This window comes from Chanos chanos, chromosome 12 (assembly GCF_902362185.1).
Source record: "Chanos chanos chromosome 12, fChaCha1.1, whole genome shotgun sequence".
NCBI classification, from domain to species: Eukaryota; Metazoa; Chordata; class Actinopteri; order Gonorynchiformes; family Chanidae; genus Chanos; species Chanos chanos.
In genome coordinates this window covers 7,811,825-7,882,148 of record NC_044506.1, presented here as the reverse complement: position 1 = coordinate 7,882,148, position 70,324 = coordinate 7,811,825, and the positions used below count along the sequence as shown (strand labels likewise).

The 70,324-nt window shown below is 41.5% G+C and overlaps 7 protein-coding genes across 8 annotated transcripts; 3 read left to right on the top strand and 4 right to left on the bottom strand.

Annotated features, from left to right (window-relative positions):
- The first annotated feature begins 9,759 nt into the window (after nt 1-9,759).
- On the top strand, nt 9,760-12,870 carry tbxta (T-box transcription factor Ta). The gene is made up of 8 exons (XM_030789360.1): nt 9,760-9,944; nt 10,366-10,630; nt 10,972-11,106; nt 11,240-11,301; nt 11,534-11,595; nt 11,729-11,899; nt 12,137-12,260; nt 12,606-12,870. Exons 1-8 carry the CDS (start codon nt 9,760-9,762, stop codon nt 12,868-12,870), a joined length of 1,269 nt encoding a protein of 422 aa, XP_030645220.1.
- A 6,255-nt stretch (nt 12,871-19,125) lies between these two features.
- On the bottom strand, nt 19,126-26,936 carry nudc (nudC nuclear distribution protein). 2 transcript variants are annotated; one of them, XM_030789010.1, is made up of 9 exons: nt 26,797-26,936; nt 26,167-26,244; nt 25,574-25,789; nt 23,955-24,029; nt 23,722-23,835; nt 22,842-23,036; nt 22,200-22,283; nt 20,929-21,047; nt 19,126-19,484 (listed from the first exon to the last, which is right to left on the bottom strand). In XM_030789010.1, the coding sequence occupies exons 1-9, from the start codon at nt 26,872-26,874 to the stop codon at nt 19,433-19,435; spliced, it is 1,011 nt and encodes a 336-aa protein (XP_030644870.1). In that variant the 5' UTR covers nt 26,875-26,936; the 3' UTR covers nt 19,126-19,432. The 2 variants fall into 2 exon arrangements, with proteins under 2 accessions (XP_030644870.1, XP_030644871.1); XM_030789011.1 differs by having other exon boundaries at nt 23,955-24,026.
- A 2,239-nt stretch (nt 26,937-29,175) lies between these two features.
- nr0b2b (nuclear receptor subfamily 0, group B, member 2b) lies at nt 29,176-30,540 on the top strand. The gene is made up of 2 exons (XM_030788889.1): nt 29,176-29,849; nt 30,076-30,540. The coding sequence occupies exons 1-2, from the start codon at nt 29,309-29,311 to the stop codon at nt 30,315-30,317; spliced, it is 783 nt and encodes a 260-aa protein (XP_030644749.1). The 5' UTR covers nt 29,176-29,308; the 3' UTR covers nt 30,318-30,540.
- A 3,302-nt stretch (nt 30,541-33,842) lies between these two features.
- Nucleotides 33,843-37,354, bottom strand: kdf1b (keratinocyte differentiation factor 1b). The gene is made up of 4 exons (XM_030789045.1): nt 37,192-37,354; nt 35,486-36,420; nt 35,108-35,194; nt 33,843-34,259 (listed from the first exon to the last, which is right to left on the bottom strand). The coding sequence occupies exons 2-4, from the start codon at nt 36,399-36,401 to the stop codon at nt 34,159-34,161; spliced, it is 1,104 nt and encodes a 367-aa protein (XP_030644905.1). The 5' UTR covers nt 36,402-36,420; nt 37,192-37,354; the 3' UTR covers nt 33,843-34,158.
- Nucleotides 37,355-49,140: 11,786 nt separating this feature from the next.
- On the bottom strand, nt 49,141-50,615 carry tpbg1b (trophoblast glycoprotein 1b). The gene is made up of 2 exons (XM_030789477.1): nt 50,353-50,615; nt 49,141-49,990 (listed from the first exon to the last, which is right to left on the bottom strand). The coding sequence occupies exons 1-2, from the start codon at nt 50,613-50,615 to the stop codon at nt 49,141-49,143; spliced, it is 1,113 nt and encodes a 370-aa protein (XP_030645337.1).
- A 5,097-nt stretch (nt 50,616-55,712) lies between these two features.
- Nucleotides 55,713-60,956, bottom strand: tmem222b (transmembrane protein 222b). Its single transcript, XM_030788929.1, has 6 exons — nt 60,823-60,956; nt 58,680-58,764; nt 57,564-57,595; nt 57,245-57,341; nt 56,653-56,783; nt 55,713-55,935 (listed from the first exon to the last, which is right to left on the bottom strand). Exons 1-6 carry the CDS (start codon nt 60,939-60,941, stop codon nt 55,848-55,850), a joined length of 552 nt encoding a protein of 183 aa, XP_030644789.1. The 5' UTR covers nt 60,942-60,956; the 3' UTR covers nt 55,713-55,847.
- A 6,547-nt stretch (nt 60,957-67,503) lies between these two features.
- paqr7a (progestin and adipoQ receptor family member VII, a) lies at nt 67,504-69,397 on the top strand. The gene is made up of 2 exons (XM_030788927.1): nt 67,504-67,743; nt 67,847-69,397. The coding sequence occupies exon 2, from the start codon at nt 67,895-67,897 to the stop codon at nt 68,972-68,974; it is 1,080 nt and encodes a 359-aa protein (XP_030644787.1). The 5' UTR covers nt 67,504-67,743; nt 67,847-67,894; the 3' UTR covers nt 68,975-69,397.
- The last annotated feature ends 927 nt before the right edge of the window (nt 69,398-70,324 follow it).

Genomic DNA, 70,324 nt, shown 5'->3' with positions numbered 1-70,324 from the left:
TTTTTACACAAAAGATTACTCATAATACTGTAAAAATGACACATCAGTTTAAAGACTGAGTTTAAGTAAAGATGAATTTAAAGAAAAAGCAAAAACTTTCTAAAACAATATTGGAGATTTTAATATTAAGTCTGTTAATACTCTTAGGTTTCTCTGTTATAGATACAATGAATACTATGAAAACTTGACAGCACATAATTAGCAAGAGGTCAGAAGTCATTGAATGTAAACCACAATTAAGTTCTTTCTTTTTCCACCTCACTCAGTGTATTATCTATTCTATATTTTTATCAGGCAAATTTAAGTTCCGGTCCGTTTTGCCAGGAGGCACATTCAAGTGCAGTACAATGTATTCTTTTATAGATTATGCATAATGCAACTCCCGCTAATTAATTTGAACTTGACATTCACCAAGGTTGTCACCGATAATTTATTTTAAAAAAATAAATCCCGATAGGAAATCCACAAACCCATTCCCCGTGGGTTATCTCAGTCATCGAGACAGTTCTGGAAACAGCTGTGAGCGTGTGGCCTTTTCGAAGTCCTGTCAAAGAGGGAGAGGTCAGTCCAAATGAGTGTGTGTTCAAACAGAGCAGAGGAAGGGTCAAAAAGGCCGTGTCAACTATGCCCTCTCCCCAGTCTTCCCTCTGACACTGGGTTCAGTCTAATTAACCCAGGCCACCCTGCTACCGCTGCATCAAAGGCCTAGGTCTCCGGGTAATTTGTCTTTTCTTTCTTTCTGTCACTTCTTTTGACTCTTATTTTTAAATTTCTCTCTTCTTTTTTTTTGTGAAGAGGTTCTAAGCGGCTTTTTAGGACGACATATCTCGACTCTGCATATTTAATGAAATCATATTTGAAACACCTATAATGCCAACATAATAGTATTAGAATAATACAGCAACGTTATTTCTATAAAAGCTTAAGTTGTAATAAAAAAAGACGTTAATAGAAGTATTGTGGTTCCATTCAGTATACAGCTAAACACAAGGCCAAACGGGACTGGTTATCCGGTTATCCGGTTTTCCGCTCTGGAACACAGTCTCCAAACACACAAGCACTGAGGACATTTCCAACGAAGCGCAAAACACACGCTGGAGAAAAAAGAAAAAAAAAACGAGAGGAATAAGAAGTTTGGAAAAAGAAGAGAGCTTAAGGGAAAGGAAAATAGAGGAGAGAGAGGTCTAAAGATGAAGGGATGGTAGAAGAAAAGGGGCAATTACTGCCCCTTTCTTATGGAAATGGTAATGAAGTGGGACAGAGGGCGGTAGACAATAGAGACTGCAGGCAGGCAGAGCGTCAGTGTGTAAACAGCTTCCTGTGAAGGAGCCATTTAGCCCTCACTTTTACTGACTAACAAGCCATCTCCACGACCCAACTACAAAGAGCCTGCCTCCATCAAAGACTGCGGTCACTGCCGTCCGTCCAGTCCAGGACAACCTTTCCCAGGCCTCTGCTCTCTAATGATTCATCTCTGGCCTCACAAGACTCTCTCTGAGAAAACACAGCTACAGTTTTACTTTGTTGTGGGGATACCAAGACAGAACAGTATTATATGTGTGTAAAAGACAGACAGACAGATAGACAGATAGATAGATAGATAGATAGATAGATAGATAGATAGATAGATAGATAGATAGATAGATAGATAGATAGATATTTTGGGAACTCTAAAAACAAATCCAAGTGACGAGGGAACTGCTGATTTAGCTTTTCATACAGACATGACACATCTCTATTTATGTCTCCAGAGTTCAGCAAACAGAAAAACAGAATGAGTGGTTTGTAATAAATGATTTTAGCGACTGTGGGTAATTAAAGAATGAGCGAGGGGTGCCGCGGAAGTTCCAGGATGAGATTTCAAAATGACAGTATGAATGACTCTGCTTAGCATGTGGGGCATATATATACATATACACATACACACACACACACACACACACACACACACACACACCCACATACATGGTTTAACTCATGGTTTCACACTTATATGTGATATAGCTCTTTCTGACTCATTGCGACACACCATCAATAATTCCCGTGCACATCCTCTCCGTCCGTTCACTTCGGTCGATGATGGTGATGTATTTCCACATACGGACACCCTGGTGTGAATGTACACTGGAACTGAATATCACGAAATATATTGCATCAACAAATGTCTAACCGCAGGGGTCACGGAACAGCACGTCAGTTAGTGAAGCATGTTATAAATATACATAAGAACTTCAGCACAGTGATTCTGCTTCTGTTTCCCGTGGAGCTGATTCTGCTCGTAACTATGTGAGTGGAAAAAGGTGAGTAAAGATTAAACATGATGTGGGAAAAAAAATGTATTAAAATCGTATGCTGCTAAATGGATGTCACTGCATCTTAAGATTTGGTTTGACCATCGTTTTACACATCATTCACATGTGGACTCAGTGTTCACAAAATACAGCATATTTGATATTAAAGTCCATTTGATGTTAAAGCTTCAAACATCAAGGAAAAAAGTTATCATTTACAAAGAGGTTGCAAAATCTGTTTATATATATATATATATACACACACACACACACACATATACATATATATGTGTGTGTTCAAAAATGTCACGACTAAACTCCTTGCTCAATCCAGCCCTCATAGATTTACAGACAGTCACCAGTTCATGTTCATTCAGACTAAAATTTGATCACTGTTTGATCACAGATTGACCACTAGGGGCAGCGTTCCAAACACGTTGCCAACCCTAATAATATCAGCACACATAATAGGTGAGTGTGACTGTAGGTGGCGCTGAGTCAGGTGCCCATTTGAGGAGGCGGGGAAGCCAGGGCCACAGCAGTGGTAAAAGCCAGGATTAGGGGGCTGTATCTATTGTCCTTTAATGGGAGCCTTTGATCTGTCCCAGCGTTTAGTGTTTGTACACCTGGGCTGCAAGTCTTGCGTCAGATTGGCTGTAGGTAGGTGGTGGGGGGTGGTGGTGGTGGTGGAGGAGCTATGATGGAGTCCCAGAGCTGGGCAGGTAACACTTCCCAGTGAGCTAATGCGGCTGGCGTGGGAATGCAGTAAAAGAGGGCCCCGCTCGGACCCCTGCCCCCCTCTGTTTGCACCGTTTTACGGTCGACTGGCCCCCAGCTCCTGCTCAGCCCTCAGACTGGCTCAGGCAGACTGACCAGGACTCAGACCTATACAGGACTCTGTGTGTGTGTGCGTGTGTGTGTGTGTGTGAGTGCGCGCGCGTTTGTGTGTGTTGACAGAGCTTCCACTGGGAACACAGCATGAATTAAGGGATCTATAAACTGTAATTTCTTTCAAGTTGTAATGAGGATTCAGACATTAAAAGTGAAACTTGATACACTGTCTGAAAGTACCTTGACAGTACAATTTTGATGATATGTCACCATAGTGAGACACTGGGAAGAAAACCAATTTTTAAAAAAATCTGTATTTAAAACATGAAACACATTATCAGCTCTGATACAAGCCTTCTCAAACCACAGATTAAGAGCTAAAACAGGAAGAAGGTGATGTGTCTGCCCAGTAGGCATTACTCCCCTGCCTCTGAGTCAATAATATGCCTGTGAACTGAGAGGAAATCCTTCGAATGTTGTTGTCACAAAAACATCCACTCTGTCTGTGAGTTTTGTGTCTCTATATCTCTAATACGTTCCCTCTGTTTTCTCATATGTCTCATAAAAAGGTGTGCAATTTCAGCTGCTTTTAGGATTTAAAAAATGGTCCAGATGCATTCCTGTATTTCTTGAAAAAGGGCGTGTGTCAAATCTATACTTCCAATTTTGTTCACATAGTGTGTGTGTGTGTCTGATGGTACAGCCTGTAGACTACAGTTTGGAGATTTAATCGTGTTTTCTCACACTATGGTGAGTGCTGACCTCAGCTGTACATATTTACACCCAGAAACATGAAACCTACAGAATCACACACACACACACACACACACACACACATACACATACATAAACACACAAGCACACGCACATGAACACATGCACACTCGCGCGCGCACACTCACACACACACATACAGAGAGAGAGAGAGAGAGAGAGAGAGAGAGAGAACAACTTTATTACTAAGATTCCAGACAATCAATAAAACTGAAATACCTGGATATTTAAGCACATAAAACACATAACGCACACTGTATAATGTTTAATCTGGACAACGAACAATGAACCAATAAGAGGGAACACAGTCATAAAAAGACAAACATGACGTATTTTTAATATCTTCTTTTGAACTGAACGCCTATATAAATAAATCCCACAGAAAAGGGGGAAGGACTGATGTTTCACTGACCCGGTCCTGGGACACTGGGCGCTGTCTGCTTGTTAGACGTTGTTACTGCTTGAAGGGAATACGACAGACATTCTTGTATACTGTTCCTGTGTAATTTGTGTAGCGTTGTGTTATTCATCCTTGTAAACATCTCAATCTGAGTACAGAGGCAGAGCACTTTTAGATCAGAAGGATGCAGTTTGCCAATATTTTCAGGAGTCTCTGCAGAAAATCCATTGAGATTCCATCAAGATTATGGCTCAGTATGCAAAATGCTAAGCTCATCTACATTTGTCAGTTCTTTAAAACTGACCCTAATATTGGCAAATACGTTAAATATATTTACATTAGTATATATACATATTGTAGCGAAATGAAATAATTCCTTCCATCTCATGATGAGGCACAATAAAAATCATATTTTAGGTCCAGGGTTTTAATAGTACTGTTCCAACTGCATTAATGAGTTGAGGAAATGACAGGATAGCTATGTTACCAGTATGTATACAAGAGTTTGTGTAGCCTTTATTTATATGTGTTATATTTATATTTGTTTATATGTGATATCATAAGTAAACAGATAGATAGATAGATAGATAGATAGATAGATAGATAGATAGATAGATAGATAGAGAGATAGAGAGAAAGAGAGAGAACCAGACAGACAGAGAAAGAGAGAAAGTGGCTAAAGTTGTTTTTCATCAAATGTGATATTCTAATCCTAACCATCAGAAAACCAAGACATATTTTGAAGCCCAAACATGTATTTAGCCTATCATGGGACACAGACTTCTAATGATTTGTTCTGTTTGTTGCAGGGTGACCTAAAGCTGGAGCAAGTTGTAAATCAGGCTGGTGTCACCGTCTCTGTGTGACCCTGTTCTCCCGAAACCTTTAGCATAGGAGTGAGATAAACCAAGCTGTATCCATGACAACAAACAAAATGCAGCCTTAGTTATGAATTCTTTACATAAAAAAAAAAAAAATCAGTGTATTATGATAGTCAGTTCAATTCAAGTGAAACACACTGTTACAATGCAAGTCAATATAAACATATTAAATAACTCAGGTTGAAATCTGCTAGCTAATCCGGTCATCCTAACAGTTTGCTCTTGGTATCTTTCTGTCCTCTTTTTCCATACATCTTAGCTTCACAGCTAGTCCTCTTCCTCAAGTACCACCTCAAACAGCTCCTCTGCAGGACAAAGTTTATCATAAGCTCCAGTGTCAAAGCCCTTCTTGGCTGCATTAGCATGCCAAAGGCCCTCAGCTCCATTGTGGAGTACAGAGAGAAGGGGGGTGGGGGGACAATTACTCTCCCTGCTAATTCTTTTTATCCTTTTCAAAGGGCTGGGTGATTAGGAGAGGAAAGTTTAGATTTCCTGAACTTGAAGTGGAAACGCAACAGTGACAGACGTATTGTAGGACTCAATCCACATCAGGCAGGGAGCGGGGGAGTGTGTGTGTGTGTGTGTGTGTGTGTGTGTGTGTGTGTGTGTGTGTGTGTGTGTGTGTGTGTTGTGTGGAGAGGGGTAGAGGATCTGGAGGCCTGAGGTACAGTACATTGACTGATCAGCTCTGGTTTCACTCCACACTAACTGTATTCTATAGTCACTCCACACTAACTGTATTCTATAGTCACTCCACACTAACTGTATTCTATAGTCACTCCACACTAACTGTATTCTATAGTCACTCCACACTAACTGTATTCTATAGTCACTCCACACTAACTGTATTCTATAGTCACTCCACACTAACTGTATTCTATAGTCACTCCACACTAACTGTATTCTATAGTCACTCCACACTAACTGTATTCTGTAGTCACTCCACACTAACTGTATTCTATAGTCACTCCACACTAACTGTATTCTATAGTCACTCCACACTAACTGTATTCTATAGTCACTCCACACTAACTGTATTCTATAGTCAGTGCTCATTCAGCCCCTCAGGAAACATCTTTCTCTCTCTCACACTATCTAACAGTTACAGAGTCACACGGCACCATTAAAATACAATACAGATGGAAGTGCCATTCCAATAAGAATGTGAAACATGATTTTAAATGAAAAACAAGGTAAACTAAAACACCAGCCTAGGAAAAGGGGACACACTGGTATTGGTTTCATAGGAAAGGACTAAAGTGAGAATGTAATTCTCACTTAATGCCATATACAATACATAGAAGAAACATGAAACTGTCGCACAGTTCTAGGAAGTTACTAAGTTGGCGTAATTAGCAATCTTTAGTCTGTATTTTTTTGTAATTATATAACATTGATGGTCAATGTAAACAACTGTTGTGTGAAAATCTGAATCAAAGATACAAAGTTTTTGTGAGACATTTTTTTTTTCTCAGAAATGATGCGTGTGAATGTGTTCGTGTTTGTGTGTGTGTGTGTGTGTGTGTGTGGGTGGGTGTGTAGGTGGGTGGGTGTGTATGAGTGAGCATGTCTGTGTGTGCGTGCGTGCATGAGTGTGTGTGCGCGTGCATGCATGCATGTGTATGTGTGTGTGTGTATGAGTGAGCATGTCTGAGTATGTGTGTGTGTGTGTGTGTGTGTATGTCTTGTGTCCTCTTCCCAGGGCTGACTCATCCACCTTCCCTGTTTACTTATTTAGGCCAGAGAAGTGCTCTGGAAAATATGCGTCGTCTTATAACTGTCCCTTTGTGAAGCCCCAGGTCTCTGTAATATTTCTCACCTGGGTGAGACACTGCTGATGCCAGAGAGAGAGAGCCAGTATCCCATTAACTCTAACATCGCCGAGCGTTCGACCAAACCACGAGCCATACAGAGCACAAAGCACACCACACCTACACAATCATTGACTCAACTACCTCCAAAACTGACTTAAAACTCCTGTTTTTGTGTAAATCTGAACATACTCCTTTTTCACTGTGCTCAGGTACCAAGGCCTAACAATCACATTAGCACTGACAAAACTTAAAGCCAAGCTGGGCTCAGAAATTGTAGCACTATACACAATACCATAACTATGACAGAAATCACAAATCATTATATATATACACACGCACACACACACACACACACACAGACACACAAATAAATAGATAAATAAATAAACAAATAAATATATATACTACTACCCCCCCCCACACACACATATATATATATATATATATATAATGTAATATTACTGTATGTGGCACTGGGATACGCCATTGTTTGGATTGATAAAGGTGATTTGGATATGTCTGCATGTGTGTTTGCGTGTGTACGTGTGTATGTGTGACTGAATGGCAACCTCAGGTAAAAGAGTAAGAAGTAAATATTTTTCATCACTCGACCATGGATTAACGAATGACTGTTTGCGACGAATCTGTGGAAAGACGTGATGTTAGACAGGTGCAAATACGGAGAAAAACAAACAAAAGGTTTTATCTGTTTCATATACTGCATAGTTGGGTGGCATTAGGCATAAACATGAAATACCAATCTATCATCAAGTCAGTAATGTAAATAAATTGTTGGTGACACCACCGAACTTTTGTGTCATTTCTCCCTTCTTGCTAAATTTTTTTGTTCAGTTGGTTGACTGGTAAGACATCCAGTTTCCTGAGTAAGCTGGGAGGTTGTTGAGGGAAGGCGGGGCCTTGCCTAGGTGAAGTGACGGACATTGGAGGACAGGAGGAAAGTGCTCTGTGTCTGTGATGATACAAGGGGAAAAAAAGGAAGAGTCAGCTGATTGTATGGAGTGGAAAGGTGTGAGAGTTTCTCTGCATTTACGGGCTCTAGTGCAGAGCTGTAGGAAGTGGAGTAGTAAAGCAGCCCCACTCCACGGCCCTCACTCAAATCCAAGTCCATCTGACAGACAGAGGATGGTTATAGGGTTATAATGGTGGTGGTCCTGTGTGTGTGTGTGTGTGTGTGTGTGTGTGCGTGCGTGCGTGCGCGTGTGTGTTGGGGGTGGGGCAGAGAAAATATACCTTTGCATCTGCAATTCCAAATGAATTCTGGCTATACTTATTTCTTCTATTTTTTCAAATTGTAAATTTATTTCATTTTACAACTTTCAGCAGTCTCATGTCAGCAAAAAATATATAACTCTAACTCTAATATTACCTTTTCTAAAGAGGAGAGAAGAATATAACAGCAACTACAAATAGCAAAGATGACTGTAACAAATAACAAAGACAACAATAACAACAACAACAACAATAAGAAGAAGAAGTAAATTTGGCTCAAATAGAATCAAATTTCATTGCTAATAATAAGAACCTGCAGAATTTATGCCTTTTAAAGCATTTCTCCTAAAGAGAGCTTTTGAAGTTAACATAAGTCATCATACAACCACAGTTGTAAGCCTTTTTTTAAAAAAAAAAACAACAACAACAACAACAAAAAAACAAAAACAAAAAACAAAACAAAACAAAACTATGTGTAAACCGGCTAGGTCAGAATGACAAAAATGCACCCATTAAAAACCAATAAACAGTATCACGTTTTCCTAAGCTGTTTGACTTTCTCAAACTAATAATAAGTAATTAGTTAAGATTTTAATGGTTAACTCCCAATTTATCAAAAAACTTATATTAGTTAGTCTCCAGATTAGGTACGTACGTTAGTAGCTATACGTTAAAAAAGCTAGAGTTAGTCGGCCCCATTAAGGAACCCCTCATATCACCTCTGGGCCATCCACACTTCGACAAGTACAGGAACACAAGACGCGTCAATCGCCGCTACCTGATGGCCTGTCCCCAGTAAACACAAGATTTCTCACGTGTGTATTTGGGACAACAAAAGATTAGCATTATTCGCAAATATACAACTGAGTTCAAAGACTCCTAGGTTGCAGACGCTGTCTCTCTTCCCTTCTTTTGTTTTCAAGGAGAGTGAAATTAAGAATAAAGAATTTAAAACAAAAAAATTAACGGGTAGGCCCGATTTTTTCCAACGTCTATTCCGTTCGCACAAGTCACAGTCTGAAGCTCAAACGGCATTTTTTTTTTCTTAATTTTTATTTTATTATGTATTCTGATAACTTTAGGATTTGTCTCATGGGGTACACTTGTATCACCAGTTTTATGGTAGAAATATTACTGGCAGTAAAGGGTCACATAGTCTAATAAAGGCTAACTAATAAATCAAAATAATTTGCCTATATTGTTATTATCATTATTATTATTATTTGGAGTGAATATTCAATATACAATTTTCCACAGGACTAATTACAATTGGGGAATTCCGACGGAGTATATGAATACAGATTATTTTACTTTCCGTTTGCAGCGACAAATTATCTGAGACCATTAGGCCGAAATGGGCATGGTCTGTCGCTGTAAGTCACGCCCATTATCAGCGTGAAGTCTCGCCAGACATTTAAAAACGACGCAGTAACACCAAATTTACGAAGATAATTTGCTGTCAAAGCAGCGGAAACATCAAGAGCCGTATTGTGGCGACATTACGATCGGACTTTCACCAAGCTTACTTTTTTGGAAATATGAGTTCCTCCAATCCCGATCAGCGCCTGGACCATCTCCTAAGCGCTGTCGAAAGTGAATTTCAGAAAGGCAGCGAAAAAGGTGATGCCTCCGAGAGGGATATTAAACTCGGACTGGAGGATGCGGAGTTGTGGAACAAGTTTAAAGAGCTAACTAACGAAATGATCGTCACCAAGACTGGGAGGTATGTGCCAACTTTCTCTGGTCGATCTTTTTTAGCAAGCTATCTTTTAGCAAGATATTTCACTGTGACATTCTTAGATACTTCAGACTGGAAATTGGTTTTTACATTTCATTTTACATGTAAACTAGTGTCAAAATATGGCCACACACGGAATAACAAGCAACGGAAAAACGCTCAAGCAACGGTAAAACTCAAAGAGCCTGTCACGGCAGCTAGTGCCATCCTATGTTCACTGTACTGTAAATGGGCCTAACTTCAGTTTAACGTAACGGAGGCGCGTGCACCTCAGTTACTTTCCAGTCACAGTAAAGAGTAGCTGAAGTTTATATATGAGATCACAAAAATACTAGCCTATAGCAGCCAGTGTCTGCTAAATAACTTGACTGAAATAGCTTAACATACCTTCACTTTTTCTTGTCAGGCGAATGTTTCCCGTACTGAGGGTTAGTGTGACCGGCCTAGACCCAAACGCCATGTACTCAGTTCTGCTTGACTTCGTGGCGGCTGACAATAATCGCTGGAAATATGTCAACGGTGAATGGGTCCCCGGCGGAAAACCTGAACCCCAGAGTCCCAGTTGTGTGTACATTCACCCAGACTCGCCAAACTTCGGGGCGCACTGGATGAAAGCGCCCGTCTCTTTCAGCAAAGTCAAACTGTCCAATAAACTCAACGGGGGAGGACAGGTAAAACCCCGCTTGTTTTGCCGTCTTCCCTGACCCATTGTTGCTAATTGTGGCATCTGTATTCGTATGTAAATGACGTTTTGTCAGCTTATTTGAGGACTTGCTCCCAGCCTTTGCTCTATAATCCTATACCTATGAGTAAAACACGTTTTTAGTTTAACATGCAAATATGAGTGCATTTATTTATTTAAATTCAGAGGATCAATAAAATATTGTTACATGTTTTCTTCATGTATTTTTATTATTATTATTATTATTATTATTATTATTATTGTTATAGTATATTTTTTCCTTCTGTTGTCTATATGACTGAATTAATATTTATATTTGGTTTGTTTTAGATTATGTTGAACTCTTTGCACAAATACGAGCCCAGGATACACATTGTTAAGGTTGGAGGGATTCAGAAAATGATCAGCAGCCAGTCTTTCCCAGAGACTCAGTTCATTGCCGTCACGGCCTATCAGAATGAAGAGGTGAGGATCTCTTTACATCCGAGTGGCTCTAGATCCATGTTCTGTCCATTTACAGCAGTGCGTTAGTGTGTATGTTAAGACTCAAAACTGTTTTTATTTGTAACTAACAACAATCATATTTCCTTCATTTTAGATCACAGCTCTGAAGATTAAGCATAACCCCTTTGCTAAAGCATTCCTTGATGCCAAAGAGAGGTAAGAGAATAAAGATGCTAAATTTATTAAAGGAATAATTTTTTAAAAATATATTTAAAAAGAATTTTGATTATTTTCTTTAATATACTTTAAAGTTCCGTGCATGTCAATATATTGTGAATATATGAAATTAAGCACTGTTATTTCCTTTGAGATTGATTTAACAAACATAGACTTGTCTTTCAATTTATGCTGCTATCCTTGTTGATTACTATTATTTTCAAACCAACAGGAGTGATCACAAAGAGGTTCCAGATCACAGCACTGACAATCAGCAATCAGGATACTCCCAACGTAAGTCTAAAAAGCATTAACCGGCTTTCAGATTAGTTACTGCAATACCATCCAGTCAGTGTCTCTGAAAAGAATCCAAAGTTATCATCAGAACTGAGTTGATCTCATCTCTTGTGGTTTGTTCCTTCCACAGTAGGCGGATGGTTTTTGCCCAGTAACGGCCCCATCTGCCCCAGTAGCAGCCCTCCCCAGTTCAGCGGGGCCCCTGCACACTCCTCTTCATACTGTGAGCGTTATTCCAGCCTACGGAGTCACAGAGCAGCTCCTTACCCCAGTCATTACCCCCACAGGAGCACTACAACAAGTAAGAGACACTAAGTCCCATCCAGCTGTTATTACTGTGTTAAAAGCACGGCTGTGTAGTTTTAACTTGTTTCTTAATTACTAGTACATGATTTAAGAACCTCACTTAAGCATGTTAAAAAAAGAATAGGATTGTTTGTGGCTTTTTAAAGTTACTTTGCTCCAGTTTGCGGCTACAGGACTAGTAGTGAAATTGATCCCCATTTTTTTTAAACAAGAATTGTCCTTTTTTTCTTAGACAATTACATGGACAACTCATCTGGAAACCTTGGTTCCCATGATAGCTGGTCAGCTCTGCAGATTCCAAACTCCAGCGGTATGGGTACCTTGGCCCACACCACAAACACCACATCCAACACCAGGTCAGTGTGCATCCTCTGTTCTCACAACAAACAATGAAATACAGCTCATTTAAAAAAACGAATGCTTTTCTCTGTGTTTCAGTCTTAGATCACTACTATTGTTAAACTGTAGCATGTTTGCAATAACTTTAACATAACAGCAGTTTCAGTTGTTTCCCTCATTTATTCAAGAATCTTAAGATTGTTTAACTGACTCAAGAGAGGTTTCAGAGTCTTAGAGACCCCCCCCCCCAAGAGAGTCATTATGTTAAAACTTCCGGAGAGTTACAGCTACATTCCAGTGACAAATACCTCTCTTTTTTTAAGACTGACTGACTAACTCTCACTTCCTGTGTGTCTTTGCAGCCAGTACCCCAGCTTGTGGTCCGTTGCTGGGACAACCCTTACCCCTTCAGGCTCAGCGTCAGGATCTATTGCTGGAGGTCTGACATCGCAGTTCCTGCGAGGTTCCTCCGTGTCTTACTCAGGCCTGACTCCTTCCCTTCCTGTCTCCTCACCCTCTTCCATGTACGACCCTGGTTTGAGTGAGGTGGGCGTGGGTGACGCCCAGTTTGAGAGCTCCATCGCCCGGCTCACGGCCTCCTGGGCACCTGTGGCACAGAGCTACTGAGGAATCATCCGGATCTTTGTGCAACTCCACCACCTGTCTGCAAACACACACACACACACAGCTCTTTCCTATAGAGCTGCCAGCTGTAAGAGACTTGAAGTGAGGTGAAGATCCTCTAAAGCCTAAGTTAGCACCGTCCCGAACTGTCCGATCCAAATGTCCTTTGATAGAATAGGATTTCCAAGGAAAATCTTGTTTCTTCAAGTGGAGAGTGTACACAGTAAGGCCCAAACCCGGGGCATTGGATAAAGTGTGCATCTTTATGTAAAGAAAAAACAGTGTTGAGCTGTTGTTATGTATAGACACTCCAGCGCTAGACAACAACAACAACAACAACAAAAAAAACAGCTTTTCTGATTTAAAGGGCCATTTCTAGAACTCCAGAAATGGAATTCAGTAGTAGTATTATTATCTAAAGATAAATAAGACGAAATGTAGCCATTGACTTAAAAAAAAAACCTGTATATGTGTGTAAATAAATATAAATTAACGTGCATTCTCACTGTTGGTCCTATAAATGTAACTGCTGAATGGTATGTGTGATCGTTAAGGAAAGAAGTGCCTTGAACTCTCTTCGAGTTGCTGAGTGCTGACAATATATTTCTGCTCTGTTGCTTAAAAAAAAAAAAAAAAGAAAGAAAGAAAGAAATCATGTGTAAATATCTATCTATTTGTATTTGTTGGACTCATTGTGAGTTTTATTTATGTCATTTTAATAATAAATTAAATTTCATTTTTTTGGTCAAGTCATATGGCAGTTTGTTTTCCTTTCGCATCCGTTTCCTGACAAATATAAAGATACTTCTGGACCTTTCCTGCAATAAATGATGTTATAAACATTTTTTTAAAACATATATTGATAAGGCCAGTAAAATGGCTGTATATATTCCCTGATGATAATGAGATACCATGTAACATCTCTCTTCATATCACACAAGTGTCATATCACGCAAGGTCGCTCTACCCTTGTAAGGAACCACACCAAATGCACTTTGTTGAGCTGTAGTTCATTTTCTTATAGTATGAGAGACTAATCTGATTCGTTATATAATCACATAAACATGCACAGTTGATCAGGTGGCACTGAGAAAGTGGCAAAACACTTTGTCACACCCCACCCCCCCAAAAAGATTTCTCTTCTTATGAAAAGCAATAAAATAAAGGCCATAGCAGAACCCTGAGATTATGTAATCCAGAATGTGGCTTAGTCACTGCTCAGCCTCACAGCCTTTAAAGCACTGTTAATAAAACGACACTAAACTGGAAGTGTCTCGTAAATCCAGAGCCACACATTCACAGCCACGCTTCAATTTTTCTTACATTCGACATTTTTGCATAACAGTGTAAGGGTTTTTTTCTCTCTTCGCTCTTATCTTCTTTATACTTCTCTACTGTATCTGTTACAGTATCTATTCCGATGTCATGGATCTGCCCCCTTTAAATTCAGAAGACAACCTGTCGTTCCAAGAGCAGTCGAAGAACAACATATCTTCATAGCGCCGCTAAGTGAATTTATATCGTCTGAATTGTGCAGTAGATAGAGGAGATGGAATAAGGAGGTGGCACAGTTAGGGAGAACACTGTTCATGTAAAAAGCTTTGAGCACTCACGGTGCTTTGTTAAAATCTGCAGGATGGTGTGACACAAGGCCAACACGTTTTAGATTACACGTCATTCAAAAAAGGAATGAAAAAAAATATAGAATATTAAACCGCAAACGGCTCTGACAGAATAGCACTAAGGAGAGAATTAAAAGACGAAATGTCATAAAACTTCAAAGGAGAATCTCCACCCCCCTCATACTCATTAAACTGAACCCACAGAACCTGTTTTCTCTTTTCTTTTCTTTCTTTCTTTCTTTCTTTCTTTCTTTCTTTCTTTCTTTCTACTCATACACAATGCACTTTTCTTCGTATTTGATGCCTACTGTATTGTAAGATATTATTACTTCTACTGTAATGAGTAATGGACAACCAGTGCATTACAAAATAACAAGATCTATATGAAATGTAAGGACATTTGCAAAATTTGCCATACACATGTAGACAACTGAGAAAACCTACTGTACAACGGTCAAACGCAAAACCAGAAAATACCTCTATACAAAATTAAGATTCCAACATTCAAACTTTTTATTCATTTTGGAAACGAACAAGGTTTTTGCAAAAACGGTATAACAGAAATCCATGCGTTGAAGCACATTCTTTTGATGCCAGTGCTGCTGAGTCCCTGTGCTAAAGATAAACACTTAATAAAAACCTAACCCATTTGACTCAGGTCTGTGAGTGATGGCAGGTGATCTCAGCGGCCAGGTCCGGTTTGACAGGTCGGAATAGCGGCGATCCCAGAGCCGTGATTGAGCACTCCACACCAGGGCGCAAATGAACCAGGCAGGGTCACGGGGCCACCGGCAAACAGTAATGAAGGAGCAATGTGTCAGCCAGCTGGCAGGGCCAACCATGGCGAACCCTGTGTGCTCAACCCCAGAGCAAAGACTTCCCAATGAAAAAAACTTTACCTTTTCCAAATAACTCCCGAGTCTTTACTGCTGTGGGCTGCACTTTCCCTCAATGCTGCATTGTTCCACTGTAAACCAATGGCTCTGATAATGGGTACTGATGTCTGATGTAAGTTTTGTGTAAAGGACTTTGTCGATTTACTCTACAAGCAGAAACAACCAAAAGAAAAACAAACAAAAAAATTGTGTGTAACCACTCAAATGCTTGAGACACAAAATATTGACCCCAGTCACACTATTTAACTTTTAAATGTGAAAGGTTGTCACCTCAGATATGGGTCTTATGGAATTAATACCTAACAGCAATTTCCCTGATCCCATACACACAGATATAGAAATATATCAATTTAATACACACAGTTCAAAGCAAGCAACTTGCTTGACACAAAATGACTGAGGTACACAGCAGCATTGAACAACCGAGCACTGTAATGCTTCCAGTCTTCATTCACACTGAGAATTTTGGCTAAAAGGGCAACACACACACACACACACACACACACACACACACACACACACACATACACACACACTTATAGCCTGCTCATTTGAGACCAACACAAAAAGACCCACTGAGATGAGAGAGCCCTTCCCCGTGGAGTTACGGCTTGTGTGCGCGGTCACTCAAAACTCCACAGCGGAGTCTTTTGTTCACACAGAGGTCCGTGCGCACGCGGAATCGAAACACACAGACTTCTGAACTATTAAGGATCTGAAGCTAAAGGGACCTGATGTATTTGTTGGTCCTGGTTAAGGATTAGCTTTTTACGGACCGGCCCCCTTTTCTCCTCCCCGTGGAAGTGTGTGTTCCAAATACGCTCTGGAGAGTGTGCTCAACACCCAGGTGAGGAGAGACGGGCACCAGGCTTCAAGCTGAGAGGACAAATGAACTATGATTGGGCTCTGAAGTGTGCAGCTGGAACTCATAATTAGATGTTTGGAGTACCCCCTTTGAGCTGGGGCCTATTGGCAGGGATGTGACATCTTGAAGCTAATGTTAGCTTCTGAGCACCAACCTTCTGGTTCTTCTCTGAAGTTTGTGGTTTGTGGCCTGTCATGTGCATTTTATAATTCTGTATCGTTTATACTGCACCAGCAATAAGATGCCCCCATTGTTGCTGAAGAGAAAGAAAAAAAAAAGTACCCTTTCTGAACCTGAACTAAAAACTGTACAAAAAAAGGAAGAGTGTTCAGTGATTTTCCCCTGACCAGAATCATGTGTTTTTCTCACATCATCACTATTTCCAGGTAGACATCACCAAGCAGCCTGGGTATGAACACAAGGCCTGGGTAAACAGCACGATTAAGAATGTGAGTCACAGACGTAGACTTTTCTGGGAGATTTATGGACGCCCGCTGCCAAAAAACAAGTCGTCAAGTCTGGTCCGGCCCGTCATCGGAGGGACGATGTGTTTGCCCGCCGCCCCCCCTTTCGCCCCTGCACTCGGGCCAAACTTCACCCTCTGATGTCTGTGTGCTTTCGTTAATGAAGAAATTCTCATACCTGGGTGAGACATTGCTCTCAGCTGAGTGGATTCTGCCTCCCCTGTCCCAACTGCTTACCCCAATCCAGCATAGGCTTCGGCCAATAATACTCCCACACAGATGTGCCCAATCAGAAAGCCAGCTCTTAGAGGCCAGTTGCCTAGCCGACTGAGGAAAAACTCACAATAAGTTGATTCTGGTATAAAGCCTCCAAGAAGCAAAGTGAATTAAAGGCAGATAGAAGAAAAACCTTCTAATCTTCTTAAAAGCGGCAAATGTAGCTAAACGCTAACCTCCAGTTGGGACTAAGCCATTCACTATTGGCTGAAGAGAGTCACCATCATCAGAAAAGATCTCATGCTTTATCTCTCAGTTCTAACAGGAAGCATTTGTTAATGATTGAAAGGAATGAAGGGCAAGGAAAGGAGGTGTCTTTCATATACACGTTTAACCGAATTTGAGATATTTCTTCTACAGCAATTGATGTTACAAACAACAAAGTAAGAATGAACCTTTAGGACACGTATGTGTCATTTCACATACAAGAAACACTTGCTAGCTGTCATAAGCTAATGTCTGTGACAGCCACCAGTAAGATGGTAACTGACACTCTCACCATCTTGACAGGGCTCGCCAAGTTAGCTGTAGACAGTGGCACAATGTCGAAAAGAGTTGTAAACAAACTGTCTTCTCTGCTCAAGGCCATTAGCAGTGCTGCAAAATGCACTGCAGAGCATGAGTGAGAAACACTTTTTGTTGTTGTTGTTGTTGTTAAACAGTGTTACACAACATTGAACAGAGCCCCAGGAAACCCTCCTTTGATGAGTTTTAGCTCCATGTTTCCTGGGTGAGAGTTTAAGTAATACGTTCATAACAGAGACAGCATATGCAGAGGCAGAAGGTACAAGCTGAAAGGGAATCTTTTTCTATCTAGGCCTGTAGACAGTTTTACACCTTATGTAGTTAAAGTAACTGAGAGCTGGCGTCCAGTGCAACCTGAATCTCACGGTTTATTTTTATCCAACCCATCTCACATTGAGTTATTGTTACAATGATGATGATAGACATGTCACAAAGCGTCACTCAGTCATTTGGTAAGACAAAAATGGAAACTTCAAATGTCTGTCCACCAGGGACCCACACAACGCGTCACATTGTGCATCTAATGTCTCCCTCTTGTGGTAAAATACTGATTAACTCAGGAGGTGAGGAGTCTTTGACATCAAGCAACTCATCCCTAAGCATGTTCAGAGAATTCAGCTCCATTAGAAATGTTCAATTAAAATTAAGTTATAAGAACATATAATGAAGGATGACCACTCATTTCTAACGGTGTAGTGTTATTCCGAATGTACTGTCCCTTATCCTGAAAGGACAAAATTTTGCAAACTTGTTTACTTGATTAAAGGCTCACCTCAGATTATTCCAAGTGTGGTCTGTGAGTTGCAATCCGCATATGTACCAAAGATGAGCTGACAGTATAATACAGTAATGACCAGCTACCATCATACCACATCTGACAAGAGTCTGGAGATTTATAAGAAGTGTAATTTGAAATATGCCCATAAAATACCTATCTGAAATACATCAGTTTATAGGAGCTATGCAAAGTATAAAAATCTAGGCTATTACCTCGATTAGCTAGTTTTATGTAAGAATCTATTTCTTGCAAAATCACAATTACTAAACGTAATACACGCTACACAGCAGTGACCCACACAGCGCCGGATAAAACCTCGCAAAGCGTTTTTGAAACGAAGACGTCGCTCACGGTTATAATGGTTCACATGTGCCGTGAAAAACACACCCATTATGTAACCGCAGCACGACAATTCTATTGGTCATTCAAAAAAAAAAAAAAGAAAAAAAAAATAGAAAAAGAGCCTTTGGCCCTGTTCTCATCCAAAAACAACAGTCAGGATCAACGACCCAGAGAGCTACTGAAAACCCTTCCCCTGGCCTTCACCCCATCCCTTCTCCTGTAAACTCTCATTTCACAGCTGATAAAAATGAAACGGGGAACATATAAAAACACTCCAGGCAATCACTTGGCTGGTTCAGAATTCAAGATGAAAGTAGTAAATTCATTTAGTGCTCTGTTTTTCTTACGCTCTCTCTCTCTTTTTTTTCCCTGCTTTCCTCGCGGCAACGATTCAACACAAGCATCTACGCATAGGGTTTGAATTAATTTATTTAAAAAAAAACCAAAACCAAAAACAACAAGAACAAACAACAACAACAAAAAAAGAAAAAAGCAACGATAAATCCAGCTGGTTTTAAATTGTTGGAACACACCAGCATTCAGAACAGCTCTCAAACAGCTCTTTAGCATTCAGAACAGCTCTTACAGTGATAATGGGTAAAAAAAAAAAAAAAAGAAAATTCACTATATTGTCACCACATGACAGAAGAAAGGAAGGGAGAAAACGGAACAGAAACATGAAATGAAACAGGGATATAAGCTCCACTACAAGCATCAAGCAGCCTCAGGGTGTCCCCAGTCTGAAGAGTGGCTTTCAGTCGGTCAAGGCGCGTTGGGGGTGGGGGGGGCGTCTGCTCTCAGCTGAACTTGGCTTTAGAGAAGTCCATCTCAGGATGCTGCTCCATGAACCTGGGAGCACAGAGAACAAGCAAGAGATATGAGCGCAAGTCCGAAAGACAAAACAACAAAAACCCACGCATAATATTAACCGTTGACCCTCTTGATAAAACGGATGGGTGTTCCATAAGGCTTCTGAGACTGGCCAATGTTTCAAGGCTAAATTAATCAGGTCATATTAAATAATGATTATGTCAGTATGATTCACCAGTTGTTTACGATCAACGACGATGACATAGCTTACATTAGTCCACAGGATGACGACTGTTCACCTTTACCGTTGGGCTCTCTAACTGTGTCAAAGAGCGCGCGATAAGGAGACTCGGCTCTAACCTCCTGACAGGAAGCCGAGACGGCTATACGTCATACGCGGCACTCCCTACAGCTGTACAATAGTAACCCGAGGTTGGCCTTCCTCTGGAGAGGACTAGGATCTGTCAGGTTAATGACCCTGGTAAGAGATAAGAGGTGTCCCTGTGTGTCTGTCTCCGCTTGCTCCTTTCAACCGCCCCGCGGTCTTATGGCCTGCACGTATATGGACGCTTACACAAACCCGCTTCCCATCACTCATCGCGTGTCCCGTAACCGACGCGTCTCCATGAAGTGCAGTCATTCCACCCTTAACCTTTCACCCACGCTATGGTATTAAAGCATCACTACATCTTACCTCCTGTCTTTATTAAGAGCCTGTCTGTTTTCTGTTATGTATTGTCTGTCGGTGCATTATGAGGTCACACGCTCTAAGAGGCTCTCGCTAGCGGATGAAAAATACAGCAGAATCCTTGGTATAATATGGAGTCGTGTGGAAAAACAACTAGCTTTGTTGGTGAGGGCCAAGCAATAAAGAAAAAAAAAAAAAAAAAGAAACCCTTGCGTGTTTGCCGGCCAATCAAAATTGGTTCAGCTTTTGTTTTGAGTAAGGTGTCAAGAGCGCCTTGCGCTGATGAGGTCAAAAGCAGAGGGCAAGTCTGGCACAGATAGCTCTGAATGATTTTATGACGGCCCTTTTAAAGCTGACCTGGCCTTGACAGCCAACAGTAGGCTTTAATGGGACGTCTCCCTGGCCCTTACCTTTGGCTCTTCACATTTCTCTTTAATTGGCTTTACACTGGCTAAAATGTCAGCACATGTAATGTTTAACTCACACCTATGCACATAAAACATTCTTAAGTAAATATCTGTTTTAAAAAAATAAAAAAAAATGCAGTGAACTCAAGAGCTGACAGGGCATCAGGATATAGTACATCTCTGAGGATCTAGTTATTATAAAACAGAGTTCGCCGACATACATCTCCACTTCTTATATCGACAGAAGAAATATGCTCTCGTTGTAAGTCGTCCCGCCGTGACCACAGCCGCGGGGTGAGGCGTCGTAAGGCGCGGACAGAGGCTGCCCCGTGGTCGAGGGACAGGTGAAGGGAACAGCGCAGTGTGACATGGGTTGGGCGTCACCTACTTTTTCAGGATGTCCTGCTTCTTCTGTTCCTCGGACGTGGGCAAGCCCATGGACTTCTGTCTCTGGTCGTACATCATCTTCTCCACCATGCTGCGGGTTTCTCCGTCCAGGTCGGACAGCTGAGAGGACAGAGGGAGGAGGGCGGATAAAGGAGGCAAGCAGAAGGAGAAGAAGAACACAAGAGTGGGAAGATCATGTAAAAGAACGGCTTTTTTTTTCCCTCTAATGTAAATTCATTGGAATGATATAAACTCAGAGCAGACACTGATATGGTGTGGTTCTGTTTCTGATGACGATTCTCCCGCCCAATCAAATGCGTGGGGATGCTCGGTTATTTTCGTTTCACAGTGAAGTCGGGTATTCCTTAGAGCGTTAGGCCCTGTTTACACCTTGCATTAAGATCCGATTTTGGTGATCTGATGACAAGTGGACAGCCCTAAGTACATCGGTTTACACCTGGCTTTAGAATCCGTGTCTTGAGTGACCACTTGAGATCGGATCTCACTTCCCCATATGCAAATAAACACGTAAATCATTTCCAACAGGTCACCCCTTTCACTGAATTTCAGTTTTGCTTTTTTGATTGGAGATGGTGCTTATGACATGTGAGATGCCGGATGAATTTGGTGATCACGGATCGCTGTTTTGGGACATTAAGGCACGTTAAGCTGTTTTGATAAAATGGGCGTCCATATAGAGGAAAACGCTTAGCTTGAGGTAACGACCATACTCCTAGGATTTCGATTTTGATTTTCTGACAGGAGGAGGTATTTCTGACAAGAGATGGCTGAGAAAAATTCGGTGATCATTGATCGCAGTTTCGGAACATCAAGCCACGTTAAGCTTTTTCATGCTAAACATTGTTGTTTTTACTCGGCGGACTTCCTGTGCCTAGTGTGTTGGAAATTAGAAGAAGAAGAAGGAGAAGAAGAAATCAAAACAATATGAATTTGCTTGTTGTTATTGTTGTTGCCTGTTGTCGTACTTTAATATGACGCCGTTGGTGAGCGAATGTGTACATATGCGAATGAGTTCGTACTTCAGCGTAAGCAGAGGATGTCATTCGCGTTTACACTGCTATAAGAATGTGGTCATATGCAGTCCAGACCACCTCCGGATCTTGATGCGACCTCAATGCGCATTTGAAGCGTTTACACCGTACTTTTGAGCTGTCCGCTTGTGATCGGATCACCAAAATCAGATCTTAATGCAAGGTGTAAACAGGGCCTTAGAGGAAAAGAGGAACTGTGAGCCTGGTTCTTGGTACTTACCTTTGAGTTCTCTGGGCAGATTTTCTTGGTGTTGATCTCAGGGTCTGTGCTCACCAGCTTATTCCACCATTCCATTTTGTTTATCTGAAGAACATGAAACAACATTATACTCTTTAGATGTCAGTTCATTTTAACATTCGTTTGGATTGCCAACTGGCAAAAACAAACAAACAAACAAACACAATAACCCAAACATTATGGGCATGGTTAACTAGCATTTACTTTAGATGACAAATGACTGATAACTCTACTGCTACCAAATGTAGCAACAGAGTCTGCAATGAAACTGGACACACAGGTATTTCTGTCCTGAAAGACAACTGAACTATGCCGTGACATCTCTATAGGGACTACGACTAACACATGAGCTGTCAGTAGCTGTTTCCTACAGAACAACAGTAGCAGCCTAGTGGTTACTGGACGTGACAGTTGCCTTGTACTTATGGAAACAGTCCATTAATCAGAGGGCTATGGGTTTTAATCTCAGGCTTGTACCAGAAACGTGCAACCTCAGACATAGTAGGGAAAAAAAAAAAATTGCAAGTCACTTTGGAAAAGAGAGTCAACTAAAAGGAATGTAATCGAAACCATCAAACGGTCCATAAAAGGTATACATTAGGCCATCTTTTTTTTTTCTCTTACCTTCTCCAGGTGGATGGTGACTACCTTGCCGTCCTCGATGAGCCAGGAGCTCTCCTCCACTTTCACCTCATTGAACAGCTGTCCGTCAATCACGGGGGGGTGCCCCTTTAGCCCCACCTTCAGAGAACGCCTCTGGACATCCACCACCACATCTTTCCCCTTCAGACGAAACTTCACATCAAAAGGCACGACAAGCTGGGGATGTGAAAACAAAGAAAGGGACATGGGACAGGCCTGGTCAGTAAAAGCTCACGCTTTAAGGGCGGCCGAAAACATGGCTGTAGAGGCATTAAGAATGTATTAGGATTGATGCCCGTTTAAACAGTTCACCTTTGTTGACCTAAGAGCACATTAGGACAATTGCTACTTCGTAATTAAACTTGTAACATAATTTTTCTCAGGTTAAACCAGAAGACTGACACCTAATCTACTTTTTGTTATCGGTTGGTTTTTGATATGCAGTACGTACATCCACGCGGAACTGAGTGATGCTGATTGCATGGAAAGTTACAGGTGCCACTATTAATAGAGACTTCTTTAAATAGCAACAATAAACAACAGAGTAAACTATTTTAATAGTCTTAAGCATGTTTAAGATAATGAAACCACAGATCAACATGCCTGATCAGAAACCAAGGTAAGCGACAAGGCCACGCTTAGAGTTATAAAAGGCCCCTAACGCAAAATACATTACCTATACCAATACAACTTAAAGAAAAAATGTAAGAAAAGAATACCTCACTGCAACAAAATTAAGCAAGTTTGCAATTTTACAGTAAGACACATATAAATAAAATTCTTTTATGACAGGGAAAAATCACTTCTGTTGTACACTGGGGGGGGGGGGGATCAGAATGTACTAAGAGCCCTGCATACTTACATCCACTTCAGATAAGGTCTGTGTCCACCTGTAGTCAGGCAGGTCTGCACCATTCCCAGAGTTGGGTTTCATTTTGCCTTTGTCTTTCTCATCTTCCTCTCCTTCTGAATCAGACTGGGGATGCCAAATCAACGAGAAATAGTCACGGTTCAATCGCTCTCGAAAAAAAAAGGTCACACATGACCAAATTCATTGTCGTATACTTCACAAAAAAAAAAAAAAAGGCGACCTACCCCTTTGTCTCCTTTATCTGCCGGAGTGGCCGACTTATTGACAGCTTCTTTCTGTTGTTTCTCCTCTTGTTTCTTCTGCATCAATAAGTTAAGAAATCGAGTCAGAATCAAGCGAACTGAAATTTCTCTGATATTTGCTGGTTATTGTTAAACAGCTTAACAGCTTTAACAGGGTTTAATTTAAGGTGCTTTGAATACTCCATTACAATTGGTCAGTGGGAGATCTGTATAAGGACTGCTAAGTAACGACTGAAACAAAATCTTGCCATCTCATAGTATTATTTCACTGTACACAAAATCAAACATATATATACACATACACACACACACACACACACACACACACACACACACAGACATATATATATATATATATATATATATATATACACACATATGTACATAAACCCAACACAGAGCTTAATAAATTGGTCACAAATAAAGCTGGCTAGGATGTTTGTGGTTGCCAAGAGTGGTTCCTAGGGTAACCAGTTCAAACAAAGAAAGGCGGTCCCCAGTGATGCACAAAACTGAAGCAACAAGGAGATGTTTTGCTTAGCAATACAGAGACTGTAGTTCAAAGCCAGAGGTCTGGCTAGCAACCACATTTCTTGTTTGAAATGTACAATACCTCTGAACGAAATAAACTAAAACTATGGCTGCCACAATTAATCGACAGTACTGATTAATAACAGATAAAGGTAAATAAGTCAAGTTGAATTTTAATTTTTGTTGTTGTTTGTTTGCTGTGTTTCTATGCGTGTGCGCCTTAGAATGTTTCAATTCAGTGCTAATACATGTCTTTAACACACTGCTCAATTTCAGTTTCCTCCATTGCAACACTGAGGTCTATAAGAAAGGAAGTTTTTTTTGGGATGTTTTTTTTTGGAGTAGGTGTACTGATGCTAAGTAGTTAAGACTAGAAGTACTCCACAGTCTTGAACTTTCTGTTGGTGCATTTTTGCCGTTTCATTTTTAATTGTTGCTGGTTAGATCCTTTAATTATTACAGTTTCCTGGTCTTTACTGGAAGGCTGCTGTGATAAAGTGCAGAAAACTCTAATAATTCAATAAAACAAAATATAATCAAACAAAATATAGACATAAGTCTAATAGTATTATTTAGGGGAAATCATTATTTAGATTAACCGCTGTATCAACAAAATAATCAAGAGATTAACCACTTACAAAATATTCCGTTATACTAACCCTGATTAAAACATGATATTTATTAATCATTTTTTGTCGGCAGCTGTAAAATAACCACATTAAGTATGGGTTATATGTATAGTATGTATAGTTAAGGAGTCAACTGTTAGAGGACAAGTCTGTGGAGGTCTGCTGTTTTTATCTAATTCTCTTGCTATACGCCTGTACGTTACTTCATAGACATTTCCTTTCTACACACAATACCACATTTTCAAATGGTATCACCACTAACTATTAGAACTTTATAACTTATTTATTAACACATGAAAGTTTGTCAGACCTTTAAGATGTGTTCATGAGCCAAATGGAGAGCTATATCAATAAACCAAAAGCAAAGAAGGATCTCACACATACACACACACACACACACACATACTTTATATAAGAAAGAAAAAAACACTTAAAGTTCACCTGTTCTATTTCAGACTGAAGTCTTTCTGCTTCTTCATCTGTCAGCTCTTTGATTTTAGGCTCGTCATCCGTCTTCCTCCTCCTCTTCTCCTCTTCCTCAGCGAGCTTTGCGGCTCTCTCAGCTTTTTCTCGCTTCTCTTTCTCTAGTCTGGTTTGTTTCTCTTTATGGACTTTCAGGGCTAGCTGACTGTGATGCGCAAAGGCCTCCTTCACCAACTAAAGGGGGGAGAGAGAGAGAGAGAGACAGGGTCTAAAAGGTTAACAGTGTAAAATAATACTATATCACAGAAAGAAGGACCAATCAATATATAAGTTAAAAGCTAAGTACAACAACTGAGTCTGTCCACTGTGTCTGTGTCTGGGCAAATCCCTTTCCAGAAAGATGGCTAAGGCCTGGCTTGACTTGTTGTACATGTTGGGCATTTACTTGTCTCCATTTTGTGGTATGATCTAAATAACAACATGTGATCTTTATCTCTGTGCACAGTAAAACCACAGAGGAAACCATATATTAATAGGTTTATCAACCATGAATTATAATTTTTAACAATTGATCGCCAGAGGTGGTGGAGAGGAAGGTCCGACCGACTCACCTTCTCAGGTGCTCCAGGTTCTCCTCCCGTGAAAAAGTCTGTTTTACGCCGGAGAAAACTGAAGAATGTGTTTACTAACTGTTGGGAAACAGAAAGTGTTCGTTAATAACAGCATTTTACCGTTATACGGCTGCATAAGATGACGTCAAAAAAGGTTAAGCTAATGTTCTAAAGGAACATTACAGAAATTCCTTCATTAAGCTAGATGTACATCTGTTGGGGAATTTACTTAATGTTAGTCAGTCCAGAGACATAACAACCCCTGCAAAGGAGAGGGGCTGTTATCAGATGGAGGATGCTCAGGTCGAAATTACACATCTCTCTGTCACACTAAGATATTATTAGCAACATAGCCCATAGGTATCCTGGCAAACACTGGCCAATATTACTGACCAGATACCAAAAAGGCTATAAGCGATATTGTATGTTTGCATATTGTATATCTAAATAACAACCTCAGTGTTGCGAACTGTTAACCAGCCCGACTGTGCTGGACGCTGAAGATTTTTATAGCTTACTGGCAAACTCCCCAGGCATTGCTCCACACTACAAATGAGCTTAACATGCTAGCGGGGGCTAGCAATGGGCTAGGAACACAGTTAGCTAACTGAGTTGTTAACCATATTTTACCTCTTGCACCCCGCCTTCATGCTGTTGAGCCATAACTAGCAGCATTCCATCGTACTTCTCCTCTTCATCACTACCCATTTTGGTTGTCTATTGGTGCTTTAACAACAAAACAATATTAGAAACCGCTACCAGAGAGACCAGATTCTGTAGAATCACGTTCCGTTCTGATGTAGCCAAAGCTTCCGGGCTACAAAACTTACCCAGTGGTTAACAAAAGCCAATGAGAATAGTTAATATTTGACTGACACACAGGAAAGCCAACGTATTGTCAGCGTGAAAACGGATGTGTTGCAACCCCCAGGTTCAAGCATGCCCGGGTGTAACAGGCGGTCTATGGAGAGGGAATATTCTAGAGACATGTAGACGAATCTACCACGAAAAGTATAGTTAGCACACGGTTTGTCATAATAAGTGAACGAAACGTAAGTTGGTGTGCACACACTATCTATTTATCTATCCATCTATCTATCTATCTATCTATCTATGTCTGTCTATCTATCTATCTATCTATCTATCTATCTATCTATCTATCTATCTATCTATCTATGTCTGTCTGGAGTTGTCTATGACAACCTGCTGGATAAAATTTCACTGCCTGACCTGGACAGTAACTGAAACTAGATTAAGACCTGCACAACAGCTGGCACCCCCTCAGAGAATACATTCAGTTTAATCAATTGAGCGTATGTGAGTCTGCGGTAGGTACTCTAGAGACACAATAATGGGACAGAGAGGACTGTATTTCAGACATTGTTTTGCTGTCTGAAACACGCATCAAGTTGATGATCAGAAACGCCTTAACCGAGGAATAGCTACAGTATATACAAATACAATAATTTGTCTGACCACAGCTTACTGAATAAATGTAAATAGTAATATCTGATGAAGTTTGCCTTGCCTTGACACCTACTATCTTATTAATTCAAGATTCTTTTATTGTCATTTTATCATGCACTTGCACACAATCAGGAATGAAATACTGTTCCTCCTATACCAACAGTGTACATTAAGTTAAAAAAAAAAAGAATTAAAAGAGATTTTAAAACAACATATATCTATATACAGTATACAGTACACATATACAATGCAACTCAACACACATGGTATGCCAAAAGAGCAGAAAATTATCAATATATATTTGGACAATAAAGGAATGTAGTATTCGTGATCCTCACAGCCTGGGATATGAAGCTGTGTAGAAGCCTGGTGGTCCTGGTACAGATGCTTCTGTATCTCTTCCCCGATGGCAGGAGAGACAACAGGCTGTGGGAGGGGTCCATGATGATGCTGGAGGCTCTGCAGGCGTAGCACTGGTTGAAGATATTATATATCAGAGGGATTCTACAAAGGTGAAGGGTGAACTGTTTGCTTGAATGAAGCGTTGCTCTTAAATATGGCTTGGTATATATATATTTTTAATAATGGTTATTCCATTATTCTTAATGCTGATCTGTGTTCTTGACACTGATATTACTAATGCTGACTGATTACATGATTGCTGAATGCTGATTCTGAGAGGTGTCAGTGACCGAAAGCTTGTGACTGCTGTGACCCACATAACGTACCTGTCCAGCGTGTATCTCCAGGACTAAAATTAGGGCTGTAGGTGACCGTAGGCCATTAAAGCAATCATTTTCGAATATGTATTAGATGTGGCCGAATGCAGCCTGTTAAAACTACAGTAAAACCATGGTTACGACATCATTTCTTTTACTGACATATTTTTTCATGTACTCATGTTTATCTTATCCTTATCTGAAGTATAGATCAGAATACTATTTATAGTATCACCAGTAAGATTGAAACATACCGCCCGCCCGCCCCCCCCCCCCCCCCCCCTCTAAAAAAGACCTTTGTATCAATGTTGTTTTGTTGAGTATTTGTTGAGCAAATCATTTAAAGTAATCATAGACAATTCATAACCGGAATGACAGCCCAACACTAAAAATACATTGAGATGACACAGATCTCTTTACTATAGCGGCTATTACGATTAGACATTATCTGGTGCTCTCACTGACTATCACTATCCGGTAGCATAGGGTGCAATGGCATGAGGCCAGCAGTCTGCGTAATGACCCTCCCAAGTCCTTGGTGGCTTGGTACAGCCTGAGTTAATGAGGGGTAAACATGATAAATGTCATTAACCCCACTTCCCTAGTGCTCCTGTCTGTTGAGCTGTCATTCTCTCAAGCTCTACTGAATAAACCTTATCACATCCACGTGGAGAGGACCTAACTCATAGCGCGCAGTCCAGGGACATGTTGTTTTTCTCTTGAGGAAGGAGGTTCGGGTGAGAGGTCAAGGTTGAAAATTTGTCATACCCAGCGACTGCCTCTATAAATAGGACTTTGCCATTACTCTAAGCTCACATGAACATGTGTCGCGACTGGAAACAGTCTTAAGGGAATTGGCCGTCTTTTTATTCCGCAAAGAAAACCTCTTTTTTTTTTTTTTTTTATCAGTGAGGCGTAAAATACTTTTTTTTTTTTTTTTTTTTAACGTTTCAAGTATGTCTCCTCCCGATTGTTACTGCACTGAATACGGCGGGCGACATCCCCACGCTATCCTTTTTAACATCTTGAGTCAAAAAGAGACCAATGACTTAAGAAACTGGGATTACTATACCACGTCTCACAACTGTCACTGCGAACAACGAAGGTTAGTGTGCCTCAGAAACCCAGAGAGTACCTGTCAGGCCGCCTCCGCCGTGCTTGTCAAAACCGTTCGGTTTATGAAAAGCTTACCTTCTTTCCACCACCTTCCACGTGGTGATCAGACGTTACTTCTTCGGAGCTGCTGGGTACCTCTCTTCATCTTGGGTCTCGCACAGGAACGCATTGCCTTTGAGGTGATGGACCTACCGGCAAACAGCATCCTCCGGAAGATACTCCTTAACGACCAAGAGAGCCACAGCGAACGGGAAACGGAGGACTGTCCGCCCACTCTCGCTGGAGTGCATAATTTGAAGCTGTGTTTGAACAAACTCTTGAGTCTGGACCTGAGTCCTAAAGAATACGCGTACCTCAAGGGTGCTTTGTTGTTTAATCCTGGTAAGATTTTCCCGAGAACTATTTGAAAGGCTCATATATAATTAATGTTGTGGATTTGTAACACGTTATGTGTGTCATAAATCTACGTAGTTCTGAAACATGAATGATGAGATGATTAATAATATGTCATGGGGCAGTATCATAATTTATAATGCAGACTGAATGCCTCCTCTCTAACCAGTCACACTGACTGCGTTAACGATCGAATGTCTTGTTTTTGCTACAGAGATCCGTGGACTGCGGTCTACCACGTTAATTGAAGGTCTACAGAAAGAAGCTCTGAGGGTGCTACAAGAAGTCATCCACACGCTGTATCCCAACAACAGAGATCGATTCACACAGATCCTCCTAACAGCCTCCTCTCTACAGACAATTGCCAAGAGCCTGGTCTCTGAATTATTTTTCAGACCCATTATTGGCCAGATGGACCTTCTAGAACTACTGAATGAAATTCTTTTCACCAAATAGGCCACATTTTACTCGTGAGGCAGAACTGAACTACACAGTGGGCATACAGTTAGTCTGTGTGGACCAGACTACCAATAGCCATCAGCTGATATTACTTTTGACTAGTCCATGAGGATGACTTGAACATAAGAATGTTTGTAGTGCATTGAGCATTTGTGACAGAGTACCTATTCAGAGTATATTTTCTACATTTATTTTTCTAATAAAAGCACTAAACTCTCTACTTGTTCGCTGGGATCAATATGTCCACACATTGAAGTGTCACAGGTTGTCATTACACAAGGCGAAGAGGAGTTAAATGTATTAACTTGAATTTGTCTCCCTCTTGTGGTGTGCTGTGGTTCCATACAATGGTTCTTTAAGCATGCAAATGACGCGGTTGCATTCAAAGTACAATGACACGATAACAGAAAACTACAAAGGACTATGAGCAATGACTAATTAACTCACTGAAAAATTGGTTTGTCAAACAAAAGTTAGATATTGATTACATGGTTATAAAGAGAAAAACTAGAGTGTATCTTGGCTTGTTTTTATTACATAGGAGCAGGTGATGAGAGCGAGGTTGCATTTGGTAACACAGACAAACATACAGAGTCAACAAGACTTCGCAAGTCATACACTGACAGGATTCTGGGCAAAGGCAAGTCCTGGAATGAACAACATGAGGGGAAAAAAGTCTCGTTAGCACCAAACAAATGAGTCATAAAGTAAACGTGTGGAAAGTACCATGAAATTCCCACAGGTAACTTCATCTGGCACTCTGTGTGCACACACAATCTCAGTCGCAGGAAAGGGTGTCAGGTGTTTAATTTGTTCTCTCAGCGTTTCTTTGTCTGGACACCGTAATTTGAGCCTGAAATTTTCTTTTTTAAAGACAGAACCACCTCACCTATTGTATGGGATTATTGGCATCAAATATGCAATTCCTCTAAGTAGAAGTAACCAGACAAACCAGTTACCGATCCTGTTTACAGTTGATGATAAGGCTCTGTTCACTTCATGCCATGCCACCGTGCCGTTCTAAGGTGACATTCAAGCAGAGGGCAATGAAATAATATGTCTTTTGTTTCGTTGACGAATAATACAGAGAAATGGACCTTAGACTATACCAACTAAAAACTTCATTACATTAGTCCAGTGTCTGAAAATATGAGTGTATCGGCGTCAACCTTCCACCAGCAGGTATATCAAGCCTCTGCAGTCCCAACGGTTTTTTTGGGGGGGGGGGGGGGGGGGGGGGGGGGGACAACACATTCTTAAGATGAACCATTGTTCTATAGAATGACTCACTCCCAAATTATTTGGCATAATCTATTTATACACAAATAGTGACGTGGTAATTACTCGCGTACTTGTCAGACCTCTTCCTGTCGGCCAGCAGTTGCCACAATCAACAAAGGCATATGGAAGCACTGTGACATTTTAGTGCTTGGACTGAACACTTCAGTGAAGTACCTGATGTAGGCTTAGATAAGATCATGTTTGTTGGGATGTACGAAAGCAGGGCACCGGCACATCGACATGAACGAAAGGTTATCGATGTTAGAGCGTCCCGGTCAGCAGGGCCGAGGCCGTTAAAAAAAACACAAAGCCAGAAACTCTGCAAAATGGCGAGAGGCAGGGCAGGCTCAAAACCCCGTTCCAGATGAGGTGTTCGCAAATTTTCCAATGAACTCCCATTTTCCAGAATCTGTCTGCAACCGTCAGTACTTAGACACGGACGGAATACTCATCACAATCAAATCATAAATGTGAATGACTGTTGCTCATTCAGTTCTGAAGTGTTTGTGTAATACCATAATGTGCTGACATCAACGTGAATGAAATTGTGACCCAATTATTTCAGTGAGGCAACACAAGGCTACTCGCTCACTTGGAGAATAACAAAGGTGTGCTTTCCAGTAGCATATCTGTGAACATAACATACTACAACTGCTTGGCCGGTTAGCGCTTTACACGGTTTGCACGTTGTAAGTAACCTATATGACAGTTCGAAGTTCAACTAGTCCTCCTCACATATGAAAACTCATCTAAGATCTGTGGAAAGTTTCCAGGCTCCTTTATCCCATCTTCTTGAAAGGCTTTCTCAAACATTTGTCTCAAGGACTTCTCCAAGCAGAGTAAACTGATACAGTACCTACCTTATCCCTAAGATAAGCACAACAACACGGTAAGTATTTATAATATTTAGAATACTTGAACAGCAATCCCACAAGTGGGTAACTGGTTAGCACTGTTGCCTCACAGCACGAAGGTCCTGGGTTCAAATCCCAGCCATCCCAGGTCCTTTCTGTGTGGAGTGCTTCCATTGGGTGCTCCCATTTCCTACCACCATCAGAGATGTTAGGGTTAATATTCCTGTCAATGGGAATATTGACCGAGGCACTGGCAAAAGAACTGGAGTTTGTCCCCGGGCGCTGTGGTGCACTGCAGCTGCCCACTGCTCCTAGTGTGTGTATAGGATTTCCTCGTATAGGGCTGGGATGACAATAAGGGATTCACAGTAAAGGATTTCATCATTTCTGTGGGTGTGTCAAGCTGTCTTACTGTACAGGTATGAGTTCTTGATAGACAATATGTCTTTTTTCCCCTCGTAAGATTTGACCAGAAAAATAACACTCTTAACTTTCCTGCGATCAGGTCACATGACACTTAAATTTACAATACGCAATGACAGCCTTTTAACCAGCCAATTCATTTTATTGAACATATATCACAGTTAAACAGAGACGAGTGTTCTTAAAGAGAATTTGAGCTAGAAGAATTTTCTGTTGAGAACCTTCATTGCACACAGATGACTGAAGATGAGGAAATTATAAAGGCAAAGCATAATTTATAATTATTTAAATTTACAACGGATAGATTACACTTTCTTGGACCCCAGGCCCATAAAGGTACATCACATTACACACAAAGTAGCATATAAAAGTAGTAAAGCATTAAAATCCAGCAATTATCAGATTTGTCACAAAGTTTCTTTTTTTTTTAAGCCGAGAAGCAGTTCTTTTTCTTTCTTTCTTTCTTTCTTTCTTTCATGAAGCTTTGTAGTCTTCCATTGAAAAAAAGTCTTTTTTGGGTAATGGCAAGGTAACCCAAATCTCAATAAATATGTTTTTTTTTTCTCAGCCAAAGATGACACTGAAAGGAAAACAGAGTGCGGAAATTTTCCTTCAGTGATCACCGACACAAAGTGCACTAGCGTATCTTTAAATCTGCCCCTTGCGCCTCGTGCTCCGGCACATTTGTTTGATAAAAATAAGGCGTTCCAGTATGCGGAGGTGAGGTAGGTTCAGATCTCCCTCCCTCCCGATTCCCTCTCCCCCCTCATTCACATCCAAATACAACTACAATGAAGCACTGTTAACATAGAAGAAAGTATGCCACATCAAAAAAAAAAAAAAAATTTACCACGTCAGTGGTCCTGCCTGACAAGACTGTTAAACCAGACCATCAAATGCCACAAGTCTGAATATGAATGTATACTCCTTATGTTCAACAAATATTTAATATATTAGAGTTTAGGGTTTTAGTTTTCTGTTTGTAGTCCACACAACTCCAGTTTTTTTTTCTTTCTTTCTTTTTCTTAAAGCTTAAAGCAATCTTCCATTGAAAAGTCTTTCTGGGTAATGGCAAGGTAACCCAAATCTTAATAAATATGTTTTTTTTTTTCTCTCAGCCACCGGTGACACTGAAAAGAAAAACAGAGTGTGCAGACGTTTTCCTTCAGTGTTACTTGCTCACCGAGAAGAACAGGAATCTACATCATCTTCCTTCATAGAAAGGACACTGTGGATCCACGGATGGTCTCCAGGCAGGGAAATGGCAGCAAGCCAAGGATTCATGTGCTGATGTATTTGTGGAGTAAAGGAGCCCCAGACGAGTCCGTGTCGGTTTCTCGGTAGCTCCGGGAGTACGGAGAAGAGAGTGTGGGAGAGTGAACTGCAGAGAATCACAGTTAATTTCAGTTGAGGATCCGTAAACAGAGCTGACATTTTAAAACTCTGGCAACAGAAACATTCCAGAAAACAGCACACAAAACTGCCCACATCTGAGCACTGACAGGACAACAGAAAGCAGAGACAGTACAGTACTTATTTTCAGTACTCTCTTATTTTCAGTAGCACATAAACTCTCAGCTTCAGAAACCATTATACAGAAGCCTACTATGCTGCTCAAATCAGTCTCATTCTTTTTATGAAAGCAAACTTCAGTGGACTTAACATTATACTGTTGCCATAAATTATTGTCCTGTCCTTGACCTGTAGAAAGGGTTTTCCCGTCACAAAGCATGACATTAAAGCACTATCAAGTCAGGCAACAGGACTGTACAGTTTCTTTTGAGGAGAAGAGACATTTAATAGTTCAGGTGACTGAAAGTGATCAAACGACTTTTAGACAAGAGGGTATTGTTTGTAACCATGAGTGATATGAGGCAACATATCCTGTTTGTGACCTCCCATTCCACAACAGCAGTGACTGGAGTGGTACACACATTATATAAACTAAGACAGGCACTAAGTAGCATTTGAAATACAGGTCAAGGGTACTTTCACATTCAAGAAAGGTTCTTTAAAGGCATTTAGTCTATGTTTGGAATGTGACCTATGGGTAGTATCAAGGAGAGACCAGTCACAACATCTCATTTATCAAATACTTAACTGTTACATTGGCAAACACTGTTCTCACTCTTACATTTAGTAACTGTTCTTATGTTTGATCAGGCTTTTGCATTTAGTTAGCTTGTCAAATCCTATACAGGATAAACAACAGAAGAAGAAACTCCTTACGTTGGTCACCATTAGCCCTCATCTGCCTGGCCCGCTTGTCAAACGGTGTCTCGCTTGAGATTTGGAAATCAATATCATCTTGATGGTCTGGAAAGAAAGTTTCACTTAAAACACATAGCACAGGTTTTAATCTGACATATAGATTTTACAAATCATAGTAATATTTCGGTAGGGAAGACTCACTTATTCTAGAAACATTTTGTTTACAGCAGCTCAATACACCACTATTCTAGAGTTTCTAAACTGACCATTTCAAGATCCTGATATTGTTTTCTTCTGTGGAACGCAATCTACAACAGAGTTAAAAATACATACAAGGACGTTCATAACACTAACCATTACTTGTGGGAAAATAGAAAAACCCATGGCTCAACTTACTGCCGTTGCTGTCTGTGCTGAACGTGGCTCTCATGGTTTCGTTGCCACTGTCAGGTGGAGTTTCCTGCCGTCTCACCGGGGGTCTCTTCTTGCTTTTGCGCGTGCTGAGACGGATGATCTCCCTCACTAGGCGAGTCTCGGCATCCTGCTCCTCCAGGTTATGCTCGTGGACAATTTCGTTGATGAGTTGGCTGATTTCCCTTGAGCGCTTTAAGAACATGGAATCTGACGTACACTTGGCCAATTCATCGATCTCAAACTGTGTGAAAACTTCTAGAAGTTTCCTGTTGATGAGCGAGTCAACGTCACCGTCACCCCAGTCGTCCTCATTCAGATCAGGACCATACAAACCACTGCTGCTCCTGTAAAAGGGTAATGTGTCCATTTCACGTGTAGGAGCACTATAGACGACTTTCATTTTGTCTAAACTCGGCGCTTCCACTTCACGACCGCAGATTCGGATATCTGGGTAAAAATCGTCCTCTGCCAGATCAGAGGTCACAGGCTCGTCCTTCTTTGGCTCTTCCTGTGAACTCTCATTTGCCATCAGACAAGGCACGCGTCTGCATACCCTGTACAGCCCGCAGGTCAACACGGTACACACAAATCTCCGACAGCTGGCCACAGATGCACAAGGTCCACAAACACGTGTCTCCGATGGAGGATCTGTTTGAGCGGGTAAAAAGACCACTTTCTCGAACTCTGTGCCATTGGTTTCCTTTCGGGGCACTTTGCGTTCTTTCGCGTAATGATTGACTTTGGGCTCCACAGGATCAACACAGCGCTCCTGATATGGCCTACCATCGGTACGACTGCTCCAAGATGAGGTGCGATCCAGAGGAATGGTCTCCCGTCCAGACCAGTCCGACTTTTGGGGATAGGGGCTGTGCGAGCTACCTTTACTCCTTCCAGACATGTCTCAATGGGTTCAGGGCCTGTGCAGGAAGTGATACATTAGAAATAAGGGGGGATGACTCGATGTTAATGGGAGATATGAGATTGCTAGAGCCTGGTTGTATTTATTTAGATCAGATAACTGTCAGAATTTTAAAGACCAGCAGATGCCAGTAAAGAGTCGGGTGTCAAGTCATTCGACCCCCGCCCCCCCCATACAATGACTTCAGCTCCGTCAATCGAACGCATCGCTCCGCCCTTCACAACGTCGTATTATAACAAACACTAACACTTTAATTCTAACAAAAATAAACAAATTGCTAAAGGTCGTCCGGTAGCTTTGAATAATGCTACTTTTCAAATATCCAAAATTGTATCGTGCGAAAGAAACAGCCAGAACAAATGTCGATCTCTGTGCGATTACTGACAATTCTTCAGGGTCAAAGGGGACTTCAGTGTGCTTTAAGCACCGTGGTCGCGAGAAAGCCAATAGGCCTGAAACCATACGTAACATCAAACATAAACATGCGAATTCAAATCATTCGTAGTGGTCCTGGAACAACGACCTCATACTGTCTAAAATCAAACATTCTGAACGAATCCCATAATCGAAAAGCGTTCTCTAAAATGAAAGACGATACTCATATTGTGCAATGGTAAAATCTGTTGGTGTGTGGCAGGTATTTTTTTTTTCAGCGGAGAACTGGTCATTATTCCAGATGTTAAGGTATAAGTTTACTCTACTTCAAAGCAACTTCGCGTTGGCGGTATAAACTTTTCAGAGCAGACTTCGACTGTAAAATTTTACTTACGGCATATGGAGTCAGTGTCGCAACTGGCTACTTAAAATTATGTTTTCCCGGAAGTCAGACGTATATCCAACAAAACGTTGACTGACCATAAGTTTATTCCGAACTTTAGTCGGGGCCTTATGAATTTCTTCCAAAGTCAAGTCATTTTCGCTTTGTTGACGGAAAGGCGTTCATGGCAGACCTGACCAGCACTTGTTCCGTGTGCACATTACTACCTGAAGCAACAGGTAGATTCCGTACTCCGGAACGCTGATGACGTAGGCCAATGCGGTGAATTCCCGAATCGTTTTTCAATACATTGCAACTGCTCTCAAACGAATTTTTATGGCAAGAATAAGTTTAAACATCTTAATCTAATTTAAGAAAACATGCATCTGTGCCGAACTGATTAAAGGGAATCTTGAGTCTGTTGAGCTCGGACAGTAGATGGCACCACCAGTCCAAAACAAGCGAACCAGTTAATCGACAGAGCAATGTGCCACAAATCAATAATTATACACCCCACAATGAAAGACTTCAGATTAAACATTTTATTCAAATACAAGACAATTCCAAGACAGAAGTACATGATCTGGAGATACAGCTTCTCAGAGAATGCTCAATCTTGAGTGCTTCAGATTCAAAAAATAAGAGCTGAGCACATCACAATTTCTATAGGTCATTACTCCATTTCATGGATGTGTTGGCTCTCAAAGCACAGCTCAGGACAGACCAAGTTTTATCCATCAAGATCTTTTATACAAACACACTGCACTTAAAAGGAGGTGGAAGTGTAGTCCATTATAGTTTAAGTGGAAGCCATTTCAGCAGCAGGTCCTTTGTTTGAATAACCTGCTCTAGAGGAACTTGGTCTCCCCAGAAGCAACCCCACCATATTTAAGGGAAACTTGGCAATACATAAAGCAGTTACAAAAATGTGATGTAGAGGAGCTCCCACCTAGATTGGAAGCTTTTCTGTAGCCACTTTACAAATTGCAATGCCCATTGCAGATGTTTGAGGAGCAAGACTGAGGCTTGTATTTCACTGGTAAGAACCAGCAGTGTGAGAGTTCTTTGGACTTGATAAACTTTGTCTATAACTACTGTTTGATTTTACTTTTTGCACAGGTGCTTGATTATACTGGCCCAACCTAGACATTGAATGAGGAATGTTGACGTCGTGAGTCAAGGAGGGTCCGTTTCCAGTCTGAGTGGAGGTATAACGACCAGAAGCCAAGGGGTTTCCACCGCTCATGCTAGTAACAGAAGCAATGTCTTGGGAGGAGCTTTTGCTGTAGCGACCAGGGCTTTTTCGGACCGTAATGCTCGTAGCATTTCGTGCTTGCGTACCTCCTCTCTGTGAGGTACTGTAACTCTGTCCAGAGATCCTTTGAGAAAATGGGGGGTTCTTGGACACGGTCGCACTGACCCTAGTCGGAGAGGAACTGCTGTATGGAAGTTTTGCAGAAGGAGAAGAAAGCTTACTTTGGCCCTGCTTTGCATCAGTGGATTTAGATGCGGGAGTGCTGATTCGTTGGATGATTTCTTGACCATTGGGGGCAGTCATGGTGATTTGTCGGCTACTGACGAGCGTTTGCCCTCTTTGGGCCAGATGATCATTTTGGTTGGTGGTAGCAGATGCAGCAATCCCAACCTGACTGAAGCCTTGCTGTCTAGAGGAGAGAGAGCCACGACTGGAGCTTGAGGTTCTGAGATTGGACAGAGGAGTGGTTCCTGGTTGATGCAAGCTTTGTCTATAGCGAACAGCAAGATTAGGAGATAGCCTCCTGATGATGCCACTCCCATACAGAGGTGGGACAGAGGTGTGGGAATGGGTGCCACTTTGGGTTGATGCATGTTGATGTCCAACGCTGCTAGGGTAGGATGCTTTAGAAGTGTGCCTTGCTGGTGGAGACACATTCTGTCTGGACTTCTGTTCAAACGGGCTTGATACTGGATTGAATGAACTTTGTGGGTGATCACCATACAGGGAATCTTGAGTGTAGGAAGTTGAAGCAAAGCTCGCTTCTTTTTTCGGTGATAGATAAGCGCCAGAGTTAACTTTACCAGGAGCCCTCTGCTTCTGAGCCAAAACAGAGCTGCTAGAGGAACGTCTGCTCACGGCAGGTTTAACTTTCACCCTGGTCACTCCCCCTGAGCCGCCAAGGGGAGATTTTACTCCTTTGGGGTTGTGTTTGGTGTTTCCTTGAACATTCTTAGTCCATGTCGAAGAGGGTTTTTGAAATTCCCGTTGTGCACTTGCACCAAGTGATGACTGCTGGTGAAAATGGCCCACGTTGTTGCTTGGGAAGTCCTGACTCAAGTCTTGACGCGAACTACTCGGTGGCATTTCTTGGTAACTACAAGGCTTTCCTTCATAACCAGTGAGGGTCTTACCTTTGAAAATGAAGATTTGAGAGTTCAACATGGTGTTCTACAGCCAAAAAAAACCTCAAAGTATGACAAAAATATTGTGAAATTTACACCGTATTCTTACTTTCAGATCCATAACTGCTCACTTGAAAAACAAGAGCTGAGCCGATTAATATCCTGCAAAGCAAAACCATTCATCAGCAACAAGGGGTTAAAAAAAAAGTCACTTTGTTATCAGCACATATTTGTGATCCACTCACCATAAACTGATTCCAAAGATCATGCTGGATAACCAAAGTAACCATACACAACAGCAACAACAACAACAACAACGAAATGCAGTCCTCAAACAATTGTGATACTTTGGGACTGGTTTGCTTTTTTTTTCCAACACAGCTCCAAGGGAATTTTTGTTGTTGCTCCAAGCTCCAGCTATGAGCCTGTTGATGGCTGATAAGTAAATTATGCACAGGTGATAATCGTTATCACTTTAGGTCAGTAATTAGAGAGCTGGAAGGTTTAGACAGTCAACACAAAACAGCGTTTTTACTTTTTTTAACACATTTTGAGCCGTTGGAAAAACTATTGGCGAAATGGAATTGTCAGATGCTTTGATTCAATTATATTTTTTCAGCTCCGTGTGTATCCTGACCCTATTGTTATAGCTGTTGAGCTCTGTTTCTTAGTTAGCATGATTAATGATACTCCATTCCCTGCACTCCTAATACTGCTGACACTCATATAGCTGCTCTCCACTAATATACAACCTGACCTAATCCTGTTACCTCAATTTTGCTCATTAAAAATGAGGCTTTTTCACAACTGTCGATCAAACAGACCAGGGGTAAGAACTGGATTGTCCCCTCCTGTCAGCCTGGCTGACTTGAAAATGGCTGAAGGATTGCCTATAACCCATCACCAGGTCAACGGGTATAATTTCTTATGCCTTAACTGTTGGACCGGACCAAATGAACCGTTTTGTTCTGCTCTGAAAGAGGTGAGAGAGAGAGAGAGAGAGAGAGAGAGAGAGAGCAGCGAGTGTCTATGTTTTTTAGTGTGACTCACTTCAGTTCTCTCCACATGAATACTGTCAATCCCATCAAATCCTCACACAAAAACACACACCCACACACCCACACTGATCGTATGTGTGCACACATGTCACACATTGTCGAGAGCGCTCACACTTTACATCCCCCTATCATGGCCCTTTGATCGATGAAATCATTACTGTCGTCTTCCCGCAGATCCGAGGGTGTATGAGTGAGCTGGAGCCGTCTGTCCGACGACGCAAGTGGACTTGGAGGACGAGAATATCTGTCACATTGGCCTACTTTCCCTGGCATGTCATTTCATCAGCCATATTGTCCTTTAGAGCACACAGAAAATGAGAGAGAGAGAGAGAGAGAGAGAGAGAGGCAGTGAGGCAAAGTGAGAAAATCATCTCTTATTGATGACGGGTCTTCCAGGGCTATTTTGACTGTATAACTCCGGTGTGTAGCTGTGGAGACACTCGGATGTGTGCACGCGTCGTTCACGGGACACATAAACAGGATGGGCGACGAAAGATCCCGCCGGCCCCGTAGTTTAATCCATACGGTGTACGATAGATCTCACAAGCCACGGAGGACAGTTTTTACGGCCTTCCCGTTTCCTGCGAATGAAATACGGGAGTGAAATATACGACTTGGCTGTCAAACCCTGGTTTTTTTTTGGCCGAACAGCTCCCCTGTCGACAGGCAGCGCCCCTCAAGGCTTTTGTTTCGGCTCTGTCGTGGCGCACCTGTGTCTAATGTTCGGGGGTTCCTTGAAGAGTTTGATTAGATGAATAAGTCGCGTCCGTTCGAAGCTGGAACAAAGGACTGTGCGTGTCACTTCCCGTCGAGAGGAGCACCCCCCCCCCCCCCCCGCCGCATTAGGCTGTTTCTCCCGATAAGAAGTTGTTTCTGTCTCGAAAGGGGAGGGGGTTGGGGGGCGGACGGTGGGATATGATTATCCTTTCACTGACATCAGCAAAAATGATTTTAGCGGCAAGCCATTTTTTTCCCCCTCTATGGTCGACTGTCTTACTCAGTACAAAAGAAAAGATAGAGAAAAGGTTTCATAAATCATGTTGGAAACAGGCGTCATTAATCAGAGCAAATGAGTCCGGAGCCCGAAAAATGTTCTCCATCACTGAAGCAAAATCTGCCTCATCTGTGGAAGTCTTCTCATTTTCTTTCATATTTTTCGAAGAGTCCGGGCATTGTAAACAAACTCCATTGCCACCACTCCAGTTTTATAGAGCTTTTGGTAGCGGATGCATATTTAAATTGTGACTTGCAGTAAGACTTTTTGAATGCGTTTCCATATATCATCTATCCGGCTTCTTCCAGACTGTTTTGTTTTCCACTTGAATGGGCAAATTGGTGGTTCTGACAAATGCTACCAAACTCCTCTCCAGCCTTGCGTTGTGCGCACACAGACTCGACAGAGGTGCTCCGGGCCTCTGATGCTTGGAGGAGACATAACTATTCGGCATCAAATTCAGGATTTATGTAATCCAGGGTCAATCAGGAACATTTCTCATCTATCAGGAAAAAGAACACTGAGCTCAGCTGGTGTCTGCTGACATTTAATCACTGTAGAAATGAACATCGCGGTTGACGTGGGAGAAACATGCTGTCTTACAGTTCTGTCTCTCCTATACCAGCGCAGTGCTGAAGCATTTCTGATGCCTGAGTGTGAACAGGAAGGCATGCTTTGTTTTGTTTTTTTTTTTGATTGATTGTAGTTTTCTGCCGCACGTCTTTATGTTTAGAAAAGATGTTCTAATCAAAGACGGAAGTAGACGCAGTCAACAGCGGGGCAGATGGCATCTTCCCTCTGGAAGAATCTGCCCTTTGACCTCCAGAACGTTCTCCTTCAATTCGACCAATCGCGTCGAGCCAATCCCAGCTGGGTGCGCCGAACCTCCTCCTGCTAGAGCATCTGGTCTGGCATTTCAAATAATGAAGGTAATAACAATAACCTGAGGCATAATGAGCTTCATGCCCCTCCCTTCAGACAAACAGGAGGTCAAGTCACCTGGGGAGAGAGACGTACCAAGCTCGTGCAACACCCATCATTCCAAAATTCATAATTAAAAACGCTTCCTCTCCCCCACCTGTTTATACGGTCTCTCTCATTAACCACCGTTAGCTTCATTCCAAAGTCAGTGATATTGTTTGATTACACCCTCAGACAAATCTCAACAGCTTACAATAGCTGTGAAATGTAAAGACACATTGATATTCTTCTTCTTTGGCCCAATTTGTGTGATGTGATTTATGAGAAAAGAGGCAAATCAGATTAAAGCTAAGTTTGAGTAATTGTCCTTTAGTTATTTGCTCATATTATGGGCCATTGCCTAATGTGATTGGAAAAACACTTGATTCCACAAGACTTGCTCTATTGACCCTGTGGCAATGCTCAATACAGCAACTATTGATGCTGAGTCAGATGACGATGTGGATGAAGAACGGTCGTCGTACCGATTCGGTCGGGAAACACGACAGGGCGCAAAATTAACAGGAACGATGCAGATTAGCACACCAATCTGCAAATGGCTGGATTTACCCCCTCCCTCCATTAATCTTGTAGCCAGATCAAGAATTGTTGTTATCGACGGATGGCTTGATGGTGTTTTCGCCGAATTGGGCCAATTCATCTTCGGATGGTATTTCCCTCCCAAGACTCCCTTTCTTAGGAGTATCACAGAGGGGGTCTTTGTGCTTCTGTTTGTTTGTTTCTTTCTTTATTTATTTATTCAAGACCACACAGGAACATTTCGACAATGAAAAGACACAAGTAGAAGATATCAATACAGAGAGTCATAAACAATGCCAAAGGTTTGGGGCTTCTAGTCTGGTGCAAAACTAAATCATTTATCATCTGTAAAGTTATTGAGAGAGACAGACATGCTCCAGTTACATCCAATCGTGCCAAATTAAAGGACACAGGCACAAAGGACCAAAAAAAAGAAAAAAGAAAAAAAGAGAAACAATCACTCATTCAAATATCATTTGAGTTCATCTTCCTCTTAGCAACCACATCTACAACATAACAAAAGTCCTCACCCGCCCTACGGCCAGACATGTCGTCAGTCAAGCAGTCAAATGGAGGAGAACAGTACCCACAACACAGGCCCAAACTGGGAAAGCTACAGGGGAAATCCTGAGATGTGGAGACTCTCTAGTGGTCCTGCATTAGCCGCCAAGTTACAGTCAGAGACAACACTCACATTAAAGAACAGCTATGGGGTTTAAATTATGAGGACAACAGAGAGTGGTTTTATTGTTGTGGTCGGGCAGTTGGCTCCAATTTGCATTTGTTTATGATTTTGAGCCGAATCCCCTCCCCCCCCCCCCCCCCCCTCCCCCCCCACTCCTTTTACCATATACTGTTTTCACCATGAGAAAAGTTGAAAATTATGTCTGGAAAGGGAGTACTTCAAATATATCTCCGGTTTTATTACATGAATTATTGAATGATAAATTAGAGCACATATAAAGTGCTTCTGGGGTTGTACAGTATTTTTCACATAATCTTCGTCTGTGAGTAGCGGACTCAGGGATTTGTGCATGCGTGTGTGTGTGTGTGTGTTTAGTGCTGTCCCTTATGAAAAATAGGGCAAAAGGAGGTGTTAATGGGTGTCTTTTCAGCTGTACCAAGCCCGTCGCTACCTCTCCAAACACAATTATCTGCCATTGATCAAATGTACATTAGAACAATAGAGAGGGTCCACGGACATTGGGATGTTTTATTATAGGCCTTTTGTCACTGGGCTGGTCAGACGCGTTTGACCGGGTCGTGCAGACAAGCCTGCGTAAATACGATGGACCGATGGGTGCTGTTTTAATGTGGGGGGGGGGTTGTTATATGGGCTGCATTTGCACATATAAGTCAACAGTTTTGCCATATGTTTTTATTGCAAACAGAGCTGACAGCCTCTCTTTCTCTCGCTCTTTCTCTCTCTCTCTCCTCTCTCTCTCTCTCTCTCTCTCTCCTGCTCTCTCTGCTTTTTTCTTTTGGTAAACAATAATATTTAATATGGTGGGGACATTTCAGTCTGAAAATCTTTTGCCATAAGCAGAAATGTGTTTTCAATAGACCAATTAATCATTTTCTGGTCAGACTGTAAACAAACAAAACAAAACAAAACAAAACAAAAACAAAAACCAAATGATTCAACTGTTTGCTGGGATCACTAGGGGGTGATATTTCGACTGGGGTGCAGAGAGGTGACCCCTTCTGTTGTCACAGACACGATGACGAGTGTCCCCAGAGGCAGGTGAAGCCTATTTAAACAGACAATGAGTCTATGCTGAGTCATAGCCCCACTGGCCCAATACACCCACCAGAGTGTGTCATTGCCCAAACAAAAAAAAAAAAAACGCTGGGGAGATACAGACAGAGAAAGAGTGAGGGGAACTTTTTTGGGGGGGGGGGGGGGGGGCAGGATTTAAGCAGTGCAGGAGATGAGAAAATGGTCATAAAAAGACGGAGTCACACTTTTTTTTTTCGCTCTGGATGAGTGCTTCCGTTAAATGAGTAAATGTAAATGAAGAGACTGACTCTCAGAGGAGGAGAGAGAGAGAGAAAGAGAGAGAGAGAGAGAGAGAGAGAGAGAGAGAAAGAGTGAGAGGGAGAGAGGGAGAGAGAGAGAAAGAGAGAGAGAGAGTGAGAGAGAGAGAAAGAGAGAGAGAGAGAGAGAGAGAGAGAAAGGGAGAGAGAGAGAGGGAGAGGGAGAGAGAGAGAGTGTGTGAGAGAGAGAGAAAGAGAGAGAGAGAAAGAGTGAGAGGGAGAGAGGGAGAGAGAGAGAGAGAGAGGGAGAGTGAGGGAGAAAGAGTGTGAGAGAGAGAGGGAGAGATCATTACAGGAGACAGAGATGGCAAAAAGACAGGAATACAGAGTGATGATTACAGAGAAGCTGAACATTTTACGTAGACAGAGGAAGAGAGAGAAAGAGAGAAAGAGAGACAAAAAGGTTGTAACTGTCTCCTCGAATCCTATTTGCCAACCAATCCCGATGGTAAGTCAGATGGTACTGGTCGGGTGTCGTCATGCGGCTGACTGTTGTGGGTTTTCCTTTTAAAGTGTCCAATGTTTTACAGATGTGCAATTCACTTTTGAAGTCATATTCTCTATCATGGCCATTAAATTTACTTTAATGGTGCCAAGATGTTTCCCTCCAAAAAAACAAAACAAACAAAAAAAAAAAAGAAAGAAAAGAAAAGAAAAGAAAAGAAAAGAAAAGAAAAAGTCAGAACCCTGTCTACACATAAATGGCTAATTGTGAAAGAAGTTTTTTTTTTCTTTTCAAAAAGCAAAGCAGAAACACTGAGCACTTTTTTAATTTAACAGTAAAAAAACCACACTGCAAGCCCTCGCTAAAAAGAAAAAAAAAAAAATATAAAAGCAGAATGAATTTGTCTCTTCAACAACAGCCCACTGGTCTCATAGACTCGAATGTCTTTGAGCTCGTTAAACAGCCAGCATGCTGGAATGTCAGTAGAAAACCAAAAAAGAAATTAAAATCTGCAAGATATTTTGTCTTTCCAATTGAGCTGCCCATGAGGGAAAGCGGTGGATGCATTAATCTTTAGCGCTGCAGTTTGGCACAGTGGTGTCCAGCTGGACGAGGAGAAATAAACTGGGTTTTTTTTTTGTTTTTTTGTTTTTTTTTCACGCGTTCAGCTCGTCAGACAATCATAAATTCGAGGCTAATTGAGTAAATTTGTCCTTTCGTTTTTAACAAGCCTGCCACATTCTCGTGCACAGGGAGCTATTGAAAAGGACAGAAGTGGTTTGTAAGCTGCATGCTCTATGACAGCCTCACGTACCACCTGCTGAAGATAAACGTCTGCTATAGCTCCGTAAAACCTGTTGAATTTTACTCATCAATAGCATTAAGCACTTATTGCTCAAGTGGGTTCACATCTTTGGGAAAATGAGACATCCTCAGTGTCCAACAAAAGGGCAATTACAGCAAAAGAACAATGATGCTGCTAGGAGCCCACATGCCTCTATAACGTCAAAAAAAAAAAAAAAAAAAACCTTCCCACAACCGAGCGGTTGGTTAATGCATTTTTCATGAAACGTGACACAAAACTGGAAGGAACATCTTCACATGGACTTTGTCTGAAGTGTAGAAGCCAGAAATGATGACTTCGTCCCTGACAGTGGACATGTCACGAATCTGGACATTGTCATTTCCTGAGGGACAAATACGGTTCGGGCTTCACTTACAGTGTAGTCATAATGGCCCCTTTGTGAATGAGTGGAGGGGTAAGAACTATCACAGAACATCTTAGCTCCAAGACACAAAGAACATTTCAAAGCACTTGTCATGAGTTAGTAGAGTCTCCCTTTGTCTCACGGCAGTGGGCTCATTTGTTTTCTCCTCTTTATGCAAATTTCTCACTTTATAGTGTTTCTTTCAAAACAAAACAAAACAAAAATGAGTGAAGTCACAGACATGACAATACTCGTATTGTAACATGTGGGTCAAGTTGTAAAATATATGAAGTATCTGAAATGTGAACTACTTGGAAACTTGAACTGCAATATGATTAACGTCATTTGTTAGCAAAAGACATCAGAATTTGTGAGTGATAGGCAAACCCCCCCCCCCCCAAAAAAACCCAAGGTATGATTAAGAATGAATTAAAAGCAAACATGTGGAACGCAGGATAATGCTCTTGGCTACAAATACACAAAAAACCCAAATGGACAGGTATTCAAAAGGTCAAAACTTTATTTATTTAGCATGCAGAATAGACTCTGCCATTATGACAACCACATAGATGCTTCAGGTAATTGACATGTTGTATTTGATTCCTGGCGAGTCAAATCGAGTAAACATTTTACATTTCACATCCCTCTTACAGGTTTTTATTATTATCTTTTTTTATATATATAAAACAAACATTCATCTGTGTTCAGTAACCTGGATGCAAATATATCAAATATGGTAATGGCTGTGTTACGGACCAAAAAAAAAAAAAAAAAATGCAACCATATCAACCAAGTAGAAACCTAATAAAACACATATCTGGAAGACATTATAGGTTTTTTTTCCTCCCCCAAAAGCCATGTCATTTTCAGTCTTTTTTCAGGCACATTAAGACATGTTAGAAGTGTCATCCCACAGACCACTGTGACAAACAAAGCCCATGATAAAATGAACATGACATATTATGGGCAAGATCAATTATTGCCATTTCAATATCAAACAACTCATGTTTACTCCCCTTGTTTCGTAAAATACACGTCGAGTGAAATTGTGTAAGTGTGTTAATTTAACATATAGCAAGAAAGACCAAACGTTGATCTATAATACATTACAGATCTTTTGGCAAAGCAAGTACAATAGATTTTTGATGCTGTGCTTAAAGGGGGGGGGGGATAAAAGTCCTTTTAGCGAAGGCCCGAGAATCATCTGTATCTTATCATTACAAAGTCCTTTAAACAGAAAAAGCTGGAACACTCATATGACAAACTAAGCCAGGCTCTCCTTCAAAGTGCGAGCGGACCTTCTGCTGTCTTCTAGAAAGAGGGTTCTCTGTGCGCAAACTCCATCCAGGGGCTGGTTCTCATCATCTTGACAATAAAACGAAGAGAATAAAAACAAAGCAATGTTTCTTCCGCCAGAAAAAGAAAAAAAATGAAGGACCAGAGATTTCCGCAGCTGGCTGACTCCTCTTGTTTGCGAAAAAGGTCCCCCCTGTTCCCCCCCCTCCAGTTTCTAGCAAAAGAAGGACCAAACCCCAGATCCAAGGAAAGCTGGTTTTTTTTTTGGTGGGGGGTGGGGTGGGGGGGGGGTATGCGGTGCCCTCCCTTGTGGAATTCTCTGTAGAGTAAGCCGCCTGCATTCTTCGTAGGCACCCTGCGGCTAGAGGGGACAGAAGACCAGAACATTGACCCCGCTGCTTGTGGCTCGATTCTTTAGGAAATCATGCCTGGAGCAGGAAACTAACTGCATCTCATTAATTCACAAAACCCTCAGACTTAACCTGCTTCAGCGGAGAAATCCCTCTAAAACACCGCTGAAGCAGTACTCGGTGCGTGGGGCTTCCGGTCCAGTCACGGGGAGACCAAGGCACTTAACTGTAACACGATCACAAATTGAAATGGAAGTAACTGGGGCAGGGGGGCAAGGCAGTTCTCTTTAATGGTTTTTGGCCATATATTGGTGTAATTCACCAGTTTGCCTTGGTAACAGTGAGGCAGATGCTTCACTGATGCAGTTCTCTGAGGACAGTTGGTGGGAGGTGGGGAAAGGTGCCTGTGTCTGTTTGTGTGTGTGTGTGCGTGTGTGAGAGAGAGACAGAGAGAGAGAGTCTTTGTGTGCTTGGTAAAACAGAATTAAGAGACACTTGAGAGGGACAGGCAGTGCATGCTTTCGAGATGAAAAAAAAAATTATAAGCCTAATTCATTATCAATGTCCATATTTACAATAAATGTATACAGGTTTCCATAGACCCCCTTGAAGTATAAACCAATTAGAAAACAAGTTCAGTGGAGTTTTTTATGGGAAGAGCTTTTTTTTTTTTTTTCTTAATAGTAGTGTCCAATCAGATGTCGGCTGACGTGGAAACCTGCGAGAGTCGGGGGTCCGAGTCGATCTCGTAACGGTAGTGGTAGCCTTCCCAAACCTCTCGACAAGCATCACGCATGTCGTAGATTCGCTTCTTAATGCCTTTGCGGTTCAGATAAAGCACAAAGAGAAACATCAGACCGACAAAACCTAACACAATACCCAGGAACACGTAAGAGGTTTGAAGGGCCAGATTATCGCCCTCTCCTGCCCGATGACACCCCAGCGCCAGTTCTCCTACTGTCAGCAGTGACGTATTTCGCAAGTCAGCAGGGAACGCGCACACTACATGCTCCATGTCGCCTACTCTGCTCTGAGACCCGTTGAGCCAGGTAGCAAAGGATTCAATCCCACAGGTGCAGGTGTAAGGGTTCTCCCCGAGGAGGAGCTGTGTCCTGGGGAGGTGCTCCAGCTCCCTCAAGCCCTCCTCCTGGAAGGTCTTGAGAGCGTTGAGAGTGAGATCCAGCTCCTCCAAGTGCTCCAGCCCCGTGAAGGTATCGTTGTAGATGGCCACCAGAGAGTTGTTGGCCAGCTGAAGACGGCGTAGGCTGCCCAGATGGGAGAAGATACGTGGGGGCAGGTAGATCAGGCTGTTGCTTGACAGGTCCAACACCTGGAGGCCACCGAGGGTGCTCCAGCGAAGGGCGGTCGTCAAGTCAGTGACAGATGAATGATTGTAAAGTGCACGGCTGAGGTTAAGCTCTCGTAACACACGGCTCTGCACCGTGAAAGCCTCTGGGTGTATCAGGGTCAGCTGATTGCTGCTCATATCAAGAGAGCGTAGGTTCCTTAGGCTGGAGAAAGTGTGAGACTCCACTTCGAAAATTCTGGACAGAGGGGAAAAAAAAAAAAGAGAGAGAGAAAAGTCAGCCACATATATGAATCATGAATTTCTCATTAAAAAGCTATTAAATCTGTCACTTTGGGAAAAGAGTAACAACCAGATAGGATTTATAAATATATTGCCATTCTCAGACAGCCGTTACCCAGACAGCAATATTGTCTGACTGGTGAGGACTCGCTTCAAAATTATGATGAGAGCAAACTATGTCATTTGATGGCAACTAAAAATGAAAAAGACTTATTTTAAAAGTCTTGCTGGATATGCCAACATCTACTTAACTATGTTGAATTCAAGTTTGTTTACTAATACTTTTAAATAATACTTTTTTTTTTAAAAGACCCTTACCTGTTATTGCTCAGAGACAAAGTTGTCACATTTTCGAGCCCTCTGAAGGACTCTGGTCCGATTCGGTCGATTTGGTTGCCCGTAATGAACAAATTTTTCGTGTAGCCGGGAATGCCGGTTGGAATATTCTGCAAGTCTTTAGAAACACACTTCACAGTTTGCGCAGCTTCCGAACATTCACAGCGTGGAGGGCACGATGATGCGTGCACAGAGAGTGCGTACACAAGCGCTAGTAAAACCACCCGTAGACCCTGATTAAGCATTTTGGAAAAAAAAGCATAAAACTTACTAAGACCCTAAGTCGCTTCACGAAAGAACAGGGAAGTCTTGAAAAAATAGCATTTCACGTACTCTGACTTCAAACTAGCGAAGATTCAGAAAGAGTTTCTTCGCAATTTAATCTGATTTATTTTCTCTTCTACGCGCGCGAGACTGGATATCGAATGACTTAAGCGGTACCATTCATTTAAACCTATACCTGCGTCTAGCTCTCTCCTGTGCTGACGAGCATGGAGTGCGGAGACTTTCCGGGAGCAGTCAGAAATCCAACACACTCTACCCTCGCTTGTCTTATGTATGACCGTATGTCCAGCTCCTTTGCATTTCTGAAACCCCACGTGTGAGTAAGGGGCAGGCTCTGATTTCCATGAGAAAAAGCGGGCTTGCACTGTCGGCTGTTTGATCGTCGTAGTTGTAAGCGGGGCGTCGCTCTTCTCGAACAATGAAATCAAAGCACCCTTGCTTCTCACAATCGGTGGGGAGGGGCTACGTGGTCATACACTCTTTTGGCCACCGCCTGCTTCGGACTTGTGAAGGTGAAGAAATTTTTGGGGTCCAAATGGTTATTGACTTGATGTGCTGAATATTTTCCCTGTGACGATGTTGCCCTGGATTACTTAGACACTCTACTCTCTTCTTTTACTTTCAATTTTTGTTCTTTGTTTGTTAAATCACGTCCAAATATTATTTTATTTAATAGAGGATGATACCAATTTAGTAACTTGTTGTAGGCTACTTTTGTTGCTGAAACTAATCCAAGTTAGAGTTAGTTAGTAAGCCCAAAAACGTACATTTCTGTAACGTGCGTTCAAAGAGAAGGGTACCAAGGAATCGGAGACAATAATCAAGTAGTGTGGACCTCATCAGTCCTCCCCCAAATCGCAGCCCCCTCCTAGAAGGTCACATAAAACAACGCAGCGCTTTATCTTCTAAGAGGAGGCGGGCGTTTGTGCAGAGATTCTTCTTCTCTTGATCACACCTCTCAACGCGACGGGGTTTGAGGCCCCAAGACAATAAGTCATGAATAAGAGTGACTTTGACACAGCTGACAGCATAGTGTCAAATCTTGGGGTGTCAAAACACGTCCAAACACATCTTAAAGAGGGGAATTTGCTGTTCCTGTGAGCATTACACAAATTGCGGATTGAGCCAGCGGTGTCATGCTAAGGCCGTCATCACGGAACGTTAGTCCGTACTCTCTGGAGATCAGTGTGCACGTGCGGCGCACATTCTCATAATATAAATGTGTTCATACAGAAAAAAGCACTTAAAAAGGAAAACGTTTCATAAGGTGTGTCCTACTCCTGCTGGGATCAACGGTGTATTGACTGCAACGTTATTATCCCTATGGTAAATGAAAGTTAATTTTACTTCGAAGATGTGCACGTTGTCGCAATTTACTGAGACTACGCTTCATCTGAGAATCAAATGAATTCATTTCCCGTCTTGCTATTGCCAAAAACGAAGACACGGAAGATGTTATAATAAATTCTGAAATACCACAAGAAATTTCCAGTTTTATACAATAATAGACATCTTTTATTGATATTATATTATATTACTTGAAATTTACATACATTCATAAACCACACAATTGCTGGCAGATTCCTTTGTTGAAAACTCATGTCAAACAATTAGGCATCAAAAAGACTTTTTACTAAGACTCATAAGGTTGTACACTGGAATGAAAGTCTAAGACATTGGAATACTGCCAGGAGCTTTGCCAGTGGTCCTTGATAACAGGTTCGTGGTTGTCATTAGTCACCCATCTGAATTGGTTAAACCACAGGTCCCCCTGATTCTAGGCCTGTTGCTTATGGTTACAATGAGTAGGTAACTTTCAGTATGACTTCAAGTGTGTTTGTATATTTAATTAGGTATTACTGTGTCCAAAATTAGGACTGACGTGGGATACTGTCCCTTACGAGACAGCTGTTCTCAAGTTGTCTTTTTTTTTAAAGAATTAAAAGGTGAGCCTCTCAATTAGAAAACTGTTCAGGCTTTCCTCGAACTACTCTCATTGCTCTAGAATGAGAATCTATCACATTTAAGGACGATGTCAGGTAAAAGATACCATCACAGACAAAGAGCAACGTGCCTATTAGGGATGAAGTGATTCATCGAGTCAAAAATAGCCGCCCTAGTGAATAGTTTCCTCTCTATCTCAGCTACATTAATGCTTGTATGTTGCGGCTGCTTTTAGTAAACCCTGTGTGTAAGCGTAAAGAGAGAGAGAGAGAGAGAAAAAAAAAAACACTCACACTCTGCCCTTTAAAGGCTAATTTATCTGCTATACCTCGACAACCATTTGTCAAAGGCAGCTGGTTCAACAAGGCATCTATTCAAGCAGACACGCTACCACCAATTACCTACTGTACTATGCTTATTTTCATCTATCAGCAACAAAAATACATCTTTAAAAAATAGTCATTATATATTTATATATCTATATATATATATATATGTATATATCTACGAAAGTATAAATGTAGCTGCGTGTTATGACACTCCATTTTTTACCATTTTCAGTGGAGGAGTCCTTTAAAGAAGACATACTGCCAATAATCAAGCGGTCTTAACCCAAACTCACAGATGCATGCTTGCACACTTACAAACATTTCATGCTGGCATGCAGGCGTGAGCACACTCTCATGAACATACACGCATACACTCATGCATTCAGGCACAAATCCGCTTTATTGCCATCCGGCAGTGAGATGGGCATGACGGTGAGCTAAGGCTAAATTCTGGAGTAAAGGCCATCTACGTTTTGGTACTTGTTAGTTGAGTGGGTAGAGTCCAAACAGGAGGGTGATTACAGTACATAGGAGCTGACAGGACATCACAGGAAGTTATATTTTAACACGCAAAACCAACCAACCAACCAACCAACAAACAAACAAACAAACAAACGAGAAACCCTGATATGTAACTCAACGTAGAGCCTGTAGTTCTTATTTATTCTATATACGAATGAGAAGAAAAACTAATGAATATAAATCGACTATCAGCTCATTGTTGCTCATTTTTAACCTATATGTCGTGGAATGCCGCCAGTAACTTGATAAGAAGAAAAGATCTCCATAAACACTGAGTGAATCTAAAACCTAGCAGCTCTGGATTATTGCGGTATGAGATTAGAAAATTCTGCAGCGTCTAGGGAAGACTAAAGCGACGAGGAATCGCTTATGGTTCACTGCCTCACTTCTAGCCAAAAAAAAAAAAAAAAAGGGGGGGGGGGGGAGAAAAAAGAAAAGGAAAGGTGCCCATATGTGAGAACCTTCATGCGTCTCAATGACATTTCACAATGTCTAGCTAATCTGATCAGTACTGCTCAAAGCCAGCAGGAGCAACACTGCACAGGCACTCAGGGAGATTCAAGGATATTTAGCAGGATTCTCAAAAGGAACCCACAGCCCCTGGCTACCTGCTGCTTCTGGCATTGCCACCAAAGTGTGAGAGAGAAAGGGCGAGAGAGAGAGAGAGAGAGAGAGAGAGAGAGAGAGGAGGCTCAGTGCTTTTTTGTTTGATTCCAAACAATGAAGGGATTTGATTCAGCCACAGGAGCCATGGTAACGGATTTGGTGTCCTCACCACGGTCTAGGATTACAGCGGGTTCAACTAGTGTTTGAAACGAAATGCAAAGTTAATATGTACAGTGTGTGGGGAGAAAAGAAAGACAAACAGAAAGGCCTGACCTTCTAGTCAATATCGTCCATTGAGCATCCAAGAGGCCGCATTCTGAAAAGCAGTAATTGAGCTCAGAGTTCATTCTAACCATAGGATCTTCCTTATCAAAAAAAACCCTAAGTGAATTCAGTGGGAATCTGCTAAATATAATTCAATTTGAAGACACTGACTGAATACATAACTTCTACGTCTCAACAGACATAGAATGCAAAGTAGATTAACTCCAATCTCTTGCCAGGAGCAGTAAAAGAAGATGAATGAAATGAATGTAGATTTGTTTCAGTCATTTTGTGAGGGAAGGTCTTTCTTTCTTTTTTTTACAGTTTAGAGTCAGTTTTACATTTGGTATGTGCATGAAACAACTGATGCATTCTGCACTCACAGCATTCCTCATGCATTCCATTCCAGTCTGCAGGTGTGGCCCACAATTATGAAAGTTATAGTAGAACGTTGCCATGGCTACTGCAATGCTTTCCAAAAGACCCCTTTGAAAACATCTGCACCCTGCACCGTCACTAAGACCATTCTGCGATGATTAACTTGAGGTGCTATAAGAAGACAAGCGTCATTTTGATATGGCCCCTAATACAGAGAGTAAATCGAAAGTCTCAAAACAGTCTAAACGCTTTAGCTGGAGATGCGAATTAAAGCAAAAATAAGCTTCCAGATAATAATGCATATATCTCGTAATCATTCATTAGTAAAGAAAGAGGCTTAACCCGCATACACGTTATGCTAGCACTCAATGCATTTAACAGCATGCCACTCCATAGCCTAGAAAAGTGAAGCTATACAAACTTTATCAAACCAGGCCCTGAACTGCAAAACATTCCTTAGAAAGAACATGATACAATGTACAAAAAAGTGATCTGTAGAGTTAGGACTCCATTAAGGATTCATACCCAGAGAGAAGAGGTTTCAGAATAATAAAAACAGAGGTGATACCAGATTCAAAGCCTCAAGTCAATGCACTTTTCTCCCTCTTAGACCAGCCACAAACCCCGCCCTCTTGGAAGACCGTAGTTATAATTAGAGTAATCTAATTTAAACATTGAAATTAATATTCATTTTTAAAAATCGATTTTTTTATTTGACCTACCTGTTGGGTTAAAAGAAAAATCAAATGCGTAACCTAATAGTCAAATCAGACAGCCAATAATAGAAAAGCACCATTGACTCAAAACAGGGAGGTGGACTCATACTGAGGAAGACTGGCTTTGAAGTGTAGATGATTTCTTACATCATCACTGGACTGGACACCAAGTGACAGACTTTTGGTCTCTGACTATAACAAAGAGGCTTAGTGTTAAATCAGATGTTGGGTTCCTCTGTGTTTTGGAATGTGGACCATGCTGTCATCCCTACCCCCCCTACCCCACCCCACCCCAACCAGTTCCAACAAGCAGTCATTGGAGTCACATTTGGAGCAACCTGGATATCTAGTCCACCTATCGCAGGAAGCACCTGTCCCAGCACATTTCTCTCCCTCTCTCTCTCTCTCTCTCCGTGTCTCCGCTCCTGCAGGGTCACCGCAGGTTGAGAGTGAGAGCCACTGTTAGCACGGTGCCTGTCAGTATTAAAAAGGGTAACCAGGTCTTCAGGAACCCTGCACAGCTGTAGAAAGAGAAAGAGAGAGAGAGAGAGAGAGAGAGAGATGAGAAAAGACAAGAGAATATGTATGAGATATGTGGAGATAAAGGAAAAACGGTAAAAAAGGTAAGTGGGTGAACCGTGAAAAAATGAGCACAGAGAATTTAAAAAAAGAAAGAAAGAAAGAAAGAAAATAAAGACAAAGTGTTTATGTATAAGGTATATATAAGGAAAATGGGAAAGCAGTTGATGCAAGGAGGCAGAGAGGAATGAGGAGGAGAGAGAAACAAGTAGTTTAAGTTAAACTGAGAGCATCTGCAACAACACAGTGTTAAAAACTGAGTGGTGATAACTTAATTTCCGTCGCTGGCTCGACAGAACACTCCGGAGAACAGAGAACGCACGTCACCAATTACTCTGCATTTGGGTGTAACCATGACAACCTAAACCCCAGCGGCAGGGGGGCAGGATAGCTGCATCATCAGTTCACATCTGTTTTACCCCAGGAGCAGAGATAAAGCCATCCCGCAACACACACACACACACAAACAGACAGACAGGCAGGCAGACAGACAGACACACATACACACACACACAGACACACAAGAGAGCAAGACTGCAGCTGTAAACAGTATCTAATATCCCATAACAAGATAACCTGAAATTATAAGGGTAAAATCCTTCTGCTCCTCTCCACTCTGAAATGTAGGTGTAAACTGGGCCCAGTGCACTGTGCCTTACCTCACATGTTTGCCGTATATGAGCGACAGCAGACAGAGGTTAACCATGTTCCATGAGGTGCTGTTGTCATAGCGCATTAAGTTGAGTGCCATGGCAACGTGAGAGTGACAGTTGTCACAACAAAGGTTGTGCTAAAGGGAGAATAGAGATGGGAGAATAGAGGTTAAATGCTGGCAAATGCACACTCTCCCTAACAGAGCACGAACGCGCAGCGCGCGCACACACACACACACTCTCTGTCTCTGAAATACTCACAGAAACATACATGCACACATTTGTCTTTATATATTTAATCTGGTGTGGAGTTTACACTGACCTCCATTTTACTCTCACTAAAGATTAATAAACTAACCCTACCCATAACCAAAGAAATATTTCAGCATTTTTTGTGGTTGTTTTAGCATGTTTTGTAACAGTTATATCCTCTTTCATTTAAACACATGGACCCACAAATATACCTATTTCTCAATTATGTATATCCTCAAGGGGACATTCAATTCACGTATGAACCCTAACTGTACACAAACATACATACACGCTCCGTGACAGATAATACTCATTGGCGTCCAGGCCACAGTAGACTGTTCTTTACCATTCTGTGTTTGTACTCCTCTGAGGCATCGTGCACTGCTGTATCCCAGGCGTTAGAGCCACTGGCATACACCTTACTTACATCCAGCATCCAGTATCTGCAAAACAAAAGGCGACCGACATTTTGACCCTTCAGTCAAACTTCGTTTCAATTATTTTCCATACCGGTTCAAAAGAAGAGCGCACACAATGAACGCTCCAAACCAGAATTTCCCAAACGCGTGGGGTTGACTGTGCTTCCCTGTCTGCAAAAGGACACTTGGGCCGCAACGGCCAAGACAATTAGAAGAGAGATGCCTTCAGGAATTTAATTAACTCACTTTGTTGGTCTTCCAAAGGCCATGTTGTCTTCCTGCAAGCAAAAAAAAAAAAAAAAAAACGGGGGGGGGGGGGGGGGGGGGGGGGAGAGAGAAGAATAATTTAATATATATGATAATGTCTTTTTTATTACTAATAAATGGCCCGTACCGCACCAAATCATAATAAAATAACTCCAATAAAGCTGAAACGTATTCTCTGATAAATTAAGCCAAAATACCCCAGAAAGAGAAAAAAAAAAATCCTGAATATTACTCTCTTTTACCACAATTATTATTTGAAGAGTTAGCGCGGTGCTTTATTCAGGAGTCCAGAGAGCTCTGTCAAAGCGTTCTCAGTTAGAGAACACTCGTAGGGGCAGTAGTCCGTATCACAGCGGGTCAAACTATCCTCTCCTCTCATGTTTCTCACCCAGTCTCTGTGGCAGTAGCTTTACTCACAGCCCCAGCTGCCAGCAGGTAAAAGTTTAGAGTGCGAGAACAATTCCCAATTTAACAATTAAAATACACCCCCCCCCCCAAAAAAAAAAACAGTAGGAGGTCCTCTAAACACAGTTATCTGAAGCTCACATCAAACATTAACCTAGCTTGGCCCTCAAAGGGGTGTGTGTGGGGGTGGGGTGGGGGGCACAGGGGGATGGGGCCGTGAAGCTTTTATTGCTCTTCTTGCTGGAGATAGGATTTGCCTCCCGTTCGGGCTCCGACACTTTTGCTTTTGGTATGGATTTTCTTTTTTGGATGTAATGGGATGTGCTTGTAAGTAAGTGTAGAGGTGTCAGCGAACGCTATCGAATGGTTCCATCGATCCAAAGGAGGACTTATACACCCTAGACAACTTCTCGAAGAGAAAGTAACGCACAAGGCTTATGGAGGCAAAAACACTTTACATTACGCTCTCCAAGGGCTCTCCTCTCTCCACTGTAGATTTCGTAAAGCCCACAGAGTTGTGCTCTACAACTTGGTTGGACGCTCACATAAAATGACTCATGTATATTGTCTGTAAACCTCTGTGAAACGTTCGGGGGCATATTTATGTACGATAGAAACGGGAGGTCACATCTCACTAATAGGAGAACAAAACTCAGTCAACCAAAGGAGGTTCATAAATGCTGTACTCACTGAGACAAAATAAGGCCCAGCAAAGTCTCTGATAACTCCAGTGGAGGTGCATATTCCCATGTGTCCGATGAATGGAAACAGCCACCTGAAAAGACGTGTCAGACAAATAAATTAAAAAATCATATAAGATCACAACATGAGAGAAGGGTTGTGTCACACGGGCATAAGACTGACTACTCCCTGTCCTTCGCAGCTGATCTGAGTTCAGCTCTTTTCCTGCGTGTGCATTAACCTTACCATTACAGACAGAATAGACTCAGCACTCAAGTAATAATTACATCCATTAACCACTGATAAAAAAAACCCACACACATACTGTTGACCATTAACCATTCATATCCTGAGGGATACACACTGTTTGGCCATACCTTGTATGACAGGAAATAATGACTAAAATGAGATTCAGTGTTTCACAACCAAAGAAAGTAGCTCTCTATGTAATGAATAACTCACAAACATTGCAACAGTTTGATAAACAATCTGAACAGTAAGCCAGAAAGTTCAAGGATTCTGTGTTATCCAGCTGGAGTTCAGTTCAGTTCAGGAGATTCCATAAGAATATCACTATTCCACTTTCTCTGGTGACTCACGCTTATCTTCCTGCAAGCGCTGTTTAGAATTTAAGCAAACATGCAAAAAAAAAAAAAAAAAAAAAAAAAAAAGAAAGAAAGAAAAAGAAAAAAAGCAACGACAACATAAACTGTAGCATATTGCTGTGGGCAAAGCAGAGATATACAGAGTATGTGAAAATCATAACGAGAAAAAATTTCGGAACACAATATTGTCAGCAAGGGCCCCTCTTAAAGCGCCCTAAGGCGTGCCGGCAACTGTCGCTCCGTGTTGTTGTTGTTTAATTGTCCTGAATAATACTGTTGAGCAACAGAGGAAAGCTTTTTTTCATATACTGAAGTGGAGTAGGGCAGGCACAGAGCAGTCATCCCAGATATAGTACTGTCCATGCAAATATTAGTCTCTTAGGGCTTCCTGGAGAGAGAGCTGTTGACCTATATAGGAGAAATGGGCAGAGGAAAAGGGGGGGGGGGGGCAGGTTGCTTCACAGAGTGGGAGGAGGGTTAGTGTCTCTCTGTGAAAGAATTGACTTTACTGAGGGAATTCAACAGGAGATGCCACTGTGTGCAGATCCAAGATCAGTTCTGAATGTCATTTAGAAGGTTCATGATTGACACAGAAGGTGAATGAAACTGATCCTAGGCTGTTACTCCTCCTTGGTGCAGAGTACTTCGACAACCTGTCTCTAACCCCAGTCCAGACAAAAAGGTATCAATAATTGATTTAGGGCCTTCACAATGTAAGGACGTAAACAATGACATCACAGGATGGGTGAAAGGGAATAGTCTTGATGTGAGTTGCGATTTGTGAGTGAATTAAACCAGCTTCTGAATATTCAAGATACTTCAATGATACAACTGAACATAACTGAAAATATTACAACCAACCCCCCCCCCCCCCCCCCCCCCCCCCCCCAAACTCATGTCACGATATTATTCTTACAATGGTTGTGACGTCACTTTTATGGTGTTAAAGTAATTTCTGCAAGGTAAACGCGTTCGGTATTGTCACAACAGAAAAGTGAGCGCATAAATGCGTAGTACGAGAAGACTGTTTTACTAGAGGAGCGAATCACAAGTAGTATGTCTTATTTTTACTTTATGGGAGCTTACAGGACCGTTATATTTCAAATGATAATCAAAAGTAAAAATTCGCAAGCATTGCATATATATGCACGAGAGCCGAAACTGTGATGTCTTGCAGCGTGACATGATTTCTAAGTGTGTAGCACAGGACAAGTGTTCTGGCGATGCCAAATATTTCGCGATGCATAACAGTCAATGGAGGATGCCAGAAGCAGTGCTGTAGTTCGTTTGTATAATAATAGCCAGTTATGATAGCTACACAAATAAAAGCTGTAACTGAAAGGCATTCCAAGATGACACAACAGACAATAACCTATCAGTTCGAGAGAATAAAGACGTGTGTTTACTGGGGTACATCGAGAAGAAGCCAAGTGTATGGCATTTCCAAGCGGAGCTGTCACGAAATCGCTCTTCTAAGGAGGGAAAGGCTTAGCTACACTCGCTAAAACATGAACAAAACATGGAAATTGGAGGCTTGAGCAACTCACGATAATACAGGTATAGGCGTCCACACAATACAGTACGGATAACGACTCGTGTCTGGGTCTATCTTCTCAAAAGCTATGTGATAATTCTTCATGGTGTCTATCTCGACAACATCCGCCATCACCAGCTGTGAAAAATGAAGTTCATTCGTTCCGCTTCCTGGCAGCTGCTCGCGCCGTCGAAAGCAACCGCGCGCTTCCGGGGTCCCTTGGAAGATAATTTTAGGGTAGCATGGAGCAACTGCAAATTATATAAAGCACTAAGCGGAAAATCAGGCTTTGGATTTTCACGCTGACAATGGCCATACTGATAACAAAACAGCAATTATGTCATAATCACTGAATAAAACAATTCATTTTACTTTGATATGTGGGCTATAAACAGATTTATTTATTCAAACATTCGCTGGGACCTGGACGACTCTTTTATGATGCGTAAGCAAAACATTTTGGCAGCATTGTGTTCGTGTGTGTGCCAAATGCAGACCATATGTGAATATTACGGCAGTATGTTACATTAAGAATGAGTAATTTACCCTTTTATATATAAGTTATAGCAAACAGAACAGTTCATGTAAGTATAATGTTTCAAAATCCTCCAGTTTCCTGACACGCTTCACATTTACGGGTATTTCTTTCATACATAATGCACGGCTTTCATACGTAGTTCACATGCTCTGTGTTTAAGTGAAACAATTACCTATAGTAGGACAGCTCAAACTGACCACTTCACAACACCCTCCGGGCAGCAATAACTGGTCTCAACAAAGATTGAATGTATCTCTGCTCTGTGAAGGGAGAACTAGTGAAAAGCAAAGTGGTATGTGTGAATATGGTGAAAAAAAGCTATCAAAATATCGACTCAGTGTTAATGACCGGGTCGGGTCATTTACGGATATCCTCAGGGCGAAAAGGATCATCATTTTACAAAATCAATACAGGAGAAAGCAGGACATGAACATTAACATACACCAGAGAGAGAGAGAGAGAGAGAGAGAGAGAGAGAGACTTCTTGTTCCAAGACATTTTTTCTATGTGATTTAGAAATCCAGGTTTTTGTATTACATGAAACCAAACATGTTTTATTCTGGAAAAAAGTAAATATTTATCTCATAGATCATGGTGTTTAACAATTTCTTTTCTCTTGGTAGTACACTGATATCTGCAGATCCTCACAACACAAACATGCAATATTTATATTAAGACACTCTGATGAGCACAAAATGTAGAGAAATTGCTGAAAATTAGATGAAGTAACTTTACTGTTTATCTTTATCTATTATATTCCTCATTCAACACCATTCAGAATGCATTCTCCCAAGTTTCCATCAAAATAGAGGTCTTGCATTCACGTTTCGATTCTGCATTGGGTAAGTTCTCAGGTTTTGCTATTGGAGGACCTTCCATCTGCAGACATGCTGGAAAGAGAGACAAAAAGGACGAACCCGGGGGAATATTCTAGAACCTCACATCGTCCATACGGGCCCCTATTAAAGCCGACGGGTGATGTATGGCGCACAGGGCAAAAACAAACCACTCAGCAAAAGCAGGGAGACGTTGATAAACGAACACGAGGTGACACAGATACTGTGAGCTCATCATAACGGAGCTGAGGGAATTCTCTAGCAAAATGCCGCTTCAATATCCGGTCACAGCATCCTACCCAATTAGGCCATGAGATGTATAAACCCAGTGGCTTTAACTTTTAGATATATCTTTCTTTTCTTCTCAGATGTCCTCACTTTAAAAGTCTGAAATGTGTGACAAGGACAAACCTAGTCTAATCCGTCTCTCTCGTTCTTTCAGCTCATTAACCATTTTGTCAATGTGCGTCTCTGTTCATGTCACCTTGAAATCGCTTTTTTTTTTTTCCTAAAGAAAAAAGATTAGTGCAGAACGAAAATGCAGGTTCGGTGACAGAGAAATCAGAGGGCCTGAAAATGAGATCATATCTAAGATTACAGAACTGAAAAATTGTTCATTACTCATCTGAATACGCTGCAACACAACTATAGAACTTAGCAACACAAAATCAAGCTGTATCCGCAATCAAAAGATACAACGACGTGAGAGTGGTCTCAGTTGAAATATTGATTATCTGTTCACCAAGACGAACCCTGGTAAATGTTACCACTTTGAAAAATGCCGGTGAGGTGACAGTAGTTCCGAGTGTATCACAAGTTATGAGTGTAACTGTCAGAGTCTCTATCCTTGGAGACTTGCACGTAAGTCTCCAAAGAAAACCTTCCGTATGTTTTTAAGGTTTAACGGTTACATAACGGCAATTCCAAACTCCACGGCAATGTCATTGATATTTCCCACTGCTAGACCCACTGGAGGTTAATTTGGCTTCCATGTCTGATGTGGTGCTTTGCTATTAAAGTAGGGTCACATAGATATTTCAGATGACCTTCTCTGTTTGTGTACATAGAGCGACCTATCATGAAAAAATGTCAAAACTCAGAGTAACCCAGCCATCGCTCCTGAGGTATGAGAATGAGCGAAAATGATTAAGACCCTTGAGATTTGTGAAACATGATGGTACATGGCTGGAGCATAAAAGGATTCCACTTATTTGATTTGACTTTTTTTCAGCCTGAACCCAAATTTCACCAATTACAGAACAGGATTTACTGCCAACACTAGGTTAAAAACATTGATGAACACTCTCAGAACCAGTAGACTTAATCAGTAATAAACAGAATGGTCTTCACCCATTTAAGTGTTTTGAGTAGATAGATGAAACAAGAATAATTTTTAAATGATACTTCATATAGTGGTTCATGACTCTGTTTGAAGTTTCATAAATAGGGGTGTTTATCAGAGTCATAAGAGGAAGAAAATAAGAGGAAATACTGAATCTGCAGATAGTTGGTGTGATAAACAATTTGAGGTGGTTTCATGACGGAAAGAGAGAGTGAAGGTTTAGGCTGGATAGATTTTTTGCCTTCTCCTGTGCGTGCGGATTCACTCTTTAAGGGACACAGTGCCCCACAGTGGATCAGTAGTTTACTCACAGAGGATGGAACATCTCAGGAGAGGTTAAACTGTGGGCTGAATGGACGTGACTGTATTTCTGAAAGGCAGCAGGTGCTGTGTGACTGTGAGGTTGTGAGGTTTTTTTCCTTTTCTTTAGGAAGGACACGTAGTCATCAGAAGGGGGTAATTCAATGGGTTTTAATTAAATTCACAAGCTCTGATATGGCGCCAGATTGAGTCGCTGGTGAGTGATGTCACAGCCAAGCATACCCCTTTTCAACAATGGTTCCTTCTTGTTTTCCACTCTCTTTAAAAACTCAGACAGTGTCATTTTGTGCATTTTAGAAATTACTGCTATTCTAATGTTGACAGACTTGTGCTGTATTTTGTAAGGCTGAGGCTAATAGTCTGATACTCTTCCAAAAATAGTCTGACACTCTTCCAAAGTATTTTGTTCTTTATTTCCTTCAGCTCTAAACATAACATGGTTATTCAGAATTCAGCCAAACGTGAGTAATCGTGTACATCTCTCTAGGTATACAGTTAGTGGTGGTAGGCATGCTTTTTCATTAAGCCTGTAGGCCTTGTGTTTTGCCTCAACAGTCACTATGAGAGGAAAAACATATCCAAAGGCCACGGAAAAAGGTGGCGCACCATAGATTTTGTCTCTTGTCTGTATTGGTATTTGGAGAAGATAATCTGTCTAATTAAAAGAGCTTAAAAAAGATCAAATAGTTCCTTTAGGATAGATAATCACAACGGCAATTGTATAAAAGGTCACATCTCACTCAAAGGCTAAGGATATTACGCATTATGAAGCTGTCATGAGGAACTCGGATCTATATGCTGTTATGACCTTGTATAGCGCATGCTTGTCCGCTCAGACTGATTAACTCGACTCATTCTGATAGAAAGAATAATACTTGACCTTCCAAAGATAGCAACTCTTCCATACTCAGAACCATTACCGCCACCAAATCACAAAAAGGGGTCGCCTAGCCAAATTTGTGACATAGTTGTCTGCACCAGTTTAATGAGCGAGCAAAGAAAACAAAGAAAACCTTTGTTGGTAAGTGCAGCTTAGTTCATCATTCAGCTTCGTGAGCGATTTACAAATTACGGCAATGGGCCAGTTTACGTAGGTTGCCATGGTTTGCTCCGTCCTTCACAAGAACGGGTTATGTCTGTCAAACTCATTAGTAAATGAGTATGTATACTTCGCTATAGGTCAGGGAGCAGTTTAGGCGCATTAGATGCATAGCTGTGTCCATGCTGACTGTACAACTGTCAGAACGTAGTTTCCCTTTAAAAGTTGTTCAGCTCCGTGGACTTGAAAATTTTGGCAGTTGTATCTGGCATCAGCACAGTGTTTTATAACTTGACCGGTACCTCGTACTTATTTTTTCAGTTTTCAGTTTGTGCAACGTCTAAAGACACGCGCGAACGGACCAAAGAGAAAAAGAGAAAACAATACTTTGAAATAAGCTGCCAAAACATTTTCAGTTGGTCCAGTATTATTTAAAAATACGGCTCTAAGAACATTCTTCATTTATAAGAGAACGCGACCAAACTTTTCTTGCGGTTCGGAAGGCGAGGGCCAGGATAAGCTTAGGTTGAATTTCTTCATTTTTCCTCTATAAGGTGGGTGTAGTACAATTATGTGACGTCACCCAGTTTCAGATATGCTGTGCTCGCCTTTTCAAATTGCTGTTTTCTTCTTATTTGTTTAATATCCGAAGCGATGAGAAAACCACTTATCTAGCTCATGCGTAGGAGGAGTCAAGGTGCTCAGCGTGCCCAGCTCGCCACTCCGACAAGAGCAGCCTCCAGCCTATCAGCCATCCCACCGTTGTGACGAACATACAACTGTTGCGTTTTAGAATAGAGGTTGTTGGAGCTGTCGCCGGTGAAGAGGCGTGATTGCCAAATGTAAATAGTGAAGCTGTACAGAATCAGAATCCCACGAGACAGTTATCCCACACGTTTACCGATATAGTTTGTACAGTCGAAGGCTTGGTTAGAGGAGAGTTCAAGGTAAGGCAAAAACATTTCCTTTTCTTTTTTTTTTCCAGAGTGGAAAACGGAGGTCCAGCGTTGTGTTACAGTATGATTCATAGGCCAAACACGGACATGTTGTAACAAGCTGTGACTCTCCTTATTCGCCCACACGTGGATATTGAAGAATAAACACGTTTGTGCCTGTTTTAGCTAAGTCGGTCTGCCTAATAATATATAAATAATGAAAACCATTGGGGAAAATAACTCTATGTCTCTCTAACTCAATGTCTCTAACAGTCATTTTTTTCGACGTTTGACTTTGTTTTCATATTGCCAAGTAAGGGTAAAAACTCAGAAATGCAGTTTTGCGGGGTAACACTCTTACAAAGACCAGATTTCTCTTGAATCCGGTCCTTTATCTAAAGAATGTGAGCCTGTGGCTTTTACCTCCACGAAGGTTGCCTGACAGGTTGACTCGATTATGAGCAGGGCTGTCTAAAAGGCATGAAGAGAGAGAGTGAGACATATGGATGCAACTATACCCATCCTATTACATGTCTTAATGTATGTTCGGGTAAATACATTGAAGTTGTAAGTTCCCTAATAAGCCTTGCCCGTCTCGTCTGTGCTGTGTGGCATTAGGTGTCTGCACCTCTGGATATCTAGCTTGAGGAACGTGTATAGTAGACTGAAACTTAACGTTTAAAACGACTCAAGGTCACTGATGGGTATGTGTACGCCATTTCGTTATCAGTTAGACAACTTGGAATTTTTCCAACGCATCTTGAGAACAGATCTAAAATTTTGAAATTTTGTTCTCTATTTCCGTCGTGGTTTATATCGGAACAGGGAGGGCGCTTCACCCCTAGGGGCGATATTTTCCAATACAAATTTCAGCCAATAACATACACCACTACAATGTATGTGTATATATGTGTGTATAGATATATATACGTGTGTGTGTGTGTGTGTGTGTATTATGACAACACACATCTTTACTTTGAGCCAAAAATACCAAATCCATTTGAGGATAAAGGTCAGCCAGCAGCTAGGAGTGGTTTCATAATATAATATGCAAGGGAAAATATGAGGACACACATGAAAAGATTACTTTGGTTTCAGGACTGTCATTGATTAAGTCTGGTGTGCGGTCTGTTAAGTAATATCTGAAACATAATCATTCCTATTTCACCGTGACATAATGAAATAATTATTAACCTGCTTTGAACAGTGCAGAGATCATTTCTGTCAGGGCGAAGTTCATCTTGGATATAAATGTCCGGAAAGGTCCCTCTTAATTGAGAGCCATGCCAGCATTGGACACGGAGGCAGAAGTCCAGCTCACCAAATTAATAAGGTCTTGCACAGTTAATTAGGATGGGCTCAGGCAGGAAAAAGGAAAAGTTGAACGCTGCCTATGTGGTTTCCTGTGTTTGTCAGCCTTCCTGTGTGAAAGAACGTTGTCCATGCTCACAGAAATAGTCAGGACTGTCTAGTTATCACTGAAATATTCAGTAAATTCAGTATTCAGTAAATGTTGTAACTGATGGAAACTGATGGATGAAGTTGTCTGGTCCCTCAAGCTACAAGACCATTGTTTGCCAGAGAAACCAGTTTAATACTGTTTCCTATTTTCCTGAGAGATGTAACATTTTAAGTGTGTTTTAATGGTCAAGAAAAACTGCTTTTCACTCTCTTTTTTTTGCTATCTTTGTGATCACACTTTCCTTTTCTTGGTAGATATCTCACATAACCATTTGCTGCACGAGGCAGCTGGCTTCTATCCATCGTGTTGAAGTAAAACTTGGAAGGAATTTCAGTGTTGCTGATGTAAACATTACTGACTTAATGGTGCCAGCGGCTCTGTCCACTCTGGAATGCAGTTCAAGATTCCAAAAAAGAAAAACTAAAAAGTAACAACAAGAACAACCACGGAAAACAACTAGGGTATTTCTGTGAATTCTCCCTTAAGATTAAATTGGTGTCCTTTAACAAACCGATGATGCTCAGCCTGTTCTTGCTATTGATTTAAACTGCTCTTCCTCAACAGCCATCATTCTGAGGTCAGCTTCGCAGGACAAAAACTCCCTTGGTGATCATGGCAACCATCGTCATGGAGAAGATTGGACGCCTCTTCATCAACCTCCAGCAGATAAGACAGGTGCCCCAGATGCTTAGGGAGGCAGTGCCTTCCATGCCTGGCACACTACGTGACGGTGAGGTACCCTATTTCTTTCGGGAGCGCCACATCCATGCTGGATACCGTCCTCTGCACCAGGGCTGGAGATACTACTTCTTGACGCTCTTCCAGCGACACAACGAGACGGTCAACGTGTGGACTCACCTCCTGGGGGCGTTGCTGGTCTTCATGAAAGCTTCCCAATTGGCAGAGACTGTGGACTTCATCAGAGACCCACACGCTTGGCCCCTGCTCATTTTACTGCTGTCCTCCATGGGTTACATGACTTGCAGTGCAGTGGCACACCTCTTAGCTGCTAAATCTGAACTCTGTCACTATTGCTTTTTCTTCTTGGACTACGTGGGTGTGGCGCAGTACCAGTACGGCAGTGCGGTGGTTCATTTCTACTACGCCGTGGAAGAGAGTTGGCATAGACAGGTGTGGGGCATTTTCATGCCCGTCGCCAGCTTTTTGTGTTGCCTTTCCTGTCTGGGATGTTGTTATGGAAAGTACCGGAACTATAGTCTGCCCCCGTGGGTGCGCAAAGTGGGACAGGTCGTGCCCTCAGCGGTGGCCTACAGCTGGGACACCAGCCCGGTGTTCCAGCGCCTGGGTGCCTGGGTGCTGTTCCATGGAGAGCCTTCTGGAAATGACCGAGCCCTGTGGTTCCACTTTGGTCAAGTGGCCTTCTTTCTCTCAAGTGCCTTCTTTTTCACACATCCGCTGCCTGAGCGTCTGTTCCCAGGCCGCTGTGACATCTTTGGGCAGGGCCACCAAATTTTTCATGTTCTGTTGGTCTTCTGCACCCTTTGTCAGATCCAAGCCTCACACCTCGACTACGTTGCCCGGAGGCCGCTGTACATGCGTCTCCATGGCGACAGTGAGGCGGCGTTTTTCGCGGTGTTGTATGTTATCACTGTAATTGCCTGCGCCCAAATTGCCACCTTCATGGCTGGAAAAGTGAGGCAGTTGCTCTCATGCAAGGAGAAAGCTAAATGAGCAATGTCTAAATTTAACAAGGGCATGCTGGAGATCTTTTTCATCACAGCACTGATTGTAATAATTCTGTCATTCCATTCAAAAATGGTTAACTTGACCACAAGGTGAAACATTCCAACCGAATTGTAGCACATTGACGACCAGACAAAAGTAGCATAAGTGTTGGACTTTTATTTTGTATCATAGCGTTATGTGACAGTCGTGATCAGAACCCTGACCTCTGTCATATTTTGGCATTCCGATTGCCTTTACGTACCAGCATAATAGTCTATCGACATTTTTTCCCAATCAGCACAAAGTCTTAGGTAAGTGCTGTTCCTAGCTTTGCCAGTAGGCCTTATGATAGTTGCAAAATGTGCGTAAAAGTTCACAGTTTTCCTGGGCTGTCTTAAATTGTACTTTGTAATTTGTCATTTTAGAAGATGCTCGATTATTTTTGTACTGTTCTTAGTACAGAGAGAACATCTGTTGTGCCTTTTGAGTAAACGTTTACAGACTTAAATCTTGTACATGAAGTCAGTCACTGACAAAAAAAAAAAAAAGTCCCTTAGATACTGGTATGAGGATGGCTTAAACATATATATATATATATGTATGTATGTATGTATATATATATATATATATATATATATATATATATATATATATATATATATATATATATATATATATATATATATACATATATATATATATATTCACAGTTTTGTCTTTATAGTACACAGATTTAACCATTTCCTTGCCCTTATAAATTAGGGGACAGTATAGACCAGTTGTAGTATCTTGTGGTAATTAATATGTTTTTCTCCATCATATACTTGATGCTCCTATACTGGGACAGTGCTTTTCTTCACTGTAAACCAGGGGTGGATGGTAAACCAGAATAAAAGGGAAGGCCAGTACCATGTCGTGCCATGATATGTATTTCACTATAATTTGAGCGATGTTTTAAAGCGCATTTCACAAATTTTTAGATGTTTTGTTTTTGTATCATTTTTGTATTGTCAACTTAATGTACTCCTACATATTACTTTGGGAGACCTAATATAGATGGTTCATATATGTTAAAAAATGTGTGAAAAATTTAAACCCTGAGACAAGGGCGTACATCTCGAACTGGGCATCTCGTAGCAGAAGGTACTAGCAGGAATCAATGCAAGCAATTCGTTGCACCATCTGAAATATACATAAGAAAACCCTTCCTTTGTTCCTTTATCATCCGTCTTAGTTTCTCTTAAGTTAACTTATTTCAGGAATAAATGTCCTTAACAAGATTTTTCATCATCATCATCATCTAGCATGTGGAAAATATTGTCACATGAATTTTGGGACATCTACATCCTACACCTA

Bases quoted from the DNA above. Each gene is read 5' to 3' on its own strand.
- paqr7a (XM_030788927.1), top strand. From the start codon at position 67,895: ATGGCAACCATCGTCATGGAGAAGATTGGACGCCTCTTCATCAACCTC.
- kdf1b (XM_030789045.1), bottom strand. From the start codon at position 36,401: ATGTCTGGAAGGAGTAAAGGTAGCTCGCACAGCCCCTATCCCCAAAAG. The intron at 35,195-35,485 runs GTAAGTTGAGCC...CTTTCTTTCCAG, and splicing joins CAGCACAGACAGCAACGGCA to ACCATCAAGATGATATTGAT. The intron at 34,260-35,107 runs GTAAGGAGTTTC...GATTCTCTGCAG, and splicing joins GAGGGCTAATGGTGACCAAC to TTCACTCTCCCACACTCTCT.
- tpbg1b (XM_030789477.1), bottom strand. From the start codon at position 50,615: ATGCTTAATCAGGGTCTACGGGTGGTTTTACTAGCGCTTGTGTACGCA. The intron at 49,991-50,352 runs GTAAGGGTCTTT...CCCTCTGTCCAG, and splicing joins TTGTCTCTGAGCAATAACAG to AATTTTCGAAGTGGAGTCTC.
- nudc (XM_030789010.1), bottom strand. From the start codon at position 26,874: ATGGGTAGTGATGAAGAGGAGAAGTACGATGGAATGCTGCTAGTTATG. The intron at 23,037-23,721 runs GTAAGTATGCAG...TCACATCCCCAG, and splicing joins AGACCTTATCTGAAGTGGAT to CTTGTCGTGCCTTTTGATGT. The intron at 19,485-20,928 runs GTAGGTGACGCC...CTGTGCTCCCAG, and splicing joins AAGCAGGACATCCTGAAAAA to GTTCATGGAGCAGCATCCTG.
- tmem222b (XM_030788929.1), bottom strand. From the start codon at position 60,941: ATGGCGGATGTTGTCGAGATAGACACCATGAAGAATTATCACATAGCT. The intron at 57,596-58,679 runs GTGAGTACAGCA...TTTTGCTTGCAG, and splicing joins CTGGGCCTTATTTTGTCTCA to GAAGACAACATGGCCTTTGG. The intron at 57,342-57,563 runs GTGAGTTAATTA...TTTGTTTTGCAG, and splicing joins GCCTTTGGAAGACCAACAAA to ATACTGGATGCTGGATGTAA.
- tbxta (XM_030789360.1), top strand. From the start codon at position 9,760: ATGAGTTCCTCCAATCCCGATCAGCGCCTGGACCATCTCCTAAGCGCT. The intron at 9,945-10,365 runs GTATGTGCCAAC...TTTTCTTGTCAG, and splicing joins ATCGTCACCAAGACTGGGAG to GCGAATGTTTCCCGTACTGA. The intron at 11,302-11,533 runs GTAAGAGAATAA...TCAAACCAACAG, and splicing joins TTCCTTGATGCCAAAGAGAG to GAGTGATCACAAAGAGGTTC.
- nr0b2b (XM_030788889.1), top strand. From the start codon at position 29,309: ATGTCTCCTCCCGATTGTTACTGCACTGAATACGGCGGGCGACATCCC. The intron at 29,850-30,075 runs GTAAGATTTTCC...TTTTTGCTACAG, and splicing joins TGCTTTGTTGTTTAATCCTG to AGATCCGTGGACTGCGGTCT.